At 38.0% G+C, this 54,963-nt stretch overlaps 1 protein-coding gene across 1 annotated transcript; it reads right to left on the reverse strand.

Moving 5' to 3' along the window:
* Positions 1 to 22,350: 22,350 nt before the first annotated feature.
* On the reverse strand, positions 22,351 to 31,404 carry LOC131528407 (uncharacterized). Its single transcript, XM_058757488.1, has 5 exons — positions 31,389 to 31,404; positions 27,261 to 27,458; positions 23,786 to 23,917; positions 23,477 to 23,587; positions 22,351 to 23,356 (listed from the first exon to the last, which is right to left on the reverse strand). The coding sequence occupies exons 1-5, from the start codon at positions 31,402 to 31,404 to the stop codon at positions 22,509 to 22,511; spliced, it is 1,305 nt and encodes a 434-aa protein (XP_058613471.1). The 3' UTR covers positions 22,351 to 22,508.
* Positions 31,405 to 54,963: the final 23,559 nt, after the last annotated feature.

Below are 54,963 nucleotides of genomic sequence, written 5' to 3' on the forward strand. Positions count from 1 at the left end.
TGAGTTTAGTTTCAACTCACCTGACTCTTATTAAACGCAAAGACCTTGACTAGTTGATTCAGGTGAGTTTATTTAGTGATCAAACTAAACTCTGTAGGAAAGTGACTCTCCTGTGGCCTGTAGCACGGAGCCGGTTTCAGTTTTTACCCAGGAAAGTTCACATTTAGTTTGAGCAAACTCCTGAGTTTTCAGGCTCAAGGAGATGGGTTGGTTTTAGTGGGTTTCTTCACCATGGGAACTTACGCTACACGGCTACTCTTGGGGTTGTCAGGGGTCAGAGATCGCAAACCCAAACTGGACCAATCAGCTGTGAGCAAAGTGACATCTATCTGATGCAATGAAGCCACTCCCCGTATCTCTCGCTCCAAATTAAAGCAGTTTACAGTCAAAGAATTTCAGAGACAGAATTGAAGACTTTTGCAGCTACTTATTTATTATATTTCTATTATATTAATTGTAATTGTATAATATATTCATATAATTATTACATGAAGTGGCAATTAATTTTAAGCTTTGTGTGTGTATATATATATATATATATATATATATATATATATATATACAGTATATATATATATATATATATATATATATATATATATATATATATATATATATATATATATATATATATATAAACACACACATACATATATACATACATCTAAGCTCAGAATTGATTCGCGATGCATTCGGAAAATCTCAGAATCGATCCAGGAATCCAGGAATCGATTCTGCATCGATTTACCATCCCAGCCCTAATATATATATATATATATATATATATATATATATATACCCTGCAAACATGTCCTTGCGGGGCCCATGCTGTCTTTTTGCAGGCACAGTGGGATAGGGCCAGCCCATACCAAATCTAAACAGGCCAAGTGCGGGTTTGCCCAGACGAGGCCCACAGCTTTGGGCTCACCGCAGGCTCTCTCCCACACTATGGGACTGCCCACATTAATCAAATGATGGCCAGACATGAGCCTGCCTGTTAATAAGAATCTTGTGGGCAGTTCTTCCTTACCACTAGGGGTGCTAGGGTGTTTTAGGTTTCCTTAAGTAAAGCCACGTGGTAGAGAGAGTTAGCAACAGCAAGCAGCAGTAGCCAGCATGGCTCACCTGCTGAACACATTGTGCTGTGTCCAGGTTGGGAAATGTGTAATTTCAAGTCCGGTCCAAAGGAGTTTTTTTTTTTTTTTTTAAATGTACATTGCTGATGTTTTTTTGCAGAGATGGTACATGTACAGTATGTATGGCCTATGTTTGGACTGATGATAAGAGTTTAAAAAAGTGTATTTGTATGCATTTTAGAAGGACTCTTTAAGGTTACCACATCATGGTCCAGTTTGAATATGGATGTAAAGTTCTTTTCGATGTGAGACAATAGTCTGGACTATTTTTGACTGTTCCTGGTTAGGAAGAGGCTGGTGTTTGAGAGCTGTGGCTTGTTTTCATTACAAGATGATGGATTATTAATTTGCTATCAGCCAACTTCAGCTATGGACAGTCTTTGGACATTGATGCACTACAGATAAGACTTTTGCACAAATCAACTTTTTTGTAATTAATAAATCCATCGATTTGAAATCCCTTTGACTACTGTACATTTTTGACAATTTAGACATTAGTTATGTGGTGACTGCATCCATTTCAGATGTATAATAACTGTTTTTCCCAAAGACAGTAGCTGAAAATTATTTAAAGCAGGGGTGGGCAAACTCTGCCCTTCAAGACCACATTCCTTCAGAGTTTAGCTCCAACCCTAATCAAACACACCTGAACCAGCAGGACACATAAAGGAGAGAGGGAGGGGGACCAGTAGGAGAAAGATTGGCAGGAGGGCAGGCAGATGACCAGGGTGGCTCTGACGGTGTTAGCGGCCATGGAGGAACAGACGGAGGGAGGAGCCAGGGTGGCGACAGTAGGGAACTGGAGCAGGAGGAGGAGCCAGGTGGAACCCAGGGCACAGCCATGACAGCGGCCCACGGTGGAGCCGACGGAGGGATGAGCCATAGTGGGGGAAGGGCTGATGACTCCAGGGAGCCGACCGACGGCGATGAAGCAGATGGAGATGGAGAGCCGATGAGCCAGGGTGACGGGGAGAATCCGAAGGGCAGATGGCTCAGGTGACCGAGGCGGAGACAGGGATGCGGAAGGCCACAGTGGAGCCGGAGCGATAGAAGACCAAGGTGGAGCCGGAGGGAATGAGGAGCCTGACAGAGAGGGAGCTAGGAGCCATGGTGGAGCCGCTGGGTCAACAGGCCAAGGAGGAGTCAGGGACTCGGAGGCTGAAGGTGGAGACAAGGGATCCTCCAGCCACGACGCCGATGGAGACTGGCAGACCCGCGGCGATCCTACCGCACAGATGGTGGGCTGAGGCAGGGATGACAGGAGGAGACAGGAGAGGGAGGGTGGGTGAGAAATCCAGACAGGTAGAGGGTTCAGGGATGGTGTGTGCCACCCACACACACCACATTGCGACTTGTAAGAATCCACCTGCCAGCGCAAAAAGCTGAATCCATTGGTCGAAGGTTTAATGCGTGTTTGGTCTTTTACTTGCGCCTCGGAATTTATCAGGATTTAGTTTCAGTTTTGATCTAGCTCCGTGTTCAATCGGACTCTAATTTCAAGTGATCGTTAAATATAGGCAATATTCTTAATTAAAAACTGATCACAGATATCGACTGTATATTAATTTAGATATTTGATTATTCTGGAAATCCCATGCTTTTATTTATTTGTTCATTAGGGACCAGGTATCACACAGGAATTCATTCGGCCGATTTTAGTGAATCCAAGGACACAAACTCGTCAGTTCTGAACTTACTCGGAGGATGCAGAGTGGTTATAATACCTTTAAGTGATCTGCGCCTGCATGCTCATAACAAAAAGTGTATTTTTTCCTATAACCACGAGAGCTACACCGTGTTAAGCCAGTGTCAGAACAGAAGCCCCTCATGTTGTTCCCCATTGTTCCTCCACTGGTGCTTTGGTATGATCTGTCCTGAACGCAGATTTGCGGAAATACCACTACACATTAATCTACTTGAAAAATGATTTCTGAAGAGATCAGGATAAATCAAATATAACAATTGTATCAACTTTACCAATCTCACAGAGTCAATTCAAGTCACCTTTATTTATATAGCGCTTTTAACAATACAGATTGTGTCAAAGCACTTTACAATATCAAATAGGAAAATAGTGTGTCAATAATGTTAAATGACAAGATTAAACACTCAATTTTCAGTTAAAGGCATTAAAGGCACAGAGACCTTTAGTATGAGACCAAACATGAAAGGGTTATGATTATGAATTCTGAAGATACAGTAAATGCATGATATAAGTATAGCAAATTGAGTTATTGACACTCCTACGTCAACTTTTGGTGACCTGAGCTGTCTGCCCAGAAGAGAGGGAAGGAGGGAGCTTAAGAGTGCGTGAAAGGACAGTTGTTTCTTTTAGATCTTCCCTTCAGATTAGAAAGTGTTTTTCTTTTATTTTTTTTTATTTTTTTTGCATGGCATGTGTGTTGCGAGAGTTCCTGAGTTTTGGAATTAATTTCATAAGGAAATAATTTCACTCCTTACAAAATTATAGCAGAGTTTGAAAAAAGTGTAATAAAGTTATTTTACATTATATGTTATTTGCATTGTACTTGTATGCAATTTTATATGCTCATGTGTAATAACAATAAATACTACTGATAAAAACTTTAAAAAGGATTAATAATACATGTTTTTGAAGTAAACATGCAAATATGCTATTAAATTATTGAAATATATACTTCAAATATCCGGGGGTACTTTAAGTAAATTATTTGGTCAAAGGGGTTTGGCTGACAAAAACATTTGAAAACCCTGCATTTTCATAACATTCTCTTGTCTAGGTGTCTGTGATGAGAACATAAGGAAGGAAATTACACGAAGGCAGTCAAAAGTGGAGCCTAAGAAATATTTCTCTGTATATTTTTGTATCTCTCTATACTGATTATTTTATATGCATGCATTACTCATCTTTTCAACCTATTCTAAGTTTATGCAACAACCGCTGGAGGACAGTAATGCTTCAGTATATTTCATCTTAGATGAGGACTGAACTCAGCTGATGATGACATGACAACACTGTTTTCTCCAAAGCTTCTTCATAGATGAATTAAACTACTCCATAATTGATTATCTTCAAAACTGAACTGAATTAATGATATTGATGTCATTTCCAAAGCTCTTTTCAGCCTGACCCAGTGTTAGTGTAAATCACTTTTAAAAATGTAAACAGGGATGAATAAATAAAATTAAGACATGCTGGTCAATGACTTTATTCAAGTTCAAAATTGAGGGAACTTTAGGGTCAAATGAATCCCTTTTAAATGTCTATTTAATATTTCTAAAAAGAAAAAAAATAGTAAGTGAAAGATCATGCAAGAATCAAAGTGCATTTCTATTTCATATCTAGAACACATACAGGTGCTGGTCATATAATTAGAATATCATCAAAATGTTGATTTATTTCACTAATTCCATTCAAAAAGTGAAACTTGTATATTATATTCACTCATTACACACAGACTGATATATTTCAAATGTTTATTTCTTTTCATTTTGATGATTAGAGCTTACAGCTCATGGAAGTCAAAAATCAGTATCTCAAAATATTAGAATATTTACATTTGAGTTTGAATAAATGACCATCCCTACAGTATAAATTCTGGGTATATCTTGTTCTTTGAAACTACAATAATGGGGAAGACTGCTGACTTGGCAATGATCCAGAAGACGAACATTGACGCCTCCACAAAGAGGGTAAGTCACAGAAGATCATTACTGAAAGGTGTGGCTGTTTACAGAGTGCTGTATCAAAGCATATTAAATGCAAAGTTGACTGGAAGGAAGAATTTGGGTAGGAAAAGGTGCACAAGCAACAGGGATGACCGCAAGCTTGATAATACAGTCGAGCAAAGCCGATTCAAACACTTGTGAGAGCTTCACAAGGAGAGAACTGAAGCTGGAGTCAGTGCATCAAGAGTCACCACGCTCAGGCGTCTTCAGGAAAAGGGCTACCAAGCCACTTCTGAACCAGAGACAACGCCAGAAGCATCTTAACTGGGCTGTGGAGAAAAAGAACTGGACTGTTGCTCAGTGGTCCAAAGTCCTCTTTTCAGATGAAAGTAAATTTTACATTTCATTTGGAAATCAAGGTCCCAGAGTCTGAAGGAAGAGTGAGAGGCACAGAATCCATGTTGCTTGAAGTCCAGTGTGAAGTTTCCACAGTCAGTGATGATTTGGGCTGCCATGTCATCTGCTGGTGTTGGTCCACTGTGTTTTCTGAAGTCCACAGTCAACGCAGCCATCTACCAGGAAATTTTAGAGCACTTCATGCTTCCTTCTGTTGACAAGCTTTATGGAGATGCTGATTTCATTTTCCAGCAGGACTTGGCACCTGCCCACACTGCCAAAGGTACCAAAAGCTGGTTCAATGACCATAGTGTTACTGTGCTTGATTGGCCAGCAAACTCGCTGACCTGAACCCCATAGAGAATCTGTGGGGTATTGTCAAGAGGAAGATGAGAGACACCAGACCCAACAATGCAGATGAGCTGAAGGCCACTATCAGAGCAACCTGGGCTCATAACACCTGAGCAGTGCCACAGACTGATCGACTCCATGCCACGCCGCATTGCTGCAGTAATTCAGGCAAAGGAGCCCCAACTAAGTATTGAGTGCTGTACATGCTCATACTTTTCATTTTCATACTTTTCAGTTGGCCAAGATTTCTAAAAATCCTTTCTTTGTATTGGTCTTAAGTAATATTCTAATATTTTGAGATACTGATTTTTGACTTTCATGAGCTGTAAGCTCTAATCATCAAAATTAAAAGAAATAAACATTTGAAATATATCAGTCTGTGTGTAATGAATGAATATAATATACAAGTTTCACTTTTGAATGGAATTAGTGAAATAAATCAACTTTTTGATGATATTCTAATTATATGACCAGCACCTGTATATCAACAATGAGACAGCTCCAGAGCCTGCTGTGTTTTGACCTTTGACCTCTGTAACACAGTGAAGTGTCGCCCTCTACAGGTGATTATCAGAATCACAGCAGATTTCTCTCAAACTCTGAACTTCACCTGCAGAACTTTAGACTTTTCAGTGTCAGTTAAATCTGTTTTTTGACCCAATAATTATGCACATCTGAATAAAAGGTATTTTCACTTCAAGCACTCAACAATTACTTACATATCACCTATAAATGATTGATGATAATTAAGACTGATATGTGGCTTGCCTAGTAATTATTCATATGCTGAATTATAATAAAAGGCTAGGTGTATATTACTCCATTTAAATGCACAATGTGGAGGAAAAGAAACACACAATGGTTTTATCCATGAGTTGGTGTAACCCATGTTAAATGTGGTGCTTAGAAAAAATATATATAATTGCATATTGCGATTATACTTCTAATTAAAAGACTGAAGTGATCTATTAAAATACATTGCGATTTAGTTATGTAGAGATAAAAATAATTAGCATCAATAATGAAATTAATAATACAACTTGACGTATTGTACGTATGCGAGTTGCGTATGACGTAAGCAGATGACTCACAGAGATAGTGAAGACCAGAAAATCATTGCCAATTTTTGTGCCAAATTTTATAATGATTTATATACATCTAAATTCAATAAACAACATGCTCTTGATTTTTTTGAATCATTATCTTGTATAAATAAATTGAGTAATGCTGATCAAGCTTTTTGTGATGCTTCCATTACTTTAAAAGAAGTTGAAGAAGCAATTAAATTATTAAAAGTAAATAAATCTCCTGCACAGACGTCTCACATCAGAATTCTATCATATGTTCAGTAAAAACCAACCTGGTCTCATAAAAATTCGTACCTCTGCGCACTTTTTGTGTGACCCCGTTTTACGTACCTTGCTGCACGTTTCGCCGCAGTTTGAAATAGAAATGTCCACTGAGTGGCGCTAAAACACAGGTTCAATATGTGAACCCTGGCACGTTTTATTACGTAGATATTGGTACGTATTGCTGTTTTTTTTTTTTTGCTGTTCAATTTCATACCGAAACTGTTTTTCATTTATTCTGGACTTGTCATTATACTGAACAACTCTGGAAAAATATCGGTTCATTTATTAATGAGAATATCCAGCAAGATGTATCCATTACTTTCAAAGGAATTATGTTAGGACATTATGAGGCTGACTCTACTAAAAGCAATGCTTGTTTTATTATAAATTTAAAAAAAATTTCTTTGTAAATTTTATATTCATAAATGTAAATTTACAAACAACAAACCACATTTTATTTTTGTTATATTTTTAAAGAATTTAAAAATGATCTAAATACCATTTCACTGTTAGAAAATAAGAAAGCAAGACGAACTATTTCATTCTGCAATGACTTTAATTTATATACTGTAATTGATACTTAAATGTCTTATGTTTTTGTCTTTTTTTCCCCTACTTTTTCTCATGTAATCTTTAGTACTTGATTTCAGTTAACATAATGTATACTCATGATACTTTGTGTATTATGGAAAATTATTATTTGAAATGTCAACTTGTGTTTTTGTAATAAAAATAAATAAATAAATAAAAAAAAACTCAGGATCAAAGCCTGAGTTGACAAAGAATGTTGATGATCGGCATCATGGTACCAACAAAGCCGGATTGGAGTGGTTTGGTTTTGTCAACTTGAAACTAATCCTGTAACTCTGAATTTGTTCATCCACCATCATGGTACAGGCCCCCGGAGATGCCCTGTTTTCAGCTCAACACAAGGTAATAACACACGTTAACACCAGATGGTGCAACGAGATTATCAAAAACCTTTCAGATTAGAGAGGCTATGATTGTGATAAGAGATCTGATGAAGATGAATGAAAATCATCATGACACACATAAAGTGACTCTGATCATCTGTTATTCTCATCTGAGTGTAAAATGCTGATTTAACACATGTTTTTCATTAGTGGAGCTGCAAGACTGGAAATGATGCTGCTATTTGTAACCAATAATCAAACAGAAAGCAGTTTAAGGATGACGTGCGTAATTCAATTATTTATCTGACTCCAATAGAATTAATCTGACTCTATTAATGTTGTTATTCTTTAACCTCTTAAAAGTAAAAGTCTTTCTTAGAACTGAATTTAACCTGAACATTTAGATAATGAAAGTTACAATCATTTTAGTTTCCAACACTATCAGTGCTAAAAGAAAAGATTATCAAATTCTTTAAAACAAGCAAAGTTATATATTAAGCTACGTTTAAATATACAGAATGAAACAATCAATGAATGCACTGTTGTGCAGAAGAGGCTGAGTAACCGCTTTTTGTCTGGTACACACCTATGTGTGTACTGTACAGGAGTACATGGGAAACTGTTCTCCTATATTTGCCTGGAGGCAGAGGCGTGTTAAATTATTATGTATTATAAGACTGTGTGAGCTGTGTGCTGGTTTTGCACTTTAAAATCTTCTAAGATAAACAATTATGGTTCCTTCTTATAGCAAGATCAAAAGTCCCTAAACATAAGGCCACATGCATGTGATCTAGAGGGATGGAAGCACATTAACATTTTCACCTGCACGTCTCACAATGCATGTTTGAGCAAGGTTTATAGTTTATACATTACTTTTAATTAAGTTCACCACAATTCTAATTAGTTCACATGCTGTCAGATGAGATCAAAATATACCTAATATAAAATATAAAATATAGTACCAATCATTAGTCTGGGTCATACAAATATACTTAAAGTGAAAGTTACATGTAATTTGTAAAGTGTGTTTATTTGAACATTTTAATATATATATATATATATATATATATATTATGGCATGCCATTCAGGAAATTTTGAGTATATGGAATGTAATGAATCTTGAATATATGGAATGAATCTTGAATAAATGGAATGAAAGTTTGAATATATGGAATGAAACTTGAATATATTGAATGAAAGTTTGAATATATGGAATGAAAGTTTGAATATATGGAATGAAAGTCTGAATATATAGAATAAAAGTTTGAATATATGGGACGAAACTTGAATTGGGTGGATGATTTACATTAAAGAGTATGTATTTTGAAACAAGTGAATGGTACCTTACAGCTAAAAAAAAAAAAAGAAGAAAAAACAAAAAAACAAAAAAAAAAACCTTGTGTAGTTCTGTAGTAATCTACATCAATGCTATTTTTGTCGACAAATAAAAAAGAGATGAAAATTCCCAGTCAGAACTGACGTCCTGTGTGATAGATGTGCACATCTGAATTGTAACGTTCTGATCTAACCGTGGGAAAACTGCGCTGTTGCATGTTCTACAGGCTCAAACAACAGTGCTTCAAACTGATTTAGAGCGGCTTACAATAAATTAATTGCACACGTTTATGACAGGCAACTGCTTATGAACTAATGCTGATTAATGATAGTGATGTTTACTTTACAATGTTTATATGGTAATGTGTTTTAGACGGTTGTAGGAATGCACATTTTATCTCCCTCATGAACTTGAATGAACAGCCTGCAAATAAGAATTCCGGTGTATTTCGGTCTTGTTTCGGGGATTCCAATCACAGGAAGGAAAGACTAAGGACATTATTTGACATATTATTCAATTAATAGATTTTACTATCAGGATTATTATAGTTAACTAGAGCCATAAATAGTATGTGTTAGGCCCTGATGAGCACAGAATTGAGCTCTATTTTGTCTTTTTGCACCTGAATTGTCAAAAAAACACATACAATTGTCAAACTGTCAGTTTAATCATGTATTCAAGTAACAGTTGTGTGATACTTACAGTAAATGCTTAATTAATGCATTACAGTTTAACCAAACTCAGTAGATTTTAGTCGAATAAATCTACTGTATTTTTAGTCGAATAAAACTAGACTAAAACTGAAACAATTCAGATGACTAAAATATGACTAAAACTATATGGCATTTTAGTCAAAAGACTAAAACTAAAGAAAAATGCTGTCAGAATTAACACTGTGTGAAATGTCTGAGATGATGGGATATCAAGATGATGGGATGTACACTCCAAACTGTTTGTATTGTTTGTTTGGTGTATGATCAGCTGTTGCCAAAAATTTTAGTTCAACAAAGTATTGGAAAATTTGAGGAAATTATATTTTTAAAGTCATTCAATTCAGAAAACTATTGTTCTGATAACAAGGATATAACTAGCTACAGTATATTATTATTCATTAAATACTGTCAAATTTACATTTTAATTCCATACACTGCAAATTTCATTCTATATATTCAGACTTCAATTCCATATATTCAAGTTTCATTTAATATATTCAAATTTCATTCCATATATTCAATCATCATATTATAAATATCATAATTTCCTGAATGGCATGCCATAATATATATATATATATATATATATTGTTTTACGGTGCTAAATTCTATACACCTTCTACCTTATTTTATTTATTCTCAGGTAAGGTAAAGAAAGTCGAATCTGTCCTATCCTATAAGCATTTAAATTTCATACTCACAAAATAGGTCTCAGAAGACTTCTCCGTGGTCTGTTCTTGCTCAAGTCTATAAATCAGACTCTTCAGGCAGGCGAGCTTCTTAGTTATAATTAAATATAATTTTATTGTATATAGGTTAAATACATTACAAATAAAATATAAAAACAGAAACAAAAACTAAGGTTTACAAGCTCGATTTTCTTGGCGTCTCTGGCAAGGCAAATCTGGCACCGGAGAGCTGTCATGCAGAACCAGCATCTGATTCTCTTCGTCGTACTTCAGTCCTTTATAGACAGCAGGTGAATTCCAATGTCTTGATGTCATGAGGTCTTGGAATTCCCCTGAATTTCCCTCAGAAGACTCCTATATAAAGTCCTCCATTTTCTCATTTTTCTTCTCCGGGACCTTCTTCTAAGATGTCTCCTTCGCTGCATCTGCAACACGGTAACATTCCTTTCCTTAAAGCTCTGGCTAATACATATTTCTTTCCTGGCTATCTTCCTATTGATATATGCTATAACACTTTCTCAATAAATGTGTTGTGAGCAATCATCAGACAAATCGGGATCCATTTGCAGCTTCTTTATTAGAATGGTCAAACAGAACAGGGTAATAGGCCAGCAACGGGAACAGAGTAGGCTAGGCAGAGACGTAGTCGGGAGAACAGGCAGAATAGTCAAGGCAGGCGGCTTACGATCAGAGTCCAGGGAAACAGTCCAAATCAGGGCAACCAGAGAGGGATCACAGAGTCGAGAATCAAGGCCGGGATAACAACAGGAAAGTAAACACGGGTATGGAAACGCTCAGAATGACAGCCGGGGCAAATCAAGACTTCGCAATGAGTGTCAGGAAGTGAGCTGCTTATGTATGGGTGTGTGAATGAGGTGCAGGTGTGGCAAGGTGATTAGGCCCAGGTATGAGGGGTGATGGGAAACTGAGTCCGAATGGGAGTTAATATTCAGGGGATGGCTCCCTCTGGTGGCGGAGAGGGTGTTGTGCGGGAGCTCCGATCGTAACAGAGCCCTCCCCCTGCGAGCGGCTCCTGACGCGAGGAGGCAGACGACGCCGGGGTCTTCCGCGAGGTCGAGGGGCCGGCTTCTCCGGATGCAATCGGTGGAACTCCTCCGTGAGAGTGGGGTCTAGGATGTCACCTGCGTTAACCCATGATCGCTCCTCCGGACCGAACCCCTCCCAGTCGACTAGATACTGTAGGGCACTGCCCCGGCGTCTGGAGTCTAGCAGTTCATGCACTCGATACGCCTCCTCGCCGTCGACCAGAATGGGCGGGGGAGTCTGCGGCTCAGCTCCCTCCTCTGACACCCCTCTCGGACCACCAGCGGGTTTCAGCAGAGATACATGAAAAGTGGGAGAGATGCGGTAATTAGAGGGCAGTTCTAGCCGAAATGATACAGGGGTAATTTGTCTGGAAATTTTGAAGGGTCCAACATACCTGGGACTGAGTTTCTTGCATGGAAGTCGGAGGCGAAGATCCCGAGCCGAGAGCCAAACCCATTGCCCCGGCTGGTAGATGGGACCTGATCGTCGATGTCGGTTGGCCTGAAGTTCCTGGCGCCTGACAGCCCGTAGCAGATGGGTGTGAGCTCGGTCCCAAACCTCCTCACTACGTTGAAGCCATTCAGTGACCGAGGGCAACTCGGTGGGTTCTCCTGACCAGGGGAACATTGGTGGTTGGAATCCGAGAATACATTTGAAAGGGGTCATGCCGGTGGCTGGTTTGGTCAGGAGTTTTGAGCGTACTCCGCCCACATCAAGTATCGACTCCACTCTGTCTGCTGCTGTTGGCAGTAGGAGCGAAGGAAGCGAATGACCTCCTGGTTGAGACGCTCAGTTTGGCCGTTAGATTGTGGGTGGTAGCCTGACGTGAGACTGATATTGACATTAAGACTCCTAAAGAAACTCGACCATACCCTTGAGGTAAATTGAGGCCCCGATCGGAGACGATGTCATCGGGCAGACCGTAGTAGCGGAACACCTGGTTGCACAGTAATTCCGCTGTCTCAAGGGATGTTGGCAGTTTGGGTAATGGTATAAGGCGGCAGGCTTTGGAAAATCGATCCACAATGGTGAGAATGGTGGTGTTACCGTGAGAGTTGGGTAGATCCGTGATGAAGTCAATGGCGATATGAGACCAGGGACGCTGAGGCGTGGGTAATGGTTGTAACAGGCCGGCTGGAAGTTGTCTGGGTGATTTAGTGGTGTTGCAGATGTCGCAGTTGTGAATGTAATTGGCTGTATCGGTCAAAAGCGTGGACCACCAGAAGCGATTCCGCAGGAGTTGTTCCGTGGCCGAGATCCCAGGGTGGCCCGAACTGGGGTTTGTGTGGACCTGAGCGAGCAGTTGCTGACGGAAGGGTTCTGGAACGAATATACGGTCGGCAGGGCACTCTGGAGGAGGTTGACTCTGTTGATTAGCATGGCTGATCTCAGTCATAATGTCCCACTGAACGGGAGCTAGTAGAATTTTCCCGGGAATGATATTCTCGAGGGGGCCTGAGAGATCTGCACCTTCAGCTTGACGGGAGAGGCGTCTGCTTTAGTGTTCTTGGTGCCAGGTCGATAGGTTACAGTGAAGTGGAAACGTGTGAAGAACAGCGCCCATCTGGCCTGTCTGGGGTTTAGACGTTTGGCTGAGCGCAGGTATTCGAGATTTTTGTGATCAGTGAGAACGAGAAATGGAAGTGTAGTCCCCTCCAGCCAATGCCGCCACTCCTCCAACGCTAGTTTCATGGCCAGCAGTTCGCGATTGCCCACATCGTAATTCCGCTCAGCAGGAGAGAGTTTGTGGGAAAAGAAGGCACACGGGTATAATTTCGGGCTCCCCATGGCGTTGGGATAGTACGGCTCCCACCCCCGTACTTGAAGCGTCGACCTCGACAGTGAATTGGCGTTCTGGGTCAGGGTGCCGAAGGATGGGTGCGGAGGTAAAGTGAATCTTTAGTTCCTTAAATGATTGGAGAGCCTCGGTGTCCATACTAGGCGCGAGGTGTTGCGTTTGGTCATGGTGGTGAGCGGAGAAGCGATGGAGCTGAAGTTTCTGATGAAACGTCGATAGAAGTTAGCAAACCCCAGGAAGCGTTGCAATTCCTTTACCGTTTGAGGCTGTGGCCAGTCGAGTACTGCCTGGACCTTTTTGTCATCCATAGCGACTCCGTCTTGACTGATTACGTAACCGAGGAAAGAGGTGCTGGTCTGGTGGAACTCACATTTCTCTGCCTTTACGTAAAGCTGGTGTTGTAGCAATCGCTTGAGAACTGATCGGACGTGTATTACGTGTTCCTCTTGAGTATCTGAGAAAATCAGTATATCGTCTATATATACGATTACCCATTTTTCTAACATGTCACGGAAGACGTCATTCATGAAAGCTTGGAAGACTGAAGGACTGTTAGCGAGCCGAAGGGCATAACCAAGTACTCATAGTGCCCACTAGTGGTTGAGAAGGCGGTTTTCCACTCATCCCCTTCACGGATGCGAATCAGATTGTAGGCATTCCGCAGGTCGAGTTTGGTGTAGTATTTTGCCTGCCGTGGTTGTTCGAGGGCTGAAGGGACAAGTGGTAGTGGGTAACGGAATTTCACAGAGATCTCATTCAAACCTCGATAGTCGATGCATGGTCTGAGGCCCCGTCCTTCTTCTTCACAAGAAGAACCCGGCGGATGCCGGAGAGGTGGACGGTCTGATGAATCCCTTGGTTAATTCCTCCTGTATGTAGGTCTTCATAGACTCTGACTCTGGCTGGGACAGAGGAAAATCCTTCCTTTGGGTGGAATAGTACCCGGCAGGAGATCGATTGCGCAATCGACTGAGCGGTGAGCGGGAAGCTGGGAGGCCCTCCTCTTGCTGAAGACTTCTATGAGATCTGCATATTCAGAGGGTAAGTTGAGAGTGTCGGTGAGGGGAGTAGTGGTTGTGTTGGGTAGTCTGGTGAGTTTGGACAGACAATGTTCTCGACACGCTGGCCCCCATTCTGTAATCTGTCCTTGCCTCCAGGATACTTGCGGATCGTGGGTTCGAAGCCAGGGAAGGCCGAGAATCAACGGATGGTTGGGTGACTGTATGACGTAGAATTGAATCTGTTCGGAGTGCAGGGTTCCAATGTGCAGTGTGAGGGGTTCGGTGATGCGGAGAATCATTCCTTTGCCCAGAGGGCGACCATCTAGCGCCTCCACTGCCAGGGAGGAAGTACAGGGTTTTAGTTTCAAGTGATGCTGACTGACAAACACACTGTCTATGAAGTTTCCAGCTGCTCCTGAGTCTAGAAGGGCCGTTGTCTGAATTACTTGGTTCAGGAAATAAGTTCAACAGGTAGCATAATACTAGAGGCTGAATAGATAGGCGAGTAATGTCACTCACCGGCGCTGATCTGATGATGGCCGAGCAGGACAGGTGTTCTTCATATGGCCTGCTTGACCGCAGTACAGACAGAGTTGATTTCGTAAGCGGCGTTCCCTCTCCTCGGGAGTGAGGTGACTGAACCCTAGTTGCATGGGCTCGACAGCATTGTGAGGTTTAGGTGGTGAGCGAGGCGCAGATCGTGCAGGCGTCGGGAACGAATCAGATTGTCTATGTGGATGGAAAGCTCAATGAATTGACTCAGGGTCCTCCCTTCGTCTCGACACGCCAGCTCAGATTGCAATTCCGTGTTCAGACCCCTCCGAAACAGCAGTTTCAGGGTATCCTCTACCCATGTGGTTTGCGCTGCCAAAGTGCGAAATGACAGGGCATACTCAGCCGCCGTTCTCCTACCCTGTGAAATTGTGAGAAGCTGCTCACCCGCTTCTCCTTTCTCAGCTGGATGTTGAAACACCTCCTTGAAGTGCTGGAGGAATGAGTCGAAGGTAGGGAAGGTTGAACCATCGGTCCTCCATACCGCAGTAGCCCAGTCCAGAGCTTTGCCGGTGAGTAATGAACACACAAATGCGATGCGACTGGATTCAGTGGGGTAAAGTGACGGTTGTTGGCTGACGAAGAGCGAGCATTGTAACAGGAAGCCCTTACATTTAGAGGTGTCACCGTCAAATTTCTCAGGCAGGGCGAGTCGTGGGTTGACAGAGGGAGCTTGCATGACCGGAGGGTTGTTAGGAACGGGTGGCGGGTTGGCAGTGGCTTGTGCTTGAGCCACGCGCAGACCTTGCAACGCTGCGAGAAGTTCGTCGGTGAGTGTGGTAAGCCGATGCAACTGATGTTGGTGCAGAGCAAGTTGCGAGGCTTGAGCCGTGAGCTCAGTGGTCAGCTGAGTCAATGCTGCTGGATCGCTGTTTGGCGAAGTCTTCTGTTGCGAGCAATCATCAGACAAATCGGGATCCATTTGCAGCTTCTTTATTAGAATGGTCAAACAGAACAGGGTAATAGGCCAGCAACGGGAACAGAGTAGGCTAGGCAGAGACGTAGTCGGGAGAACAGGCAGAATAGTCAAGGCAGGCGGCTTACGATCAGAGTCCAGGGAAACAGTCCAAATCAGGGCAACCAGAGAGGGATCACAGAGTCGAGAATCAAGGCCGGGATAACAACAGGAAAGTAAACACGGGTATGGAAACGCTCAGAATGACAGCCGGGGCAAATCAAGACTTCGCAATGAGTGTCAGGAAGTGAGCTGCTTATGTATGGGTGTGTGAATGAGGTGCAGGTGTGGCAAGGTGATTAGGCCCAGGTATGAGGGGTGATGGGAAACTGAGTCCGAATGGGAGTTAATATTCAGGGGATGGCTCCCTCTGGTGGCGGAGAGGGTGTTGTGCGGGAGCTCCGATCGTAACAAAATGCTTAATACAATACCATGTGCTGTGTCTTTCTTAATAAACCACTTTCAATAAAATGAATACAATAACATGTTTTGTGTATTTCTTAATAAACTACTTTCAATAAAATGTTTACAATACCATGTGCTGTGTCTTTCTTAATAAACCACTTTCAATAAAATGAATACAATAACATGTTTTGTGTATTTCTTAATAAACTACTTTCAATAAAATGTTTACAATAACATGTGTGGTGTCTTTCTTAATAAACAACTTTCAATAAAACGAATACAATAACATGTGGTGTCTTTCTTAATAAACAAACACATATAATAACTTGTAGTTACAATAAAAAGGTATTAAAGAAATAAAAAGGCAAACTTGCAATAGGACAATTGCTCATTTTCCTTAACAATATATAGCATTAGTCAGCACTTTTAAATTTGCCAAGATGTCAGGTGCTCTGGCTCCAGGTAAACAATGGACTATGGTGGCTGGTGTCTCTATTTTCACGTTCCGTACAATAGAATCGCCAATAACTAGAGCACTTTCATCAGGTTTCTCAGTGGGTGCTTCACTGAGTGGGGAGAACCTGTTTGATGTTCTGATCGGAACGGAAGAGTGGTGTTTTGACCCGCGACTAGGCCTCCTCACAGTCACCCAGTTGCCCTGCTGCACGGGCTCAACCGAAACCGAACAATGTACAAGACTCCCTGAGCTAGTCGCATCCAAAGCAGTATCTACAGCCCTCACATACTTACTATCCCATTCTTACCTATTTCCCTGCATTTATCACATGTGAATCCCTCGCTGCTGACAGAGACAGATAAACTGTACATGTGGCAAGCGGTGCAAGTGACGATGCAAGGAGAAGCCATTACTCACCGTGATTGATGAATGATTCACTCACCACTGTCGTTTGATGAACTCGTGAAAAACAGAGCGAGAAAAAAGAAAACAATAATAGGCACAAATGGAACCGCAAGTGACAAGCTATCCGGCTAACACGCTGCACGCGCGATTTTAAAAAGCGAACGATCAAATTAGTTTGATAGATAATACCAGAAATATGGTGGGAATTAAGTTATATATTATCACTTTAAACAACAAAGAGTAAAAGTAAGATAGAGATTCAACAAAAAAGTGAAGCTACACGGAGCTACGATCGCAAATCTCTCAGCAGCACGACAGACAGGAACAGACAGAACCAATCCAATCCATACAGTAAGTATTGGTTTATTTTTTTCTGGTTGGGTCTATTTTGGTATACAGTCAGAAGCAGAACACAATCAGTCTGCAGCAAGATGTTAATAATGGCATTGAATTAGCTGTTGTGTTGCTGTGTGTTATACTGTAGCTTCATGCTCATGCAGGTGTGCAGGGACCCTGCTTTCTTCTGGTGTTTTTAGAGTCAGTAGCAAGGTCTCTTTAATCTGCAATAATTATGGTTTATCAAACAAACAAGTTTTAAACACTTTCTAATAAAGATCTGTAAAGATTATTTGGATTTTTACAAAATTATCTTTAAATTCAGCATTAAAAAACAACTTCAAACCATTGCACTTTCCACAGAAAAGTCTTCCTGTATTTGTTCTCAGCTCAGTTGTCTCCTAATCTATCTTCCTAATAAACCTGTCATTCCATATGAATATTGTAGCTCTGTGCTTATGATATTTCTTATTTATAGTTGGATAAAAGCATGTGCTAAACTAATAAATGTAAATCTTTTAGTTTTTACACTGTGCTGTTTTTTTTTCTTATATAGTATTTGATTGCTTTTATTTTATACTTAGCTACTATTTACTCAGTTGTTCATCTTTAGTGTGTTTTGTGTGCGTGTTATGTTTACAGCTCATGAAGTCATCATTAATGATCTACAGTAAATATTGATTTAACTCTTATGTATTAAGATACAAAACAGGGCCGGAGCTGGAACCATTGTTTAGTAACAGGATGTCCTGTTTACTCAGAGTCAATTATGAAACTCAAACAGTCAAGTCATTTTATTCCATGTAATTTCAAAGTTTCATAGATTGCATTTACATTAAACTGAGATCCGATCACAATACATCCTCGACTACTCTGGACACTTGTCTGTTACACTTGTCTTTTCAATGTGTATGCGGACAACATCCAGATACAGGTCTCACGTTAATGCCAAGTGTAAACGCAGCCCAGTCTTTTCATGATCGGATAGCTATCTGATCAGACAAAACGCATGAAGTGACCAGGTGTAAACAGCCCCTTAGAGTGAGAAAAACATGAGTCAGTTTAAAAGGAAAATAGCTTTTAAAAAACAGCTTTTATTTTCAAATAACAAAATAAAGATTTAGAGAATAAATCTTCAAGAGAGAATATATCCTAAAATAACAAACAAACCACAAACTAACTAAGGTTTAAGGAGCATCTGTATCTATTGGCATTTGATGGTATTGTGATGGTATTTTAATTTTTTAATTCTTTCTTAAAAATGTTGTTGTGTGTGGTTATTGTATATTACTGCAGCTTTGAGTCCAAGACAAATTTCCTGCAAAGCACAATAAAGTATAACTCTAACATGAATGTTCAATGAAAATATGTTAAAGTTATAAATCATTTATTAATCTTATTGTTAATGTTAATGTTAATTTGATTTACTAATATTTTTATTAAAATCTAAAGTTGAATCTGTGGTACCACTTTATATTAGGTGGCCTTAACTACTATGTACTTACATTTAAATTAATCATTTGGTACAATGCACTTATTATGTACATGCACTCTAAAAAATGCTGGGTTAAATACGACCCAGTGCTGGGTAAATATTGGACAGAACTCATGCTGGTTTGTTTTCAACCAACAGTTGGGTTAAATGTTTAACCCAACCTTCTGGGCAGTAACCCAACCGCTGGGTCAAAACAACCCAATCACTGGGTTGTGGTGGAGTTTTTTTGATAAACCATAATTATTGCACATTAAAGACAAAAATATGGATTGCACAATCCATATTTTACCCAGCGCTGGGTTGTATTTAACCCAGCATTTTTAGAGTGTACATGTTTTTACATGCTTATATTTTTAAAAATACCTATATTACATCTGTAATTAATTTTTGTAATTACATTTATAATTACACTGTTGACCCATCCCTTACACCTTAACCCACCCTTAAACCTACCCATACCACCAAACCTGTTCATAACCTTACCCATATCCCACCTCAATACCAGCAGAAGTGTTTTGCAATACAATATGAACACAATAAGTACATTGTACTTCTTTTTGATGTAAGTACATAGTAGTTAAGGCAACCTAATATAAAGTGTGACCGTATCTGTTATTGTTATTTAACTGACTTGAGGGAATGTGAACTAATCATTTGTATTTTTATTAACTGACATTAACAAAAATAATGTTAATGCACTAACTATGAGACCTTATTAAGTCTTACCATTTCTTTACATTTTTGTCTGTATATTTATGTACAGAAACAATATTCTGACAAAAACAATATTCTGATTTAAAAAAAAAAAAAAATCAGTTAATTGAAATAGCCCGTTGTAACGGTTCACATGCAAACCACTAACCCAGCAACACAGAAAGACCATGTTTACAAGACTTCAAAGAAAATCAGGTTATTTTCCACAGATGATGTCGAAACGCAGCCATCAACATATTCCACTCAGAGTATTATATTTAATATGTTATTTGTGATGTTGAAACTTTACATATTTCTCAAAGTTTGCATTTTTACCTGCATGAGATGAAAACTTCTTTTTTTTTCTTGGGTCAAGAAAGAAACAGAATGTATGATATATTTCCTCTTGCCATGGTCTGTCTGAATACTGGATTCTGATTGGCTGGCAGGTGTTGATTAAATTCGTTGAACTGCAGGTAGTTCCAGGTCAGTTTAATCACGTTCTATATTAATGCGCTTCCTATAAACATTGGTAACCATAGTAACATACAGTTACCGTTAAATAGTAATACAGACAAAAATAACCGTCATTTTTATCGTTCCGGTCAAATATTGCAGCGCAAATGTTATTAACATCTTTAATATGTGAATGCTGGGAAATGACCATGACATAAACGGGATAATCAACGGCTAGCTGTGCATTAAACGATTTGAATGCACTCGATTTGAAGTGGCTGGCACGATCCGAGGAGGTTCTGGAGCAACAGCCCAGACTGGGAGGGGGGCACCCTCCCGCAGCTCCACCTCCTTCAAATAGATGACGTGGCCGACCATCTCCCAATAGGACCACGCATCTAGCTCCCCCAGCTCCTCTCGGTTGACAGGCTCATCCAGGCCCGCTAAAAACAGGTGGATGAGGGTGCTCCCTCTAATCCCTAGCTCCTGGCCTACTTCGAAGAGGTCTTCAGCGTACCACCCAAAAGGGCGATTGTCTTGTGGGCAAGGATGCGGCCCACTGGCTGGGGCCTGGTTCCTCTGTCGACCAGGAGCTGGGTACAAGAAGATTCCCATTGCCGCTGAGTCTTCAAATGGCTCGTTTGTACTGTCACGGGTAATGAGGAACGAAGACTCAATTGCTGGCAAAAGGAATCTTCTTTATTAACAAATTACAAAATAAACAAAAACACAACTGAAACCACCCCGAAGGGGAAAACGCCAGAATAAACACAACCACTGAAAACAAGACATACACAAGGCACAGGGCAGACATAAGTAACAGGCATACCTGGCACAAAAGTGAGACAAACGAGACCAGAACAGAAAACACAGGGAGCTTAAGTAGGGACGGCAATCAGGAACACAGCTGGGGCAAATTAAACAATAATGAGGTGAGTGGAGTTTGGGGAATTGAATCCGGGAGACAGTGACCTCTGGTGGTGAGAGGGAGCATCGTGGACCCGGATTCATGACACCGCCGCGCGTCGGGCGGTTCTTCGCATCCACTTCGTGCATTCAAATCGTTTAATGCACAGCTAGCCGTTGATTATCCCTTACATATATAGGGGAGAGCGGGGCACAAAGTAACACTTTTTGACTTTCTCAAATTGTGTAAATCCACTTCATGTTCAGAGTATAATTTTTTTATCGACAGTAATTTCACACTTGTCTAGTACAAATATGTCGCTTTGTTTCATAAATACAGTGCATACATTTTTCTTTATTTACCCTCAAAAATTGGAAGTGAAATGTGACAACATGCCCCATAGGTGGGGTACATTGTAACAGCTGAGGGGCACGTTGTAACATGACCATATGACACCCTAAAATGTTATCTGATCTTATGAAAAAAATATACAAGACAAACTAAAATATTTTGTCAGTAAAATAAAATAATTATTTATTTTAAATAAAATAATGTCGTTTTTTAATAATTAAAAGTAATCTTATTTTTGAGTTTGACAATGAACATATTGCAACCATGCCTGAGACGGCCCACATAAATGAGCCAAAATGCTTTACATGTCTTGAAATAATCATTTCTGAACATTAACCAATGATTGTCAGTCATTATTCACCTGTTTCTTGTAATTTCTAATTAAAATGTATTAAAGTAAATAGTGTGAATTACATCGCTAATGTCATAGAATAGCACTGCAGATTGTAACGCAGTGTTACAACTTACCCCATCTGTGCAACTTTAATTTAAAACCGGTTAGTGTCTTCTGCTAGTTATCGAAGAATTAAAAACTGATCTAAACTGATAAATAACAGATTGGAGATTAAAATAATAGCAGATTTGTCTCATTTTAAATTAGTAATAAAAACTGAGATGAAAATTTACTTAAGCCAGAAATTTCATTTTACTATGGTAAAATAAATGTTCAGCGATATCTTCAAAAGACTTTTGAATTTTGGCACACTTTTTCCGTTATATAATGTTGATATGGTAACTAGTAAATACTGTAAATTTGGTTATGCTAGCATGTGTGGAAATATTTAAAAACGTGTGTTACAACTAACCCTGCGTTACTTTGTGCCCCGCGCTCCCCTATATATATATATATATATATATATATATATATATATATATATATATATATATATATATATTCCCCAAATGGTTAGACATGCTTGCTTAATCTTTGGCCAACTGTCCCATGACTCTAGACATAAAAACACACAAATCTAGCAAAAGCAAACAATACATTCAAAACTCTTTATCCCTTTCCAAAAATATTTTTTTTTCATGCACACACATCATATGAAAAGATGTGTCTGCCAACCAACAACAGACAATAATAATCTGTTGTCTCTATTTATCCTGCTGCTCAAAATGTGCTTCTTTCTTCTAATTTAGAAGTAATTAAGTAAACAATCAATAATAACAGAAAGTTCTGGGTGATACTCTTAGCACTGTTAGTACTCTGGGTGATGATCTGGGTAACGTTTTGAGTGACGTTCTGAGTGACGTTGATGATTTGGTTAACGTTTTTAGTGATGTTCTGGGTGACATTGACGTTCTGGGTGACGTTGAAGATCTGGGTAACGTTTTGAGTGATGTTCTCGATGATGTTCTGGATGATGTTCTGAGTGATGTTCTGGGTGACGTTGATGTTTTGGGTGATGTTCTGGGTGACGTTGATGATTTGGTCAACGTTTTTAGTGATGTTCTGGGTGACATTGACGTTCTGGGTGACGTTGATGATCTGGGTAACGTTTTTAGTGATGTTCTGGGTGACATTGACGTTCTGGGTGACGTTGATGATCTGGGTAACGTTTTGAGTGATGTTCCGGCTGACATTGACGTTCTGGGTGACGTTGATGATCTGGGTAACGTTTTGAGTGATGTTCCGGCTGACATTGACGTTCTGGGTGGCGTTGATGATCTGGGTAACGTTTTGAGTGATGTTCCGGCTGACATTGACGTTCTGGGTGGCGTTGATGATCTGGGTAACGTTTTGAGTGATGTTCTCGATGATGTTCTGGATGATGTTCTGAGTGATGTTCTGGGTGACGTTGATGTTTTGGGTGATGTTCTGGGTGACACTATAAACGTCATTACACAAGTTCCCCTTACAACATGAGAAGCTATTAACACTACCAGATGATTCTGTGACATAATCACAAATAGATTTAGAGATACAGCCTTTTAGAAACAGTGTTTTGTTGAAATTCACTGATAAAAAGAAAGAAAACAGATGTTAGTCTAAGATGGCAATTGGTATATGTGACATGTATCAGGTGTTTAAATTGAATTATGGAGAAACAAAATAAGCTCTTGAATCTTGATTCTCACGTGTTACTGTAATGCAGTGGTCTTCACTCCCTGAACAGTTCACCGTGTTTGAGCAGTTCTTTCCAACACAATAGTAACATTTCTTTCCATTGGGAGTGTTAGTGCTGGGATCTACAGGAGGAAAACAAGTGTTCTTTTATTTTCAGTTCAAAATATGACATCTAGTGAAACAACACTATTTTATCTGCTCCATCCATTCAGTCCATGCAGAAAATCAAGTCTACTCTGTAATTCATTTCCTCATTGAATGTCATATGAAAGTAAAATGAGTGTTGATCTTATTTGTATATGGTCAGTGAAATATAATACCTGGATCATCTTGGACATTACAAAGGTCAGTGTCACAGCAGGAATAAGATGTCTTATAAGTTCCGGAGTTCATGGATCCACTTGGACAGTCAGCAGTACAATTTTTATAACTGTCATTAAAACTAGTTTCACCTAGTAAAATACATGAACAATACACATATTATTTTGATGGAAATATGTACACGTTTTTTAAAACATGTCAAAATTGAATGCAGCAGTGAGAGTTAGAAGAAAACAATCTTTATGAAAATGTCATCTGAGTTGCAAAGTAGAAGAGAAAAGAAAAAAAAACATTTCTGATTTCCAACATTTTTGTTAAAAAATGTACACTGTAAATAAATTTTTACACTGTAAAAAATTTCAGACCTCCCCATTCTAGTGACTGATTACATATAAAAAGATTATAAAAAAATCATTAAGCTGTCATTTATGTGTATTCATGAAGTCAAAAGGTAATCTAATAATGTGGTCTAAATTTAAATGTTAAAAAAAGAAATACATTTTAAGACATCTTGCCATACTAGGCTATTCGAACCAAATGTATTTACTCAGTATTAGGATATGACTACTTGTTTTTTATTACAGCCCGTGATAATTAATACATTACAAAAACATTGTAAAAATTAGGCTAAAAGAAAGTCATCCCACTCCTCTACGTCTGCTTCTGTCATGGCTTGGATTACAGCGCCACGTGCCTTCTTTTCAACCCATTCTCACTCCCAACTCGTCACATATTGAAGCTTGGTCAGGACCACTTGGCGTCGATTTTTGACGCTCAAGGTACCCATAGCGTCATTTTTCGACTTGCAGGGTCCTCCGTTGCTTTAAATAGGAAACCCTTAGCGTCAATATGCCGATGCCATACTGGGAATTTTATTGTCATAATTCAATTATATATTGGGTATTGCCATTATTGCATATATGTTGGGGTGTGATTTTTCAATGTAAACAGCCACAACAGTTTTATTTATATTACAATATTTACACATTTGTGAGCACATAACCCAACCCCTGCCCCTAAACCTACCATTTGTCAATAAAACACAAGATATAACAGGCAGATACAACTACCGTCATAATTTATTTAAAAAATACTAATATTCCAAGTCTTCCGAGGCAAAACATTTGATTTGTGAGAGGAATAGACGCGATCGCCGTCTCTGTCCGCCGTGAAACTCATCTTGTGCTGCAGTCTTGTGCGCGAATTCAAAAAATGCAGCCAGAAGAAGCCTTACGTCAGCCTTGGTTGTGAAATGCTATTGGCTCTTGTGTGTCTCGTGACAGATTGCGTCATGCTACGGGACGGGAGTATCTTTTTGAATGAGATGTGAGCATGTTAACGGAGCGGGATCATTTTCAGCGATTAAAACCTTGTTTTACTCTCTTCTTCTCATAAAGACTTTGTATGGCTTCAGAAGACTTGGAATGCAACACGACTTGTTTGTAATGCTTTTATACTGCTTGTTTATGGTCAGTTTTTGCAATAAATACCTGTGACTGCACTTATTTGCCTGTTAAGTGTTTTATATTGTTCAGAAGTGGGTAGGGGTGGGGTTAGGTGCTCCAATAAAAGTATAAATGTATATAAAATTATTTATATTTTTTACAAATGCTGAAAACAACGGAGGAGAACGTGTTGTCATTTTCCATGAGCGTCTTGACCTGACGCATAAAGCAAGCAATTGAAAGCAATGAAGTTCCTATTTTGTCATATACTGGCGCCTAGGGACACTTTTGGCGTCTTCATAGTGACGCCAGGCGTTTGACCATGCTTCAGTTTTTGACGCCTTGGGGGTGAGAATGGGTTGTTCTTTTTGAATGTGATTTTTCTCCAATGAGGGGGCGGAACATATGGCAAATTACGCTAGAGCACTTATATTATTGCACTGGTTGGCTATTAACTGCGAGCAGACAGAGTGGCAATCAATGCACTGGAGAATACGGCGAACATAAATAAAGAAACAAAGTTGCTTGTTAGATTTCTCTAACAAGCAACCATATTTTTTTAAATAAGCCCAAAAAAACTGCAACCCGCGACCAGGGATTTTTCCCCGCAACTTTACAAAAAACAGAAGCCCAAAGTCGCGTATTGGCAACTGTGGCGCTCTCTCGCGCACAGATATTTGAATTCACCACACCAACGGTTTCTCTCAGGCGCATGCGCACACGCGTTTTTTTTTATTTTTTTTATTGCATATATAACCACAAGAGAAATACAACTTTGCATATAAATGCCATCAGTACACAAGATTACAAGTAAAATAAAAATTAGCCAGAGGAAGAAAAAACATAAAATAAATAACTAAAATAATGAAGATGGTACAGTTTACTTGTCCACTTCAAATTTGCAGATAACATTAGAAGCCCTGAGAGCTTTTTTTGTTTTACATTTATATACCATATTACAATATTGTTTAAATTCGTTGATAAAATAAAAAAAATTTGGTTTACCACCCGACCACTTCATTTTGTGTATATGAAATTTCCCCATTACAACCAGTAATTTAATAATATACGCTTTATCCTTTTCTATCCCATAATCATCAACATATATCATTATATCAGACCCATCCAGTTTAACAGCTGTATTAAGTTTTCTTGTAATGAAATTCTCGACATCAACCCAAAATATCTTTGTACAGATACAATGAAAAAATAAATGAATAATAGTTTCTTTTTCATTACTACAAAATTCACAGGAGTAGTCAATATTCAATTTAAAACGTTCCAATACATGTTTCACTGGATAAATTCTATGCAATATTTTATACGAAACTTCCTTTACTTTGTTATTAACAAAGAATTTATCAACCATTCTCCAAGCCTTACGCCAATTTAAGTCTCCAAACATTGATGACCAGAAAAATCTAGCTTGAGGATATGTAACATCATTTACTACATTTCTAATATATTTATTTGGTATGTTGTTTTTTAAAATATTAATATTTCCAATAAAAATTGAATTAGTTATACAGTCCAGATTAGGGTTTTCATTACATTCATTTTTAAGTGCGCACACGCGTTTTTTGCTGCAAGGCTTGTTCGGCCAACACAGATTTTTCACTTCTGCTTGATAGATTGGCTGAGCACAATTTAATATGTTCGGTGAATATATATTTTTAATTTTAACATCAGAGCTTCAGATAAAATTAGTACAATGTATTGTTTTGTTTGGGGGTAATTTTTGGGAAGCAATTTGTTGAGTCAATGTTTATTTTTCAGTTTCCACAATTTTTAAAAATGTACATTTTTTACAGTGTAATAATTGTAGTGTTACTAAGAGAAAAAATAAATAGCAGAAATTATATAGAATATAATGATAGAATATTCTGTGATTAAATTGGTAAATTCCATCAGAAAAAGGAGTAGTGGTTCTGTGAGAAGTTACATTTCCACTATTTCAGTAGCGTTAAATAATACCAGCATCTCCATCAGTCAAATATAACAGTATTTTAATAAATCATAACAGACTTACCAACTTGTGCTACTAATGTTGCACTCATGCACTTGGACAATCCACTGGGACACGTTATCATATTTTGATCCACACAAGAACCATTCATACCCATACACTCATAACAGCTGAGAGAGTGTCCTTTAATAATAAAACAGAGAGACATCAATAATCTGTATTTGTACTCAATAACATTACAAACACTGTTGGTCCTTTTACCTGCAGTGAAAAGAATGAACAGAAGAAAAACTGAGATTTGCAGATCCATCTTTGATCAGGAGGTGAATAAATTATGTTTCAGCGCTCACCTTATAGCTTTTCAAAGGGGAGGTTCTTTATGAGAAAATGAAAGTTTAACAGAAGTAAACAGAAATTGAATAAGTGTAAATAACCCAGCCAGCAAAATGACAAGACATAAAACAAGTTATAATAATATTACTATAGTCAACTTCGCAATGTGAAGAAATGGACTTTGAAAAAAGGGTCTGATTTTTGGATATATATATATAGTGCAGATATATATATATATATACTGTGTGTGTGTGTGTGTATATATCTATATATCTATATGTATCTCTCTCTCTCTCTATATATATATATATAGATAGATAGATAGATAGATAGATAGATATACATACATATATATATATATATATATATAGATAGATAGATATACATACATATATATATATATATATATCTATATATATATATATATATATATATATATATATTTGAACATGACAATTCCCTCTCCTTGGTCTTTAAATATGACAGACATTCAGCACTCTAACATGACTAACAACATCCAGCATCAGGACACTGAAATATTCATCCACAAAATTCGGCCCAACCAAATTATTAAAACACAAAAGAAAATGATCTAACCTATTGGAAAGAAACAACAGAAAAACAAAGTAAACTTGAATGTTATTTGGCCCTAAACAGAGAGTACATCACTGCAGAATATCTGAGTACAGTGAAAGACTGTAAACTAAGAAGACAAATGACGAGGTACAGACTGAGCAACCATACTCTCACTATAGAGACGGACAGATATCCACAGCACTGGCTGCCCAGAGAGAGCCGCATCTGCCCACACTGTACCCACAGACAACACTTCCTCACCAGCTGCCCTAACTATCAAGACATTAGAAAGACATTTTATCCCAAATTTAAAATATTTTACCCTGACTTCAAAATGTTAAACAAGAAAACAAAGCTTCAATATTTATTAGGGGAAAAACAAGATTGTATCCTACTAGCAGCAAGATACATTGATACCTGTCACAAAAAGAGAGGGAGTCAACAAATCAGTGATGCGCCCACAAACAAACAAACACACACACGCACAACATTGAATTTTAAATTGTTCATGGAATTCTAAAATGCTGATTTGTTCTACTTTTTAAATGTATCTACATGCATGTTTTTGTTGCATATATATCTGTTCTAGATTCAATGTAAACACTACGCTTTGGCAATACATTGTAACAATTGTCATGCCAATAAAGCACATATTGAATTGAATTGACTGTTAAAATGTATCTGATGTCTAATTCATTCAATCAAGAAATTAGTTCAAAAACGAAACAAGTTCATATATTTCAAATAATTTTTATTTTAATTGGCTCATTTAACATTTTACACTCATTTAAATGAAACATTTTGTAAGAAACCTAAGAGAATTAGCCTACATATTATTTTGTATTTGTCTAATGTTTTGCTTCTGAATCTTGGGAGAATCTTGATCTCTATTCTAAAAATCAATTCTTAATAAATAGGTTATCTGGCATATAATACTAACTGTTTCTAATATTAAAATGTAGACTAGCATGTAAAATGTACAATCTTACACACTTTATTTAGTACAATAACAAGGATTTGGTACATTTATAATGCATTATAATGCCACTTCTAATCCACCGTGCAAGTGTGCAAAGGTGTCCCTTGGGTGAGACTCACTTAATGTTCAAGGCCATTGTTACTCCCTTGTTGGCCAATAGTATGTTATAAGTAGCTGAAATAAGCACAAATGTCAGGGCATGTCAAAACATCTCAAGGGCCCCAAAATCACCTCAGACCCCAGAAGGTTAATATAAACATTAAGCAGACACAGAAATCTATGAGTGATCAGGTGTTCACATGCTTTTGCCCGTATAGTGTGTCTTTATTACGAGCTAATGCATATGAATGACAGGGTATAATAGTGTTAAAATATATAAATGCAGAAAAAAATCTTACTAAATATTATTAAATATTGATAGAACAACATCAGTTGTGGTAAAAGTTTAAAAATCTAATTCATGGCAGCTAGAGAGGCCTTTACCCTATACATTTGTATCAATAGTAATACAAAGTTTGTCATCAAAGAAAGGAAAAATGGATTGTTTTATTGTGTCCTATTGGATTTTCCTCTTTATTTCTTTCTGTGGAAGTAATATGGTTGTAGAGCACAATGACAAAAAGTCAATAACTGTTTTCACCTATAAGCTTCTTTCTGAGGCCTTGAGATGCACCTACATATTTACCACCTTTACTTTCTTCACCTGTAGAGGGGGCACAAACATAAACTACAGGGTTTATTTATTTATTTACAATCACTAGGACCCATTTCTTCATACGTAGGTTCACTTTTTCACACAGTGAGCACACTATGGATCATTTCCCATTGCTTTGGCACAAAATACATTCAGTGACTACTTCTTTCTAATTACATGAATGCTTTTCTCAATTCAGACACAACCACCACCATAACTCTATTTATGTACCTACAGGCCAAGTTGCATATTCACATATTCTTTTCAAAACTTAAACGTAACACAAAACTAAATAATATAGTGATTTACTACATTTATACATATCATTAATACCATATTGGAATATATTCTAAATCTAAAAATTGAAATATTATCAAAACAATTAGATGTAGCTGAAAATACCTATATAGGTGCTAGTCTTTAGTTTCATTTAGTTTCATTATCATCTATACAAAAGTGAATAGTAGGAATAATGTTGTACTGTAATGTAATTTTTTTACATATACTGTAGTGAATTCTAAAAGTAGAGAACAGTCAGTTTTGTTTTATAAAGGAAAGGAAAGGAAACAATGTGTTTTTTTAGGTAATTGTGACAAAGTGAGTTTGTTGGCTGATAATATTTATAGGGCTGGTTTCACAGACAGGGTTTAGATTAAACCAGTATTAGGCTATAGTTCAATCAGGACATTTAAGTAATTTTTTTTATGAACATGCCTTTGAAAAAAAAAACATTACTGTGCAGGATTACGGTGGTCAGGGACCCTAGGCTGCTCTTAGTGTGAGATTTTTATACATTTTTTAAAAATTCTCAATGACTGGAAAAATAGTCTGCAGGTGCATTTTGAATTGTTCTAACTAATAATCTTGTAATAAATGTAATTTCAGTTCTACCTTCTGGCTGAAACTAAAAACCTTTAAGATTGAAAATGTAGTCCTGCCATCTAGTGGAAAAAGATGATAACTGCAGTTAATATTCTATGCTTGATAAAACACATCTACTGATTCATATTTGATTTATGAACAATCTTGTCTTGAGCTCTTGAGTGTCTGTTAACCCTCTGATGCATGAATTATTAAATCACAAAGTAATATATATATATATTTTTTTTTTTACATGTTTCTTTTTACTTTTAAACAAGTGAAAAATCATGCCAATTTTTATTTTATTTATTCATACACATGTGAGCACAAATACAAACACACACAAGCACACACACCCTCCCACCACACACTGGAACACAATCATGCACACATATATCTGCACTCATACAGTATACATGTATACCTGCCTACAGTTTTATATAGCCTAATAAATAAATATAGACTGTAAGCATTGAAATAAATGATAAAATCTGAAGACTATTTAATATTTCCGTTCAATAAAACCATTCAAGTTTAAATTATATGATAATTATAATAAAACATACAAAATAAGGCAGAACCTATATATAGGCCCATAGGCAGAATTATACCCTTTGGTACATGACGTCTGCTGTAGTGGACAGGTATATTTTCTGTCACAGAAAAAAATGTACAACAAAAATATTGTTACAATCTGGATGAAACTGTTTCTGACATCATATTTAACTGAAAAAAAATGTTTTTGTACCTGTCTGGTTTTCCATTTTGAATATATTATGCAATATCTCAAAACAAACAAACAAACAAACAAAAAATAGATAAAAAGACAACAATTAAATGGAATCATAGGCAACACTTCGGGGGTTCTTAAATGGTTCAAAATGGCTTCCAAATATCTGTCCACTGTAGTGACCATGATGCTTCAGACCTGGCGTCCACTGGAATGGACATTACATATTTCTGGGTCTAAACCAATAACGAATCTCTGATTTCATTGTTTGAATAATGCTTATTACTGATTGGTTCCTGATTATCCAATCACAATGGAGAAATTACTTTTAACTTGATCTGAGAGAGCATCAGACAAGACAAGCATGGCTCTGAAGCTCGAGAGAGGGAGCAGTAAGTGCCTATTTTTCATTTAAAATGTTAATTTATGTTCATGCTAACCTAATACATTTTCTCTCAGCATAATTTTAACAATTTCAAGTTATTTTGAAAATATTTACAGGATTTTTTCAAAATTTAATGTCCATCCTAATGGACATCAGGAGTCAAGAGATATTAGCCAGCACTCAGTTAGTTCATGCAAAGAAACAAAATAACTAGTGATCGAACGATATTGATTTTTTTATAACCGATACCGATACCAATTATTTGCATGTTTATGTGCCCGATATGCAGAACCGATATTTTTTTACTGTTATAAAGTAAATAAATGACTGAAAGGAGGAAAAACCAAAGTGAAGTATGGACTTACTTCACTCAGTTATCTTAAAAAAAAAAAGAAAGTTGAAAATTAACAGTCTTTTATGTTAAATTTAATCTTAATATTTGTTGTAAATTTAATCATATTACAACAATAAAAACATTTATTTATAAAAATATTGGTAAATCTAAAATAATCTATAAGCATTTCATAGCTATGACTTCACAATTTATTTATTTTATGTATATAACCTGTTTTTCACACAATCTTCCATTAGAGTATAAAGTCATAGACTTCCTTCAACACCTTGTAAATGGAGAGTTATCCGATCTTGACTGCGTGGATTCAGGAAATGAGGCAGATGAAAACGAGAGTAAGTGTAGATGTTGAGAGTATAGTACAAAGTTTTATGCCTTGTACACTGAACAAAATTGTAAAGCGCAACCATTTTTTATTTGCCCTCATTTTTCATGAGCTGAACTCAAAGATCAAAGACTTTTTCTATGTACACAAAAGGCCTGTTTCTCTCAAATATTTTTCACAAATCTGTCTAAATCTGTGTTAGTGAGGACTTCTCCTTTGCCGAGATACTCCGTCCACCTCACAGGTGTGGCATATCAAGATGAAAGTGAAAAGTGAAAGTGAAGTGACATACGGCCAAGTATGGTGACCCATACTTGGAATTTGTGCTCTGCATTTAACCCATCCAACACGCACACACACACACACCGTGAACACACACCCAGAGCTGCAATGCATGCTGGGTATCTAGTCTCTGTGCAGTGAGTACACTTTGACCTTACATTATGACCATAGTATGAGCTCACATTGAGGGCGCTGTTACCTCACATTGTGACCATCACAAGTATCCTGGGAGATCACTGTGAGATCAAATAGTCTCTACATGGGCTTAAAGCGTACTAACTATACTTGAAGTTGTTCCACTTCACCACATAAAAGTACAGTAAATACACTTTAAATTGTGTTTACTTCAATTTAATGACAACTAAAATATACTTAGTACAAAATGTGTTGTTCCAAAATAGCAAATTTTAAGTTAACTAATCATTAACATATTTGAAGTATATCAATCATTAGCCTGGCTGCAAGTACACGCAAGTATGCCAACATTTTAAATACTTCTCATATATATTAAAAGGCTTCTCGAAGATCAATGCAAAGCATTGTCAAATATGGAATGCAAACCCTAAACCAACTGAAATGAAATCAAATTTCTATTCCTCCTCGATGCATGTTTGAGCAATAGTTCCTATACTGTACATTAGGATACTTTAATATCTATTCAGTTCAGCACAATTCTATTCAGTTTATAAGCTGTCAGAACATGCTGATTGATACTGCAAACTGGTATTTCTTACCATATCAATGTATTGTTGTAGCTATAAACACACTGGTCTGTATAGCGCTATATAGTATATATACTATACTGTATAGCGGTCTTACACTTTGTAAAACTAGTTTACTTCCTTGTTGCCTCATCGTCTGATGTTTCTATCACACCATACAAAATCACTGGTTTAACAGGTTTGGTTGTTCTGTTGAAACTGAATATAGCCCCGGTATAAAAACACAAGCTCAATCCTGGTATAAAACAGAGCGCACTCATGAATCTCTGTAGCTGCTGACTGTGACGCGAGGATCTGTGCATCTTTATTTCTGCATGACTTTAGTGTATATTCAGTGTGATTTTATAAACACTTACAGGTTCTTACAGGTGAGAAATATGTTTCTAACACATGATTTCATTAATCATTATATCCTACTTTACTGAGCAGCTTCATTTTCATACAAATGACTGGATTATTTGCCATTTTATCAAAAATGTTTTAATTTCTGAATGTTTGTATTATTACAGTGTAATCATTGTTTGTCTCTGTATTCCTTGTTTCATATCACTTTAACACCGCTGGCTTTAATTAAACTGTACTGTATTTGTGTGATTACAGATATGAATGGAACGTAAAAAGAAAACAACACAAACAGAAAGCTGCCGGAGCATCAGAAACCACAGATGAGCAAAATAACAGAAAAGTGAGAGAAATGGAGGTCAGAAATAAGACACAAATCTGTGAATCACAAGAGAAGAGCAGACAGATGTGTGCCAGATGGGACAGTATGGAGAGACTGAAGCCATTCTGTAAGTGTTTGTTAATCATTCATCACATTTTACTTTTGCTCGATTGGCTGTTATTTCCTCAAGACTCCTGTCCTGAAGTGACACATTCAGACAAATTCATCAGACTGACTTTCTGACTGAAATGAATAAAACATTTACAGAATACAGATAGTGTTTGATTGACAAAACAGTTATTGATCAAGAACATACATATAAATGTAAAAAAAAATGTACATGAGGATAATCTGACATATGTTTGTGATTTCTAGCGTAATGTGATCCAGACGGATTTGTGAAGTTTGATTCTGATGTTAAAAGTGAGGTGAGATTCTCAGATCGAACCCTTCATCACTGACGTCCATCAGCAGCTGCTGAAGACCTAAACATCTTCATCATCATCATCTTCATCATCATCATCTAGAGTACAGTCTGTTCATCTCCTGACATCTAGAGGCTTTTACAGACTCGTCTGATCACAAACACACTCAGCAGGAGCTGCATCTTCTGATATCACGCTGATGCTGGACTTTACTGTCATCATCATGAACATCTGACCTGCATCTGTGTCACAGAGACTCGTTTTTGTTTGACAAAATATTTGTCTCATATTTCATGCATTTTCATTTACTATGCATGCTTTTGTATTCCTGTATATTATGATTTATTTAATAGATTCTATCCACCTTATTTCTAACAGAAATACTCTCTAACATACATTGAATGTATCTGGCTTCTGCTGTCATACACTTCCAGTTATTTTTAGCTGCACAAAACAGCTCATTATGCTGCTTGATGCTGCAAAACCTGGTACTACTTTTAATGAAGTGTCATAATTATAAATACACTGGTCTGTAGAGCAAATTGTTTTACCGTTTACTGCACTTTATTCTTATAGTTATTTCCATATTGCAGCTGATGAATCTGAAGTCTTGAACTTCCACAATCACACAACACAGATTCATACAAACAAACATCAGTGTCTTCAGTTCACTGCACAACAGCTGCGGCTTGTCTGTATGTACAATATATTCATCCACTAGAAAACACAGACCTCTAAACTCAATAATAATTTGTAAGTGTCTTCAGCATTCCTCAACAAATATGTTTAGGTGTTTCTAGTCATGAAATGACCAGGATATATATATTAAAATTCAGCGCACAGCGCCACCGTCAGACTGAATAACTGCTGAAGCTTCATCTGCTGTGTTCAGAATCAGTGACCAGACATTACACCAGACTACAGATTAGATCCAGACTCTGATGAAGACTTTAGATGAACACAACACTGAGAAGATGATGCTGACCCTGAGAGGACTTCAGATGACCCCAGCTCTCAACCAGCAGAAAAACTGACCAATTCTCTGTGAAGCTGCTTTGAAACAACATTTATTGTCATATAATGTGAAAAAAAAACTCTTAGAAATAAACCAGGTCTATATTTATGTGAAGGAACTCAAACATTTAAAGAATAAACAAATGAACACAATAAACAGATTCAATAGTCCTCTTTATGCAGTCAGATGAAGTGCTGGATTGACCTTTGACCCCTGTAACACAGTCACGTGTCTCCCTCTACAGACGATCATCAGAATCACAGCAGAGTTAAAGATCTACAAATATATCTGAAAGTATTTTACAGCAACAGCAATGAAAACACACTTCATCAGCTGATATGATGTTATCTACTGGATTCATTTAATAAAGAGTTTCTGAGAAATCACTAAACACAGACAGAAAAGTTTGTGAAACACAAAGATGTAAATGTGACTCTAATGGATCAGTTCTGCTGTTTTCATCTCTTCTGAAGCTTTGAATGGTTTGATCAGAATCCAGATCTCTTTCATTTCCACTCAATTCTGTTCATGATTCACTCCAAACCTTTGCTCAGTATTTCATCTGTGCTTCTGCTTTTGTGTATCGATGCTGTTTCTGACAGAAGAATCACTTTTATTCTCAGCTTTCTCATGTGCTTCATCTCTCATTTCACACACAACATCTCTCTGTTTCTCCAGATTTACAGCAAATCAAGAGAAGCACTTCTGTTCTTACCAGACACTCTTTCTGCATTCATCTGATGATGATGATGATGATGATGATGATGATCCTGAGTGAAGAATGTGTAAAAATCACATATCAGTCATAAATGCATTAAAATGAATCTCATTTATATTCCTCATTTAAAACCTACAGAGATTAGTAAAATAAGGCAATTATTTCTGTACAGAAGACAGACAGTGTTAGACAATTTCAATCCAAGATGAAAATAAATTCATACTATATAGATTGTATTCAAAAGATTCAACAGAAGCAGCTGCTCAGAGAATATCTGATTTCAGACGCAGTCATATTGTTTGTAGAGTTTCAGATCTCAGTCTAAAGGTTAAATCTGCGACACAGAGCTGAAGATGTAAATGTGTGAAACACACCTGATTCACATCAGCAGCTCATCAATGACTTTAACAGAAACACAAGAGCTCAAGACTTTACACGAGACACACAACAGAGTCCATTACAGCAGAAGATCATCAAAGATTGATAAACTCGCTAGAAGTGATGATGTTTCACACAAAATGCAAAATCACCATTATTAATTGTCAGTTAACTAATTGCCATTTAATGAATTGAGCTGAAAGCATGTTACTTGTATTAAATATAATTTAAGACATTATTAATCAAACATGTATCAGTAGATGTGTTTTATACAGAATATTAACTGCTTTCATATTTGTCCACTAGATGGAGCAAATAGACTTAAAAATCAAAGGACTTTGGTTTCATATTCAAGACACTGTAAAGAGAATCAGAGATCTGAAGCTGAATCAATCTGTATCATAATGTCACACAAATCAGCATAAAGAGCCTCATCACACACATCTGATGAGTCTGAATCATATTACAGCATCAGTGTTATACAATCAGCTTCAGCAAACTGCTTTAGACACGAGGAGAGAGATGATGACAAACTTGATAATATTTTTAAAAAGGTAGTAAGCATGAATATTGTAATTAATATTAGATGAGTTTGTACAGTTAAATGCATGACAGTTAAGACAGTTTTAACATGTATAAAGTAACACACTATTGACTTTATTAATGTACAAGTTCTGGTGAAATAAGCAATACTATAAGACACACCAAACATATAATGATAAACAGAGAAATAATAGAGAAACAGGCCTAGAAATAAAAGCAGAAAGCATCAGTAGAATCTCTTAAATCACAGCAGATTGTTAGTAATTCACATTATTGTTGTTGTGCTGCAGCAGGGGTTAATGCACTTTCTGAAATCAAGGCGCTCCTTTATTTAGGTTTCACCGGGAACCTGAAAACAATCACTATAGCTTTTTACACATAAGTGTACAGCACACATTTAAACTAAACATGACAGCAATAATATTTCTTTCAAGAATATATTTCACCATAAGAACAGTTTATAGTTGTACACAGCAAATATTGTCCAAACGGCCCTCAGTGAATCTGGGTGCTATCGGGACCTCCAGGATCGGTTCTGGAGGAATATCAGCATCTTCAGGGTCTTCTCCATTCACCTGCAGGACCAGCGGAAGCACATCGAAGCGACCGGACTTTGGTTTCCATCCCAGCTGAATACACACTAATAGAAATAGTCAAAATGATGTAAAACAGCGGACATATATTTGTGGGCCTCAGAGCTTCTAATCTGGTGATATGTGTAAACTCTACACTCGCTGGGTCCTCGATCACACTGACATCTCCAGCGTACTTTATTATCTGACCGTTCCTCACACGGAGATCATGCTCTCGGTCTGTTCTTTGAGGAAACTGTGACGGCAGACCTGACAAAACCAGAAGAAAAATAAGAGCTCCGCAATTAATCACAATCAAAGCTATTCTGTCATATTAAATGGCACATTTTACTTGGATTAAAGCAGTTAATATAGATGGTCTCACATAAGAACGAGTTAGAAAAAGTAAGTTTAAATCTTGACGTAGAAATTTACATTTTGGTAGGCATTTGACTGCATGAGCCAATGAATCAGAGGAAATTAACGGTTAAAAAATGATTAGCATAAACATGCAACTGTCCTCTATCTGTGTGACACATTTAACTTAACTTTCCTGAAAGTGGTTCTGTGGGCTTCCATTGACTCAAGAGTAGAAGTAACCCTAGCCACCCACCAGTTTTTCTTTCGTCTCAGAAGCGTCTGTGGTTAACGATCTCACCGCAGCAGTTCAGCTCAGCATGATGTAGGCTATTGATGCTATTGTTTCTAATTATGTTCTAAAGAGCTTTTGATTATTAATTCTGGACATAAATCTCTTGTTTGCATTATAATGAAACTAAATTTATAAATTGTATCTCCATTTTTTCAACAGATGATAAAATTTAAGACAAATTAAATTATGTCAGAAGATCTGTGGAGCATCACAAACTACAAGAGAACTGAACATCAGGACGAGAGCGCCCCCCCCTTTTTTTTTTTTGATGTGGCAAAAATGGACTGTTATAGTAAGACTGAAAGGTGTGGTTATTTTTTTGTTTGTTTGTTTGTTTGTTTTTTGTTTGTTTTTACCAACAATCAGGAACTGAGAAGTATGTTAGTGAAGCGAGAGAGGAAAAATAAGACGACACATTTGATGTGTTTGAATCTAGATCAGACTCATGCAGGGCTAGAGTTATTTTGTCATAACAAACTTAATGAGTATAAAAATAATTAAAACTTGCTTTAGAAAGGAGCTGAAGCACATTTGACATGTAAAAACGATTATAGAAATGAAAACTACTATTTCTTTCAGACCATATGAAATTTCTAAATTATCCAAGTTAACAATTAAGATATTAAAGACTGAATTATCAGTAATTTTCTTTTATTAAATTCTGATTAAAACGATATAATTCATTGGATTAAAATGGGGTACAATCTGCATCTAGAAGGATGTTCTGTTTCTTCATCTCTGCAGCTCAAGTCCTGTTTTATTAGACAGCTGCTTGTCTTTTGAAAATCATATTTTGCATGCTACAGAAACAGCCTGCTTCCACATTAGAAACATCACCTAGAGAGAGAACATATAACCTCTTTCTGAGGCAGAAAAGCTTGTTCATGCATCAGTGACCTCTAGACTGGACTACTGTAATACACTAACAGCTGCGTGTCCTGCATCTTCAATAAATAAGCTCCGGTTTGTCCAAAATGTAGCTGCTAGAGTCCTTATACCACGTGAAGAAAATATGAGACATTCAGAGACTTTGATATAATGCGTGAGGAGCATGAACTATGATGTAATGCATGTCATGTGGGTGGATATGTTATAAAGCGGTAGCTTATGTAACATTCATCCTATAACTCAGATCTTAACCTCAGAAGCAGAGGAGAACACTGATGTGTACAGTTTTAAACATTATAGTGAAATTGAACAGTAAATCTATATTGCACAATAATCACTTACAAATGTAAAATTTCACTTTAACTATAAATCATATCTGTATTTTTTAAACAGATTTATGCACAAACAGAATATAAGAGGAGTATATCTGAACCATCATAAACTACAGAAGAAGCACTGGCTGTTATACATATCCAGCATGATTTTATAAACACTCTACATCTCAAAGGTGAGAAAAATGTTTCTAAATACATGATTTAATTTTTTTATTCTACTTTAATGATTAGCTTTTTCTGTTTAATCAGAAATGTTTGGATTTCTACAGATTCTATAGTTTCTGCAGCACTTGTTATTCATTTCTGATTTGTATAATGGTGATTAAACCAAATGTTCTCATTAAACATAAAAAAAATAATCTTGTGTTTTGAAACAATGATTATGTGGACTGAAGATGTGTATAGCTTTAATGAAAGCAGGAGATCATGTTTTGAAAGAAAGCCTAGTTTTACAAGTGTGATCAGTTTAGATTTTTGTAGTAAGAGTTTTGAAAATGTAAACCTACTTCTGAATCAGAAATGATATGATGATATACTGCTTTAACACCACTGGCTTTAATGAAACTGTCTCTGTGTGATTGCAGATACAAATGGAGTGAAGAAAGAAAAAAAAAAAAAACACCCAGAAAACTCCTGCAACATCAGAAACCACAGACCAGCAAAAACAGAACTGAGAGAGAAATGGAGGCCAGAAATGAAACACAAACCAGTGAATCATGAGAGAAAACCAGACAGACACTTGTTAGATGTGAACGTATGAAGACACTGAAGCCAAACCGTAAGTGTTTGTTCATTATGAAACTTTTGCAAGATTCACTACTCTACTATTCATCAGATTGACTTCAGACCATCTGCTCTTACTGATGAAGCTTTTGCTTTAAATTAGGAACAATATCACATAAATGAATAATAACAATGTAGGCTATGCATATTTCTAGTCTGATCCAGACGAGCCTGTAAAGCTTCATTCTGATGTTAATAGTGAGGTGAGATTCTCACATTAAACCCAGCTGCTGAAGACCTATATGCCATCATCATCATCTTCATCATCATCTTCATCATCATCATCATCATCTTCAGACTACAGTCTGTTCTCCTCCTGTCTTCTGGAGGCTTTTACAGATTCATCTGATCACAAACACACTCAGCAGAACTCTCATCACTCTTCATCAATGACTGTTCATCTTCATCTGTTGTATTGCTCTGGAAACATTTCACACCTTTCTCTGCCTTTGATGAAGTGACTGATGATGCTTTCAGTATGAGTGGATATAAGACAGAGAAACACAGGGCAGATGACCGGTCTAACAGGACTCACAGATCAAGATATTCAGACTCTCATTCGTACAATTTAGGCTCTTCAGTTCACTGGATGAGCATGTCTGTGGTTTGTGGGGAAAACCAACTGGGACTTTCTTATTGAAGTGAAAATGTTATGTCAAAAACACACACATAAGTTACAAAAACACAGTCAGTAATGTCTGTGAAGGTAAACAGCGGTGAAAGAAATCGCATGTTTATATTAGATCTTTGTAAGAGCCACCCGCCGCCCAACAGAGAAATAAATAAAGGTGTTGTGTGTTCGGTCTTTTACCTGCGCTTCTGCAGAGTTCACTTCATTTATCAGGATTCACTTTCAATTTCAGTCCAGCTCCGTGTTTAATCTGCCTCCAATTTCAAGTGATCATTACATTTAGGCTGTATTTCAGGTTAAAAACTGATCACAAATATCGATTATGTATTCATTCAGATATTTGATTATTTTTAATATCCCATACTTTCAGTGATTTGTTTATCAGGGACCCGATGCTGTATTTGAGTCTCGTGTTGGTCTTACGTGGATCTCACGATCACAAACTCACCAGTTCTGGCGTCTCATTCATAAAACTCTTCGTAGATTTCATCCTAAAAGTGTGCGTACACACAAAAGTTTTCAGATTTATAAAACCATGTGTACTCCAGAACCTGTGCAAAAATCATACCTCATCTCCTCCCCGAAGTCACCATATATGGAGGTTACAACGTCTAGTTTTATATGCATAACCTCATCTGCATATCATTTCCATGCATATTATTATCCACGTGACACCATGTTTAACACCATCAAAGGTACAAGACATTAAAGAAATATGAGATATGGACTATAAATACATCAAAATATCCTTAAAAACAAAACTGTTTAAAATAGTTGTTAGATAAATATTTTAGTATTTTAGATAATATTTAGAGTTAATCTCATTCTTTTTGTAATGACGGGTCTGACGCATGGGGATCCATTTGCAGCTTTTATTAAAAGGCAAAGTCAAACAGGCGAAGATCAGACAACAACGACAGGGGTGACAGAGACAGATCCAAACTCGTAAACGATTACCAGGCTTAAACGATTACCTAGCTAGGTACCTAGTTATAATATAGCTGGGGACTACTTTCAGGCGCTACGTAATATCACTGCGCCATGGTACGGCAGCAAAGTTCCTTGATTATTACGCCGGAATGAGAGTATAGTTCCTAGCCAAATCGGACTAGAAAAATCACACCTTTTCATTTTCTGCCGGTCTGATATAACTACAGAAGAGTCAAGTTTTAAATAGGACAAATATCGAAACTCTTTGGTCATTTTTGAACGTGATGCTACTGGTCTAATCTGATTCAATGATCTATGCTAAGCTATGCTAAAAGGGATATCGCCAGACCCGGAGATCGGCTGAATGGATTCCAAAACGGTAAAACTCAACTTATTAACTCTGGGGGAGTTGGAGAATGAGCCTATTTCCAAAAAAAGTGGAGTGTTCCTTTAAGTCGAGGCAGACGGCAGACAGGAGAAGAAGTAACGAACAGTCCAGAGATCAGATCACAAGGGCAGGTGACAGAGTCAGGTAAACAGTCCAAGATCATAAACAGGAGAGCACTAATAACAGGAGAGCACTAATAACAGGAGAGCACTAATAACAGGAGAGCACTAATAACAGGAGAGCACTAATAACAGGAGAGCACTAATAACAGGAGAGCACTAATAACAGGAGATACGCTCAGAAGTGTTAGCCAGGTCCAAACAAGACTTCACAAAGAGTGTGCGTTGGATTGCAGCTTATAAAGGGCACAGAGATGGGAAACACCTGTGCAGCAATCAGTCTCAGGTACAGGGCATTGTGGGAGATGCAGTTCAGAACTAATACTCTGGTGATGGTGCCCTCCGGTGGTGTTCGGGGAGGGCCACAGAGGCCGAGTTTGTGACACTTTTACATTGGCCAAATAGTATTTCAGCTGTTTAAACAGGTCAAATTAAATCGAATTTATGTTAAGTGAACATCTTTTGGTTATTTTAAGTGGAAACAGATAGGCCTGTATTTATTGCAGTGTAAATACTATTGTCTGACCCGCGCGTCACTGACAAAGTATTTGAAGAAGGAAATATGCAAATCTTACTGTTTTCTTCAAGTTTCCTTCAAATACAATGGTATTTTCCATAATGTTATGGAGATGTCTTCACACGACATCAACACCTCCGTGCAGCGGTGGTTGTATTGAACCAGTAAGTGTGCATCACTGATCATTGTTCTTGCTAAAAATATTTTCTCATAACATCTGCAGTTTAGTTTAAAGATGAATTATTGTGCACCTATAGAACTCCTCGCTGTCATTAAACATAGCATACCACAGGAAAAGTGATCGAGCGAATCCACAACACTAATTTTGGTTTAACTTCTACGTAATGACTATATGTAATTTCAGTGCTTATCTCCATCAATGAGAGTGTAATAGCCTATTAATGTAAATGTGTAAAGGCCTATTGACATAAAAACAGAGTTTAAAATTGTTGTTTAACCTACTTCATTAATTTTCTCACTCCAGGAAAAAAAAAAGAGTTCGTACACATGGATTAGAGTTTGCGTGCAAGTGCGCATATTTTCCCATCAAGTTTGTTTTTATAAATAACACCTTTTGCATGATGGCGTACACCTCTGTCACGGCAGGTTATGTGTGTACACAATGGTTATAAATTACGGAGCCCCGCACATGACATGCAAGAATAAAATAATAAATCGTGTGCACGATTTACTAAAACGCGAAGACGATTACTATAAAATCCCAAACAATAAAATAAAAACAGAAAATCACTCACTGCTCTGGACTGAATAAAGTCTATAGCTTTAATAAGAAGACAAGTTCAAGTTCAAGTTCAAGTTGAGCTTTATTGTCGTTCTGCTACATGTGTGGACATATAGTGGAACGAAATGTCGTGTCTCGCAGGACCACGGTGCTACATACTAGTTAAACATAAGATACACATACAGCAATGCAAATATAGGAAAAAAACAAAAACAAAAAAAAACAATAGGGCTATACAACAGTTTAGCCATCTGACTATACATATACTATAAATACTATAACTACTATACCTAGTTGACTACACATACACAAACTGAGACTGTACAAAAACTTTACATAAATACTGTACATGAAATAGTGCTAAAGAGATATTTGTACATGAAATTGTGCAGGAAATATATATTTTGTACATTAAATTGTTCAGAAGAGAGATTTTGTGGGAAGCAGCGCATAGTGCAAAAGATTTAATAGTGCAATGCTCCAGTAAACATTACTTTGTAGTGCAATATACAAGTAAACATATATTATCTTATTGAGTCTTTGTTGCAGGGAGTGTTTATAGAAAATGTCTAGTGTGCATATAGTGGGACGAGTGCGTTACTACAGGTGGTTTGTATAGCCCACTCACCTGTGTGTAGCACACCCAGAATTGCACTTAGGAGAAATTTGACAATAGTTATTTATGAGTTGGGGGGCTGAGGTGTTCATGGTTTCAGAGCGGGACAGGAGATTGGAGTTAAGAGCTCTCACAGCCTGGGGAAAGAAGCTGTTGAGCAATCTGACAGAACGAGCTTTAATACTCCGGTACCTTTTTCCTGATGGCAGGAGCTGGAAGAGGTTGTGGGAGGGTGGGTGGGGTCCTTCACGATGCTGGAGGCCTTGCTGGAGCATCGTGCAAGGAAAATGTCCAGGATGGAGGGAAGAGGGGCACCGATGACCTTTGCAGCAGTGTTCACTGTCCGTTGTAGGGTCTTGCGGTCAGCAGCACTGCAGTTCCTATACCAGACAGTGATGCAGCTGGTCAGCACACTCTCAATGGTGCCCCTGTAAAGGTGGTGAGGATGGGTGGAGGAGACTTGCCCTTTTCAGCCGACGGAGAAAGTAGAGGCGCTGTTGTCCCTTCTTGTTGAGTGACGTGGCGTTGGTGGTCCAGGTGAGATCCTTTGTGATGTGCACCCCAGGAATTTAGTGCTACCGACTCTCTCCACGGTTGAGCCGTCGATGGTCAGTGGGGGTGGTCAACAGAGTTTCTCCTGAAGTCCATCACAACCTCTTTTGTCTTACCCACATTGAGGACAGGTTGTTAGCACCACACCATTCAGCCAGCTGTGCCACTTCCTCTCTGTAGTGCGTTTCATCGTTGTTGCTGATGAGGCCTACCACAGTTGTTTCATCAGCGAACTTGATGATGTGGTTGGAGCTGGACTTGGCAGTGCAGTCGTGGGTCAGCAGCGTAAAGAGCAGCGGGCTGAGCACACAGCCTTGTGGGGCACCTGTGCTCAGTGTGGTAGTGCTCGAGGTGTTGCGGCCGACACGGACTGACTGAGGTCTTGCAGTTAAAAAGTCCAGGATCCAATTACAGAGGGAGGTGCTAAGGCCCAGCAGGTTTAGTTTGTGGATGAGCTGTTGTGGGATTATTGTGTTGAATGCTGAGCTGAAGTCGATGAACAGCATTCTTACATAGGAGTCTTTCTGTTCCAGGTGAGTAAGAGCTAGGTGGAGAGTGATGGATATTGCATCGTCCGTGGAACGGTTTGGACGATATGCAAACTGGAATGGGTCCAGCGTGTTTGGGAGACTGGACTTGATGTGATGCATGACTAACCTCTCAAAGCACTTCATCATGATTGGGGTCAGTGCTATGGGACGATAGTCATTCAGACAGGACACATGTGACTTCTTTGGTACTGGGATTATGGAGGTGGATTTGAGACACGTGGGGACGACTGCCTGGCTCAGCGAGGTGTTGAAGATGTCTATTAAGACATTCGTCAGCTGTGCAGCACAGTCTCTCAGTACACGTCCAGGTATGTTGTCAGGGCCCGCAGCCTTTCGTGGGTTAATCATGGATAGGGTCTTCCTTACATCGGCTGGGGAGAGACAGAGTACCTGGTCGTTTGGAGATGTGGGTAGTTTCTGTGCAGGTGTGTCGTTCTGTATCTCAAATCGTGAGTAGAAGTGGTTGAGTGCCTCTGGTAGGGATGTGTCATCGTCACTGGCCTGTGGCGGGGCCTTGTAGTCAGTGATGGTCTGGATGGCTTGCCACAGGGTCCGAGTCTCTTTACTGTCGATGAAGATGTTGTTGATTTTTTTAGCATACTGATGTTTTGCCTTTGATCTGAATGCTTCATCTCTGGTCTTTAGCAGCCCACGAACCTCTGCTGTAATCCATGGCTTCTGGTTGGTGCGTGTGGTGATGGTCTTGGTGACTGTCACATCATCAGTGCACTTTTTGATGTAAGCAGTCACAGTTTCAGTGTACTCCTGTAGGTCTGTGTGGTTGTTGTAGGTGGCCGCCTCTTTAACCCTCTGGGGTCGACAAACGCGTATACGCGTTTTGAGGCAGATTTTCCTGATAAGGCCGAAATGAGCTTGAATTACTCTGCCATTTTTGATCGTACAGATAAGAGCAATACACCATTCGAATCTGTAAGGGGTCTACTTTTATTTGTATACACTCATAATAACAACTAAACTTTGTGCTTTTGAAGAATAAAAAAAAACAAACAGGGTGCGCCTCTGTCTTCTCCGTCTCCATGAACTGCTTTTTGAAACACGTCACTAAAATGAACTGTAACTCAGCAAATACTTCACACAGAGACATGAGAAATATATCTATATAAAGCTTGACATGTCTACTCTCAAATGAAGTGAGTCTTACCGAAAACAAATATTCTGTGATAAAGTAATTCGTATGAAACCAAGGACATGTCCAGTTTTTCCGTCTGGTCTCATTATCTCTAATTAGGTCACGCCCTCGCGCTATTGTTATTACAAACCTCCACGCGAGCCTCGCGGCATGTAAACACCCACACCACCGTAAACAAAGCAGCAACGCGTTCATCTCGGATACTTTTCAGTTTTGGAAGAACACGCTGTGAGGAAAAAGCCTTGTATTTACCTCAGAAGACGCGCTGAGAGGAAAAAGCTTTGTTTACTTCACAAACCGAACTCGAGCACAGCTGGAGCCGCGGAGGAGGAGATACTTTATACCGAGTAAGTAATGTTTCTTATTGGCATTCGATAATGTGTTGTTGTGACAAAGTTTAACGCATTTACTGGTGAACTTTTCCCAAACTATAACTCCAGAATAAAATGTGTGAAATCGAGTGCACGAAGTGAGGATACGAAGTCTGTGTCCTGGAAGCAGTCCTGCAGTGCTGAGGTAGCATTTTCTGGCCATACCGTGATCTGTTTTTGAACCGTTTTGGTGAGTTTCAGAAGTGGTCTGCATGCTGGGATTAGCATAACAGAGATGTGATCCGAGTACCTGAGGTGGGGGCGGGGTTCAGCTTTGTATGCATTTTTCTCTATTGTATAAACAAAGTCCAGTGTGTTATTTCCCCTTGTTGCAAAGTTCACATGTTGGTAGAACTTTGGCAAAACTGTCTTTAGGTTTGCGTGGTTTAAGTCACCGGCTATGATGAAAAAGCCGTCAGGGTTATTTGTTGGTTGTTCGCTGATGGTGCTGTACAGTTCACGAAGCGCGTCCTTAGCGTTTGCACCGGGTGTGTCTCACTCGTCCTTAAAAGTGAAGCTGCGGGCTCTCAGATCGCCCCCTGGGGGCTGGCTGCAGTACAGGTCATAAACCCCGCCCTCTCCATGTAAACGAATGGGACTTCAGTCAAAATAAAAAATTTAATTACATTTCTAATACAATATTCCGAAATACAGTTTTGGTCATTTAAGGTAGTTGTTATCACGCTGATATATGTTCAATTGTTCGTTTTTGTGATACGTTTGATTTTAGCTAGTAATTTGATGCTATAAAAACGGACCGTGTCGTTATGGTTGATTGGGTCTGCGGGAGTTTGGGCGGGAGTTTGATTCCGCGGCTCCACCTCACGACTCTACTGCGCAGACTCAGGCTCCAAACGAATCTCTACTGCGCAGACTCGGGCTCCAAATTACGTCATTTACTCAAGATGGCAGCGGCCATACTGAGATGTATTCGCTTCACTTTTCTATAGTGGAAGGAAGCGGAGACGCGTCGTCCATCTTTTTTACAGTCTATGGTTTGCACACGGGGGAATGTAAACCGCGACAATAACAATGGCCGTGAATTCCCGCGGCAGATAGAACGGTCGACACTTCACAAACATAAACTCCACCAGCGACGAACAGTGTTTTGATACTAACACAGCATTGTTACACCATTCTTTGTTGATATACAGTACACACACAAGCCACCGCCGTGAGTCTTACCAGACAGTGATGAATCTCTGTCCGCTCGGTAGCAGGTTAGCCCGTGTAGCTGAATGGCGGAGTCCGGGATGTTGTTCTTTAGCCATGTTTCAGTGAAAACAAACACACAACAATCCCTTGCCTCATGTTGTGTAGATCGACTGAGCTGAATTATGTCCAGTTTATTTTCGAGAGAGCTAACGTTGAGCTAGCTTGTATACCTCCGCGCTTACCGCGCTTCCGTCCTCTTTCACACCGCTTGCGACACTGCCTTGTGCGGGTAGCGTCAGTAGGCGAGGCCGCAGTTTCGAGGTCCGGCTTCAGCACTAAACAAAGGCCTTGTAGCTTCTCAGTAGCCACCGGCGAGAGTTGGTGTTTGTATGCGTTGCCGATATCCAAAAGACTTTGGCGATCATAGATGAGTTTTGGAGTGATTTCCTTATGAATTAACGGTAAATTGACACTATTTGGAGACGAACAGACGACATTAAAAGACATAAAAGCACCATCTTTAGGACCTGGAGAAGCTGCTGCGTCTGTTCGTGCCGCCATCTTATAGTTCCAAGACATTTCTCGCTCAAGGTCTCTGCTAATACAGCAGTGTCCATCAACAGTCGTGTATCATTATAGAGTGTTACACACACGGCCAACACACATTTATGTTCAAACAACATGTTCAAAGAAAATTTTGCATAATAGGTGCCCTTTAAATCACAGTTTCAGCAGCCTGAGAGAGAGGTCTGGAGTCCCACGGAGGAGATCCGGAAGAATAAAAGGAGGAGTGTTGAGGTGAAGGACGAGAGAGGACCAGCGACATTTAAGTTGATGTCCTGTTTACGTTTATTCATCAGTCGTTCGTGAGGGTCTGCTGGCTACTTTCATTTTGTTAGTTGTTTATTTTATGATTAAAGTTTATCATTTTATAGTATAGTTATAGTTTTAAACGTCTGTCGTTTCTGTCACTTTCTTCCCTTGACATTGAACTTTATTACAGATGCAATTAAAAATGTATTAACGATACCTATGTGTAGCATGGTGCAAGTCAAGTGTTTGCAGAAACTTGACTGGCCACAGACTCAGAGCCCTGACTTCAACCTGAACATCTGTATACTGTCAATATGTGTAATATCTTATTATATCTAATAAGTTTCATGTATGTTTTTACTTCATATGAGAATATATTTTAGATAATATATACAGGTATTCTTATGACCTACTATGCTAAACAACAATCATATGTTTTGGAGTGATTTAGCAAGACGATATAGGCTAAGTACAATGGCTACTACTAAATTACTTAATTAGGTAATTACTCTGCATTATGTCACCTTAAAATAAAGTGTTACCTATATATATATATATATATATATATATATAGGGGAGCAGCACAAAGTAACGCAGGGTTAGTTGTAACACACGTTTTTTAAATATTTCCACACATGCTAGCATAACCAAATTTACAGTATTTACCAGTTACCATATCAACATTATATAACGGAAAAAAGTGCGCCAAAATTCAAAAGTCTTCAGAAGATATAGCTGAACATTTATTTTACCATAGTAAAATGAAATTTCTGGCTTAAGTAAATTTTCATCTCTGTTTTTATTACTAATTTAAAATGAGACAAATCTTTTTTTTATTTTAATCTCCAAACTGTGATTTATCAGTTTAGATCAGTTTTTAATTCTTCGATAACTAGCAGAAGACACTAACCGGTTTTAAATTAAAGTTGCACAGACGGGTAAGTTGTAACACTGCGTTACAATCTGCCCTGCCGTGCTATTCTATTTACTTTACTTTACTTTACTTTATTGGTTTATAGTAATGTGGACAACCTCTTTTAATGAAAAGAGCAGCTTTAGCCTCTACGGCTAATTTCCAGCTGTAGTCCCCAGCCAGTTGTTAATTGGCATACATCAATAAATACATTACAATTAAAACAAAACTTAAGCAAAAGCTTAGACAAACAAACAAAGTGGTACAAAATTGAAACAGACAAGCAAACACAACTTGCAAAGACATAAAAACAGGTCAAGCAATAAACTAGAAAAAATTGACACAAAATAATCATGCAAAGGCCACATTAAAACACATAGAACATAGCATTGAAACAGTCAGCAGAGATCAAGTAGCAGAAGCATGATCATGTCACATCTAGTGCACACATCACATCTAGCATATTAATGTGTGCAGGTGTAATTGTCGATTAGCCAATTTTTAAGGTGTGCAATAAAAGTCGAATACATATGTATGTTTTTAATTGTAATGGGCAATGAATTCCAGTTATGTATTGCAGTAAATGAAAATGATAATTGACCAAATGTACTTTTTCTGAGTGGGATTACTAGGTCGCCACGTGTGGTACTTCTGGTATTATGACTGCTGTTATTACGTTGGATTATGAATGAATTGAAAGGAGGCGGAGCGGTATTATGTAAAATTTTGTAAACCAGACAAATATTTTTATATTTGATTACATTTTCCCAGCTCAGCAGTTTATATTTTTTAAGGATTATACAATGGTGTAAACTATTAGGCTTCTGGTCCAAAATTTTAAGAGTTTTTTTATAAATAGTTGCTAGTGGCTTAAGTGATGAGCTGTTAGTTTGTCCCCAGCTTGTCAAACCATATGTTAGATGTGACATAATCATTGCATCCATAAATAATTTAGCAGCATGAAATGTAAGGGCACTTCTAATATATCTAAAATTAGCTAAACTAAACTTGACCCTATTGCAGACTTTCTTAATATGTGTTTTAAAAAAGAAATTAGAATCAATAATAACGCCCAGATATTTAAATTGTGGCACAATAGTAATGTTTTGACCCGAAATTGATATGTTTGACACACTATTACATTGTCTTTTTGTAAAAAACATTCCCACAGTTTTGTCTACATTTAATTGAAGACATGAACGATTTAGCCAATTGGTAATCTGGTCCATGGCTTTGGTCAATTTTATGGCAGCCAGATTTTTTGTCTTGGCATGCACATAAATTACAGTATCATCCGCATACATTATTGTATTAATATCAGGGCAAACTGATGGCAAGTCATTAATATATAGACTAAACAAAAGCGGGCCAAGTATTGATCCTTGTGGCACCCCTGTGCATAAATTAAGAGCTAGTGAACGATGGGTGTTCACAGAAACAAATTGAGTTCTACCAGTTAAATATGACTCAAACCATTTAATTGCAGAGGGGGAAAGATTATAAGTAGAGAGTTTGGCAATAAGGACCTGATGGTTGACTGTGTCAAATGCTTTATGGAGGTCTAAAAACACAGCGCCAACAACACCTCCCTTGTCCACCATTGCTCTAACAGTCTCTAAAAAGTAACAGTTAGCCGTTTCTGCGGAGTGATGGGCCCGGAAGCCAAACTGCATCGGATGAAGTGTGAAGGGACTATTATTAAGAAAAGAGACAAACTGCTCTGACACACATTTTTCAGCAACCTTAGAGACTACTGGAAGAATACTAATTGGGCGATAGTTAGATATGTTCCGTGGGTCCTTTGACTTAAATATGGGAGTTACAATTGCAGTCTTCCAGGTGGTTGGAAATATCCCCTCTAGTACTGACTGATTAAAAATTTGTGTGATAGGGTAAGATAGATGTTCTTTCAGGCATTTAAGCATTTTCGAGTCCATTCCATAAATATCTTTTGTTGATGAGATTTTAAGAGAATTAATAATTGCCTGAGTTTTTACTTCACAGATAGGTTGAATGCTAAAAGAAGGCATGCTTTCATCTATTGTGACAACATTTCCAGTTATTAGGGAAAAATTCTGTGCGATTTCATTCACAGAATTAATAAAGTATTCATTAAAAGCTACAGCTATTTGAGCTGGGTCTTGAATTAGTTTACCATTCAGGTTCAATTCTAACTGGTTTCTAATCTTATGGCTGATTCCCATCACATTCTTAATCTGTTCCCAGATCAATTTTGTGTTACCTTTTCCCTCATTAATAATTGTCATAAAAAAATTGGCTTTGGCCTTTCTTATCTCTTTAATCACTTGGTTACGTAATGAAGTGAACCTATGCCTATCACTATTTAATTTTGTTTTTAATGATCTTTTTAAAACAGAGTCTCTTTCTTTCATCAAATTAAATATTTCAGTATTGAGCCAGGGGTGCATTTACTTTTTCTTTCCTTTTACCTTTCTAGTAAACTCCTTAACTAGGTTTTGTAACTTGGTAGAAAACATTCTGCTAACTTCTTCTATGTTATTCCCAGTAAATATATCTATCCAATTAGTCTGCTGTACTGCCTTTTGAAAATTATCCATTTCATTCTTAGGAATCCTAAGTTGCTCCACGGGTTTATTAGAATGATGAAATCGCTTTTTTGTAAGTTTTCTCGACAGTAGAGTCAGATTATGATCAGACAGTCCAGTAATAAAATTAAATGTTTTACAATTCTTTCAGGCTTGTTACTGAATATTAAATCTATCTGTGTCTGAGACGATGTGGTTATTCTAGTAGGACCTTCCAACAATTGAGTAAAATCCAGACTATCTGTAATCTGTTTAAGGGATTTCCTATTAGTCTTATTAAGCCAGTTACAGTTAAGATCACCAAGCAGTATTACCTCAATTTTAAAATCACATGCTTGAAGTAGCTTTTTAAAAGTGATATAGAAATCATTATTAGAGGAGGGTGGACGATATACAACAATTAACACAAAAGACATTTCAGGTGAGAGCAGTATATTCACCCCAATACACTCCAAATCATGGTCAAAAGGCCAACATATCTGCTGACAGTTAATGTGATCTTTTATGTAAATCATTACCCCTCCCCCTCTTCCCTCACATCTATCCCGTCTAAAAATATTATACCCTGGTACATGTAATACAGCAGATGGAGAGTTTTTATGTAACCAAGATTCTGTCAGACCTAAAAAATCTAAGTTGGAATTAATAAGAAGATGATGTACTTCTTCAGACTTTGGGCTGAGGCTACGGATGTTCATATGCCCTCCAAATAGACCCCTTGGTTTGAGTTGTTGATCCCAGATCAGTCGAGAGTGATTAACAGTTTTAAAAAAGTTCAATTTGCGGTGTTTTTTCAAAGCAGAGTTTATAATGTTTTTGAAACGACTGTGGGTTATATCGCGCAGATTTTCACGCTTACCTTGAGCGCAATGACCAGTTACCTTAACATCCGCACGATATGATCGAGTAGGGTCAGGAACGCAGGGCAAGGAAATTGTAGTTGTTTGCTCCTCAACGGCGACAGCAAGTATAGTTGAGTAGAAGAAGAGAGCAAAAAGAGGAAATGGGAAGAGGAGGGGTGAAGAGAAGGGCAGAGGAAAATGAAAGAGCAGAGTGGAGTACATAGTGCAACAGTCAGGTTCTGTTAAATGGAAATTAAATTTTAACACCATCTTGTACCTTTAAAAACAGACTTTATGTGAGCTACAAGTTTGTTAATCGATTGTATTTGCTTCTACCTAAACCATCAGCTTGCATCATTTCAGTTTTTTAAATAATAGTTTGAAAGTGGAATTATTTGTGGAAAAACTACAATATCATGCTGTTTTTAATTTATGTAGTGCTTCATGGGATTCCAGTTCTTCACCTTTAAGTACACAGTCTTGTACCTTTTGTCTTTTTGTCCAGTTTTCATGTTTTTCCTTCAAATCAAAGTTTGGTGTGGAGATTGACCTCATAAATGTTCCCCAAATGTGAATGGGGGATCTTGAACCAGTGTGGTTGAGCATGAATGCACTCTATAAGAGATTAAGAAAGTGAAGGAGGTTTTATGTATATGCCTCAACACAAGCTCAAGGTTGCATAACAAAAACATACACTGAATTTAAAAAAGTAAACATAAACAAAATCCCAAGTAGAATTAATTTATAATACATATTTAAGCTGAAACTTGAAAATAGATGAAAAAAAATAAAAATACCACAAGAGAAAGCGGTAGTGTGTTCCTGGGATTTGTAAAATGATCTTTCACCTATAGTAGACAGTCAGAATTTGGGAGCTGACAAAAAGCTATATCAGACAATCTAAATGATGAGGGGCTGGGGCAAGGAAGAAACAATAATTAAAATGGGAATACAGGTAGATGGGGAGAAGACAATATAAAAATGTTTGTCCAAAGGTCCTGGGTTCAGTTTTTGTGGTAATATTGTATTTCATTTTATTTTTATTTCAATTTATTTTCATTTGTATTTCGTTGCTGTGGCTCAGTGGTAGAGCATTGCATTAGCAGCGCTAAAGGTCATGGGTTCAATTCCCAGGAAACACATACTGATGAAAAAAAACTTCAAATGCACTGTAAGTCGCTTTGGATAAAAGCGTCTGCTAAATGTATTCATCTGGGAGGGTGTGCATCAAGTGGCTTGATTATGGTTTTGTTGAGGCTGACATGTGGAACCTATCTGGTCCAGCGTATAGGGCCAGCTATGGTCATACAGGTAGCTGAGATATGTATCTGTCATGGCCCATCTCTGGCCAAAATTTTGGCTGCCAGGTTTAGTTCACCTGTGGATCAGATAAGGTATGGCTCAGTTCTGGGCTTTCTGGTTAAAGACTGGTGTTGATACGGTTTACTTAAGGTTGTGTTTTGGTTCCATCCCACATAGCAGTTGTTCTCTGGCCCAGCTCCGGCCCACCCAATTCAGGGCCAGTTATGGGTAATTAACTTGGTTGAGACTTGGGCCAGTTATGTGTGACAAGAGCCCATGTGTGGCTCTTGTCTGGAATCCAGACCCGGTCCACACTAGGACTGTAATTCATTGCGGTATGTGGGCCAAGCGAAAGCTGATTGTGTGGGACGGAACTGGGCCAGAGAAAAATTGAT

The sequence above is a fragment of the Onychostoma macrolepis genome, chromosome 21 (genome assembly GCF_012432095.1).
Source record: "Onychostoma macrolepis isolate SWU-2019 chromosome 21, ASM1243209v1, whole genome shotgun sequence".
Lineage (NCBI taxonomy): Eukaryota > Metazoa > Chordata > Actinopteri > Cypriniformes > Cyprinidae > Onychostoma > Onychostoma macrolepis.

What these genes read in the sequence shown, in the direction of transcription:
- LOC131528407 (XM_058757488.1), bottom strand. An exon ending in AACATTAGTAGCACAAGTTG is followed by an intron (nt 23,918 to 27,260) that starts GTAAGTCTGTTA and finishes GTATTTTACTAG; the next exon opens with GTGAAACTAGTTTTAATGAC. An exon ending in TAATGTCCAAGATGATCCAG is followed by an intron (nt 23,588 to 23,785) that starts GTATTATATTTC and finishes TTCCTCCTGTAG; the next exon opens with ATCCCAGCACTAACACTCCC.